The 67,516-nt window shown below is 40.6% G+C and overlaps 1 protein-coding gene across 1 annotated transcript; it reads right to left on the reverse strand.

Moving 5' to 3' along the window:
- Nucleotides 1-7,466: 7,466 nt before the first annotated feature.
- On the reverse strand, nt 7,467-37,073 carry LOC113033870 (protein crumbs homolog 1-like). Its single transcript, XM_026188027.1, has 13 exons — nt 36,838-37,073; nt 26,296-26,991; nt 25,245-25,440; nt 23,090-23,229; nt 22,072-22,257; nt 21,862-21,975; nt 18,134-19,069; nt 16,378-16,919; nt 15,805-15,970; nt 12,796-13,657; nt 9,496-9,612; nt 9,217-9,343; nt 7,467-9,004 (listed from the first exon to the last, which is right to left on the reverse strand). The coding sequence occupies exons 1-13, from the start codon at nt 36,935-36,937 to the stop codon at nt 8,783-8,785; spliced, it is 4,404 nt and encodes a 1,467-aa protein (XP_026043812.1). The 5' UTR covers nt 36,938-37,073; the 3' UTR covers nt 7,467-8,782.
- Nucleotides 37,074-67,516: the final 30,443 nt, after the last annotated feature.

The following is a 67,516-nucleotide window of genomic DNA, read 5'->3' on the forward strand; positions in this document are numbered from 1 at the left end:
GATCAGGGACTGGTTGGGAAAAATAATAAAGACAAGAAGAAAACTAAGGAATAAACAAGACACACACACACACAGTGTTGGGATCCCAGTCAACAGCTGTCCACCCTCTCTTCTGGCTCCTTCCGGCAGGCATGTTTTTGACTCATTAGTCTGACTCCCTTCTGATTCCAGGCAAACACAAAAGAGGACAGAAGAGTAAATCATCACTGTGTGTGCAATGACTCAGCAGGGATAATTAACATTGCACAAAAAATATTAATAATTATTTGACAGCAATACAGCCTCACTGCATTGTTGTCTTTTCTTTACATAAATAAAGATATTTCCACCATAAACTGATGCAGAAAAGGTGCCAAATGTTGATATTTATAATCTCCTAAAACATCTCTACAGCCAGGGCGACTCTGGAGGTCATCTACTCATCATAGAGGTTGGTGGGTTTTTGTTTTGTTTCTTGTTTATTTCTGTAATATATTTTAATCTGCATATTTCCTGCGGTAAGTGGCAGTCTTTATTTTCTTTGCAGTGTTGTTTGAATACACAGCATTTGGTGTCACGCTGCCTGGCCATATAGGCTTATGTCACATTAATAAAACTCACAATCCTGAATGTAATATTTGTAGCAACTTGATATGTAGTGTTTGGATTATGTACTTATTAAAGTGATAATAGCCTCCAAAAAATTAATTAACAAGCAAACAATAGGAGCAAAAGGCACAGCAGAATACCAGATCGAATCCAGCGTTTGTCAAAGAGAGCTGAGATAGAGAGCTTGCAAAGAAAGCCCACCTGGCTAAATGAATAGGCAATGTTGTCAGGGTTTAGAGGAGTCAGTCGGCTGTGAGGCTGCCATATAATACAGCAGCTGTCAGCGCTGACAAGTCTCAGAAACACACACCTCTAATCTCAACACCCCACCCTTCCCCCCGATTTCTTCTCCCCCTCAACCATAAAAAATGACACACTCCGCAAATATTAAACATCTTCCAAGGCCTATTCCAACATCTTCTTTTCTTTAACACAGTCCCCCTCCTGCTCCATCCTTCCTGCTCCCTCTCCCTCTCCCCCTCCACATCTCTCTCTCTCCCATCTTGTCTTGTCCTTGTCTCCTCAGAAGCCCTGGCAGCCGGATCATCTCCGTCTCTTAGTGTCAATTAAAAGTGAAATATCTGCATTTGTCAACATATCATTTGTGCTGGGCCCGTGATGCACTGCTGATTTGTCGGCCGATTCCTGACACTGGGGAGGGAATGCCGAGGCGGCAGTCTCCCTCATTAGACCTGGAGCTGGCACCATGATGGCTGACACTGCCGGGAGGCTTCGCTCCCCACCGACATGATACTAACCCAAGAACAGGCCTCGTCTGTCAGTCTTGTCACTTGCCAGCCAGCCATCCAGTCAGGGAGAGCGAGGGGCAGATGGGTAGAGGAGGAGGTGAGCGAGGGTGGGAAGAAGCTCCATGCACACTTCTGTGGGGGCCAGGCAAGGAGAGAGCTTATAATGAAGTTTATTTGTTTAGCACAATGTCAATAAATGTCATATTGTTTGAAAGATGTGTTCACAAGGGTTGACAAATTGTAAACAGTTCTAATAACCTCGTAACGTCCACCAGGTCACCAGTGACCTGTTTAGCATTAGGGTTGGGTTTTCTTTTAGCTCCTCACTAAGATTAAGGTAATGTAAGGTATGATATTTGCATTTTATAGCTGAAGGTTTGTTTGTTTTTTATCAGAATTAAGTTTAACACATGAAACATATTTTAGATACGCACAGAAAACAGTAATCAGTTGATTTTTGAGCACGTAAACAGGGTAAAAGGGAATCCAGATTATTATTTCCTCTTAAATGTTCTTTTTAAGTACTGCCAGTGCTGTTTAAATTAAATGAAGTCATTTAATCTTTGTCCTTAGATAGAAGGAGGTGTTGGATTGATTGTCACACATCCAACAACATATCCATAAAGTCAGACCTGCTCGGGAGCAGGTTTATAACCTTTAATCCACATACAAAGAACAGGTCCTGGAAGTCTAAAGCTCCACAGCAAATGCTCTTGCATTTCAAATTTAAAATGAATTTTTTCCTCCTGGATGCAAGAATCTCTTCAGTAAATTTTAGCATCATATGCCCATTTTTGCTTAGCAACATGCTGCAGCTCACAATCTTTATACAACCTGATCCAGCTCATTACCAACATTTAATGCAATAACCTCAAGAAGTTCACCTGCCTCCACCTCCCTAGATCCAAACTACCATCTGTTTGATGGAAACAGGCCCAATACACCTGGTTCTGACTCTGTATCCTACTGGACCAAAGAAAATTGGTCCACAGGTCCTGTGTTCATACCTGCGATGGACAGAGCTGTTTTCAGTAAAGCTAGGTGGACCTGCACAATTATAAGCAGCTGTCTTTAATCAGTCCTACTTCTGCTGTTTTTGGACTGTGTGAACTGTTGTGTGGCTCATCCTGTGAAAGTCACAAAGGACACTAAAGGGGAAAAAACACAATAAAAATAAAACCGAATCAATTGGGTGGCAATGACCTACTTAAACAGGGTCTAAGCAAGTCGTTAGACCAAATATATTATAACTATACTTTTTCTTCTGTCAGGAAATACCATGACAGGACTGGACCAAACCCCCAGACCTCAAACAACAAGCCAAAAATAGATGTATTTTTATTCTTATTTCTTGTTTAATCAAGAAGCACAGTCAAAAACATCTCGGACAGCAAATGTGCATGCGACACTAGGTCTAATGATGCCTCCTGCTCATCCCAGGTTAAACCATCTATTTAGCCAAATTGCACATTTTGTAAAAGTTGCAAGAAAAGGCAGAAAGTGAAGACAGAATTAAGAAAACACATCCGGGTTAGTCAGTTAGTACATTTAAATAGAAAAGAGAAGCTTGGAAGCAGGTTAGCAGAACAATTAGGAATTGGGCAAAAAGAATAAAAGAGCAGTCAGGAGGTAAGACGATACACATGCGTGAGGCAAACTGACAAGGAACAAAGGCAAGACAGCAGGTGAAATATACAGCAGCTAATTGGAGAATAGAACGGGTGAGGTTTGTCTGTGCATATATGAATCAGGTAATTGGGAGCAAGTCAGAGGACATCTGCTGGGTGGAGCAAGTGTGACAAGCTGCAGAGCAAGAAAAAACGATATCAAGAGAAACTGCTAAAGCAAACAAATATTTTATGACTTTTTTACCACCTTTCTCTAGTGTTCTGACAGTTTGTTGGTTTTTAAATATTATTTTTGTCCTAATTTCATATATCTGCCTCTGATATTTGCACCAACTCAACATAATGGATACCTAATAAGTTTGTGGTGCTTAATTCATTTTTTAAAAAGTCTCCATGTTGTGGTGACAGAAAAAATTGATACATCAACTTTCTAATGGCTTATATTTCAGTGAAAGAATAGCTTTGCAAGCTGCCTGCTGAAGTGACTGAGACATACGTGATACCTTAGTTTTTACTTTGGATTGTCACAGCCGAGCTAGACTTTAATTCTGGAATTCCTGGCTCCTCGGCCCCCACACTGCAGGAGCAGGGAGGAGGAGGATGCTTGCCCTGCTTAACTTGCCATCATTATGAGGAAAAGTACTGACCAAGCTAACAGCTACCCTGGGTAGGAGTCACTCAGAGACACAAAGGAATGCACTATTATAGCTTCAAAGAGTAGGGGGGAGAGGAATGGGGGAGGAAAATGTGAGAAGGCTGAGCAGCGCATAGTGGGAAAAGATGATGTTTTTTTTTTTAAAAAGGAGTAGGACTGTGGACGTGGTTCAGTAGTCATATTTAATATATATTTTTAAATATACCATATTTAATAGTAATGTATTTTTACCACGATATAATTCATTTCAATTCAATTTATTTATACAGCATCAAATTGCAAAAACAGCCGCCTGAAGGTGCTGTATACTGTAAGGTAGAGCCTACAATAATACCTCCAGAGAACAATCATATGACCCCCTATGAGCAGCACTTTGACGACAGTGGGAACAAAACCTCTCTTTAAACAGGAAGAAACCTCCAGCAGAACCAGGCTCAGGGAGGGGCGGGGCCATGGGTCCATATTCCTGCAGACCGCCGTGTTACTGGGAGATTCAGTGTTGCAGCATTTTTTTTATGTCCCCTTCCCTGGATCTGTGCCTCCATGCAAACCTATCTCCAAGGTCCACACACAGTTCTTTGGGTTTCATGGCTTGGTTCGTGCTCTGACATGAACTGTCAACTATGGGACCTTATAATAAGTGTGTGCCTTTCATATAAGTTCAATCAACTGAAGTTACCACGGGTGGAGTCCAATCAGTTTGTAGAAACATCTGACAGATCATCTGAGCTCAATTCTGAGTGTCATGGCAAAAGCTGTGAATAAATATGTACATGTTCTGTTTTTGCCCTGCGACAGACTGGCGACCTGTCCAGGGTGTACCCCGCCTCTCGCCCTATGACAGCTGGGATAGGCTCCAGCACCCCCCGCAACCCTGAAAAGGATGTTCTGTTTTTGTTTTTTACCTTCAAAGTGTATTCACTTGGTCATTATTTCAAGGTGAGAAATGTATGTAATTCAATATTGAATAATGCTGTAACACGACAAAATGATGACTCAGTGAAGTGCTGTAAGCACTCTCCAGATGCTCTGTACTGAGAATGTGTTTAGCATTTAGATGAAATGCACCTGAAGCCTGACATGGTGGATCTTCAAATGTAAAATACACATCACTGACGTCACAGAGAAAAAAAGATCATCCATGTTATACATTTTGTGTTTTATTTTTACTTTAACACTGATTAAGACACATTTCAAAATAACCTGATCCCATATCCAGCCTCGTTTCTCTTATATACATAAACAAACACTGTAACCAGAAACATTGATGGGAAATATACATTTAGCTTCACACACACGAGCTTTGTAAGACCGTTACAGTCTCAGTGTGCTGACCCATTCATTTCACTCATAAACCAAATAACATTTCTAAACAACAAAACCAAACTGTCAGTGCTCTCTGAACAGACTGTAATCTTTTGGAGTCGGGTGCCTCGTGCACAGATCTAACATGGCACAGTTTCAGTAAAAACACCACCAGTGTAAAAATCATTATTATCATTCTGTACGTAGTTGAGATATTTACCTACCCTGTGCATATTCTGTTAAAAGACATTGTGTAATACTGTATGTATACTTTAATCAACATGTGATTAAAGTATTATATGTCATCTCTAAGATGCAAAACACCTAAACAGCTACAAATAACACAGGATCCTATGAAGGCACGTACCTCTACATTCACTTTAAAGGGGCCAATTAAGGATTTCAGGCTGTTATGAAACACTATGGGAGCCCTGCAGAAATATAAACAAGCCTGACTAATAATTACAACACAGTATGATTATTTCCACAGAAAACTTCATGAATAACCACATTTATCTCACCAGCATAGTCCAGCCAACACTTACATATTAAAGGGCATCCAGGTTGCAAGACTTGCAAATAAAGCCTCTGAATTTACAGTAAATAGTGCAGGAATATTTTTATTCTGTTAAATTTGCCTTGATGATTGGGATGTTTGCTTGGGGTGTCTATTTCTGCATTTACGATTAAACTCTGTGCATACAGAGGACACAAGGTAAACTGTAACTTAAACTCTAATGTTTTAAATCTTCAAAAAATATACAGATAATGAGCAGAATTATGTGGATATAACACTGCTTAAGATAATAAGAAAAACTCTGAGCATTAATGTGTAGGTGTAAAAGCTTCCCTCCCCGTAGTCCTCATTGCCCAGCTGATGTTTATCAACAGCATTTCATATTCAGGTCGAAGTTTTGGCTTCCACTTCCTTCCAAATGTGCTGTATGGGCGTGAGTTCTTCCACAAATCAATTAAGAACATTTATGTTTGGAATTAACATACAATGACATGTAAAACAGAGATTTATAAGCACATAACTGAACTGAAATGTTCCTTTAGCAAAAGAAAAGACCAAACCAAGAACAAGTGTAAGAGTTGTCGGAGCACCAAAACATCTGAACTATAACACAGTCTGCCAGCACGTTTCTCTTCTACACATCCTATGCAAAATAAAACTAAGCTATGATATATAACCATCACTTGGGTTGGTTCATCGTGTTTATTGTAACCTCACAATCGGAATAACCTTCCTTAAGAACTGTCTCGAGTAGAACAGCAGCTTTGCTCCTCAGTGGAAATCCGGCACCTCACTAACCCAATAAAACAGAAACGGATATGAATATACTTTTGGCCACCGATCTGTATTAGGGCAGATGTAATTGGCTGGATGAAACAAAATCAATGTAAACTTCAAACATGAAACATTCACAATATTCAGCTGTCACTTGTTTGTCACTTGTTTGTGTTTTTCCATGATTTTTAAAGTTTTACATGAGTGTATGACCTCTGCACCATCCATTAACTGTAAAGGTCAGCAGCACTGGTGAATACAGAGTAAAAGGCAAGCGAGCAGGTGAACAGGACTACAAATGCACAGACTTTCCAACTTTCAAATTTTCCTGTAAATGTTAACTTGAATGAGGAATTCTTTACATTACTCTCAAAGTCAAATTCAGTCTGATCAGTATTTATGAAACAATATAAAACAACAGGCTTAAATTAAGCGAAATGATTGGTCGTTGGCCACAGTGGATAAACACTGGAAGGTATAAACATGTAATAATGGTATGTGTGTGTTTCCTTTGTGTATTCACGTCCACAAATACAGGTGTGACCTCCTCGGACTACAGCAGTAACATTTCTACAACAAAACGCTCTGACACGAAAAATACATCAAAATAAACAAACATAAAAACAAATTCAGTGGTTTCAACTTTTGCTGCAAAGTAAACACAGCAAACAACAATGACATTATAATTACTCAATAATAAAGAATGGTGTGGTTGACTGTGTGGAGTCATACAGTGCACATTGACAATATAATACAGCAGTTAGTTTTTTTTCTCCTACTTAGGCCACAGCGACGTCTCGCCACAGCGACGTCTCGCCACAGCGACGTCTCGCCACAGCGACGTCTCGCCAAACGCTCCGTTTAGAGTTCTGATCTCATTTTCCATCACACAAACTTTCCAGAGATTCTCATTCCCAACGCGTAACAGACCGACGATCTGTCACGGACCGAGGTGTCTCAGTGTAGCGTGAAATGAGACGCTCTGGATTCTTGAATCCAACAGAATGACGCCCGCGGCGCTAACACACGCTTAGAGCAGAGGATCTAACCCAGGGGTGGGCAATCTCAGTCCACGAGGGCCGGTGTCCCTGCAGGTTTTAGATGTGTCCTCGAACCAACACAGCTGGTTTAAATGGCTAAATTAGCTCCTCAACATGTCCTGAAGTTCTCCAGAGGCCTGGTAACGAACTAATCATGTGATTCAGGTGTGTTGACCCAGGGTGAGATCTAAAACCTGCAGGACACCGGCCCTCGTGGACTGAGATTGCCCACTCCTGCTCTAAGCCTAACCCTATCAGACAGTGTTTTCTAAAGTGATTCATGGTCAGAATGTAAAACACATTGACATGTAGAGATTCATTCCAAACGGCTCTCATGCCTCTGAACATGCCGAGAATTTGTCACGTAGCGTCGGTATGTTACGTGTTGGAACTTTCTGTACTGTTTTATTCACACAAACCCGAGCCAGATGTGCTCCGTGAGTAATACTGCATTGTACTTTAACCTCTTAACATCCACCAGGTCACCAGCAACACAACTAAGGTGAGGGTTAGAGTTATGTTTGGGTTTTGTTTTCTGAAAAACTACGACGAAGTCTGATTAAATCCTTTGGCATTGCAGTTTTTGTTTGTTTGTTTGTTAATAGCGTTTTCATTATTTTTAAATTGGAAAAGTTGCATAAAAAGGTGAGCATATATATCAACTTAGCCAATACCCAACGCCTAACTGTAGTCGAGTCGCTCGTAACCTGACTGATTTTAAAACGTTAACAATGCTCTTTTCCAGTGGGACATCGTTTACATTAGGCAAGTGGAATGCCTGGCAGCATTCTTGAATTAGAAATTTAACATCAAGGTAATTTAATTCAAAATGCATTCTTTCAGACAAAAAAGCTTCACTGTGGAAGGAAAGAAAGGAAAACCCAATATGGCAAAAGAGATGACGGATATAAAAATGACGTCTGGCTCCAGAAAAATCTAAAACTTCAGTGTGTAACTACAACTACCACAAATAGTGGGGAACAAAGTAGTGCGCAACATGCACGGATCAGCCACAGCGTGAAAACCTAACGTTGGCTCTCTCAGTTAAAACATGGGGTCTGTCACTGGGACGAGCAGCAGACATTTTGGTCCGTTTAGCTTCTGATCACATCCCATAAAAGCTCAGACTCGATCTGGACCTGAGCACTTTGGAGTTCAGCTCCACGTGTTGGGCTCCGTGGTGCTCTCGCTCTACTCCCGAGCCCTTGTTGTGGTGCAGTTTTTTTCGTCTTTCCTTTTTATTTATGCAAAACAGATTTAGTGTGAAAAGCAACGCCCAACGAGAGCTAAACATCGAATGACCAAACTCTTTCTACCAGCACAGTCTGAGTTTGCCTCTGTCAGCATCCACGTTGAAGTCTTCACCTATAAGTTGTGAATGTCACAAGTTTTTCTAGAGAGAAAATGTGATACTGATTATTTTGTTACCTCTTTCCTTGTGTAAAGGATAACACTGAGGACTATTTGATCTCTCGCCCTTAATATGCATCCTTTGGATGTAAGTCTGTGAGGAAAGGCTTCAAGCCTTAGATAAGCCTCTCTTCTGGAGGCACTTTGAGGACGCTGCCCATTTCCAGTCTGGCCCCAGCTACCTCCTGTGAGCTGGGGCTGTATGTGCCCTCTGATTGACGCTTCTTTCGTGCTGTCATGATGAGAAAAAACACCACCAGGATGGCCAGTAAGACACATAGAGTGGTCAAAGGAATGGCCACTGCCAACCATGGAACTCGCTCTGTTTGTTCCTCTTTCTGCAAGAGAACAGCACAGACCAGCTTAGTTTGAAGTGTGGATAAAGACTGAAGCACAATTTCAAGCACTGCTCTGGAGGTTTAATCATTTTCTCTTGTAGCTAAAGGAAACCTGACTCAAATAAAGGCATTTCAAACTGCAAACCCATTGAGCAGAACTAAGCACATTAACTTACAACTAGTTTTGGTGAATGGAGTTGTGTGTCACTTACATTGCTATCGCAAAGCGTGCCAGTGTATCCTGACACACACACACACTGGAAGTGGTTGAGTCTGTCGAGACAGGTGGCACCATTGAGACAAGGGCTGGACTCACACTCATCTATTTCTGTCTCACACCTGAAACACATCAGCAAGGTTTTAGCACAATACTGACTGACAGAGCAGCAGCTCACATGTGCCCTTCTGACCTTTCTACTTAGATGTGGTTCAGATGTACTTTTAAAAGTACAGGGTGTGGAAGAGGAGAGTGTGCAGTGTCGTACTCCTACCTGTCTCCAGCATATCCTGGCTTGCAGGTACAGTTGCCCCCAGAGTCGCCTCCAATACAAACTCCTCCATTAAGACACTCAGTGTTCGCATTGCATGCCACAGGAGGAAAACGCCATCTATTAGACACACAAACACATTTTCTCAAGGAGGCTTTCGACAGCAGAGCTTCAGCTAATGATTATTTTTAGTAGCTGAAGCTCATCAGCTCTTCCGGTTATTGGATATTTTGTTCCGTAAAACACAGGACTGGAAAAACAGACTGGAAAAACAGACTGGAAGAACAAGTCTTTCAAAAGCTGGAACCATCAAATGTTTGGCATTTCTGTTTGTTTCAGATGACACTGGCAGATTATTCATGTTGATCACCTAGTTTACTAATTGTAAATTTTTTATAGAGTGTTTAATTCTAGTAAAAAATAATAGTTTTCAGGGCACATGTATATTGAAAAAAGGATAAAACACAACGTTAAATGGTAAGTGTTACCTGAAGCGAGCTTCAGTTATAACATGAGGCCAAATTTATGCAGCAAAGAGAAAAAAAATCACACAGCTGTGGGTGAAAATGAAGAATAGCTGTGAAGAGAAGCAACTTCTTTACAGTTGACAGAGAAAGTCCAGGCGCAAAAAGGAATGTAAACGATGGCCAGCAGGGCAGAGCACTTACACTGATGGTAGCTAATTCTAGCTTGTGTGCTAATGCAATTGGTAGATAACAGATGTAGCAATGTACTGAATGGCTAATAAAAGCTGATTCATCAAAACATCTTGGGTTTATCTTGCTTGCCTTTACTTGATAGGTGCTTTAGACAGTAAGGTTCTAAAAAAAAAGAAACAATGCCCGCTTTGTGCTACTTAAAGTACAGCGAGCTAGCTGCTTTACTATCTTAATATTTTCAGACATGAAATATTGGTTCATACATTGGACCAGCGGTTCCCAAAGTGGGGGGCGCAGAGCCATTGTAGGGGGGGGGGGGGCAAAGTATGACTAAAAAGAAAAGACTGCTTGGACAATGCTAGCATAATGGACACGTTATTGACGGGGCTTCCACACAAACATGAGATTTTCTTATAAAACAAAGGGGGGCCTAGCAAAAAAAGTTTGGGAACCACTGCATTATACAATAAATGCTATAACAAACAAAAGCAACTGACAAACCGATCTGAAATAAATCTCTGCATAACGTTCAGGCAGCCTGTAATCATCCTTTGAAAGAATAATTTTAAATTCTTTAAGAATATAAATAAAAAAGTAACAACTGCAGGAGAAATTTCAATATAGAACCAGGCAAAGTTTTACCTGGTGCAGTTTTGCACATTTAACCCTGAGATGCACACGCGGGGTCGTTTTTGACCCCACGTGTTTTGATTCTTCAAAATCTTTAAAATGAAAAGTTGTAATATATTCATATTCCAGGTATTCTTCATAAAACATGTTTGGGACATGAGGCCATTTGCATTTGTATTTACTTTTTCATTATTTTTTAAAAATTGCAGTTCTTGTATCACTACCCCACTCTTCCACAAGTGGCGTCAAAAATGAGCCCAAGCAGTTCCTATGAAATCTTCTATGAGCTTTTCATTTTTAGCAACTCCGACCGTCCCACTTACACTTCTGATGTCAGCAGTCTCACCACCGAGATCATTTTTACACAGCAACATATACAGTATGTAAGTATTATCTCCATTTATGAACTTGTTTTTCATTGTACCGTCCATGTGTTTTTGGGAGTCCTCTGCATAACCCATTGTAAAAGGAAACTATGTCAATTTGAAGATATTTGCCATTTCTTGCGCTTTGATGACAAGAGGACCAGAGCCAACCGACTGAAACAGACCACATGGCAGCTTCCTGCTACATATGGGACCTGTTCCTGATCAACTGCAGGTAGGAATTCATCCCCAGTGATTGTGTCACAGTGGATGAACAACTTGTGCCTTTCAGAGGTATGACCCAGCTTCTACAGTAAACCGAGTAAGCCCACCAAGTATGGCATAAAAACCTTCTGGGTTTGTGATGCACGCATCCCATATGCAATTGATGGGATTGTGTACCAAGGCAGACAACCAGGGGATGACACCCAGAAGAATCTGGGGGAAAACACTGACAGTCAGTTGTGCAGTGGATTCAGACACACAGGCCACAACATCACCACTGACAACTTCTTCACCATCTTGCAGAGCATCTCCTTGAGAAGGTTCTGACTATTGTGGAAACTTTGCGACAGAACAAGCCAGACATTCTTCCAGTCATGAAGGCTTCCAGGTCCAGAGATGTCCACAACCTACATCACTGATGCAACGGGAAGGTGTGGAGTGAAAAAAGAACGGCTGCAATCCAGCCACAGGAAAGAAGCACACAGGGCCAGCAGAAGAAGAAGAGGTGCCAGTTGTGTCCAAGAAACAAAGATCGCAAAGCCACTGATTGCTGTTTGAAATGCAATACCCCTGTGTGCAATGATCACAGCCAGAAGCAAGTAGTTTGTGACAGCTGCACGCAGTGAGAGGAGATAAGATGTTTTTGTTGTGTTATGGTCTCCGGACCTCTTTTCGTCCTCCAGACATAGGGACAAACATGTTTTGACACCTGATTGATTGACTGATTGTTCAGTGCTAAAATGTAAATGAAAAGTAAACAATGTACATGTCAAAAATGAAATTTCTCTTTTGTTTGAACAAAATATATAATCTTAATCAAAATTAGAGAAATGTCTTTCTCGTAGCTCAAGAGTTGGGAGGTCGCCTTGTAATCGGAAGGTTGCCGGTTCGAGCCCTGGCTTGGACAGTCTCTGTCGTTGTGTCCTTGGGCAAGACACTTCACCCGTTGCCTACTAGTGGTGGTCAGAGGGCCCAGTGGCGCCAGTGTCCGGCAGCCTCGCCTCTGTCAGTGCGCCCCAGGGTGGCTGTGGCTACAATGTAGCTGCCATCACCAGTGTGTGAATGTGTAAAGCGCTTCGGGGTCCTTAGGGACTAGTAAAGCGCTATATAAATACAGGCCATTTACCATTGCAAAAGCGCTTTGATTTTGTGGAGGGGGGGTAGTGATACAAAAACTGCAATTTCTTAAAATTAATGAAAAAATAATTAAAAATGCAGTTTTATGAGGAATACCTGGAATAAGAAAATGTTACAACTCTTCATTTTAAAGATTTTGAAGAAAAACAACCCAGTTTATTGCAAAAACGCTTTGTTTTTATTTGGGGTCATTTTTGACCCCACTCGTGGAAGAATGTGGGTATTGGTAGGTTGTGCATCCAAGGGTTAAAAGAATGCGCTGTAGAGAAGCTGAAGGCTATACTCACTGGCAACGCTTTCCAATGTAGCCAGGAGGACACGAACAGGTGTGAGTTTCCTGTGTTTCCACACAGTCTCCTCCATTCTCACACTTGAACTCCAGACAGTTATCCACCTCTGCCCCACAGTCTTTCCCTTTGTATCCAGGCTCACATTCACACTGGAAGTCTGCCAGGAGGTCTTTACATGTCCCGTAGACACAAGGCGTTGAAGAACACTCATTTATCTCTGTTTCACACAGCTCCCCCTCCCATCCAGGTGTGCAGCTGCAGTTAAACTCATTAAACTGGTCCTGACACACACCCTGGTTGAGACAGGGCTGCGAATCACAAATAGGTGCACCTCGGCACCCAATGCTTGGCTCGTGGCCACCCACTCTGGTGAATCGGCTCATCTGAGGTGGATCTGCTACCTTTATGAGCGGTAGGTAGACCCCACCCAGCCTCACCTCTCCTAAACATCCTGTGTATTTTTCTGCCAGCCAGATTTTGGTGTCATTGAGAAAGTTGAGGTTGCCAGTTGTTCCAAAGCTGACACCAGCTCTCTGTCCATCTACGGTGAGGCGCCAGCGCGACTCTGACTGTGTTGGGTCAACCATGGTGAGCTGAATGTGATGCCATGCCCCATCAGCGATTGTCCTGTCGCTCGTGAAGGCCTGCAGCTCTGCACCATCCCCACTGTCCAGTTTGACCAGCAGGCTGGAGTTGAGCAGGCCCAGGCAGAAGACCTCGGTTGTGTTGACAGAACGCAGCAAGATCCCGTTCTCATCCCGTGTTCGTACGTTCATGGTGATGTTGGTTATGGAGCTCAGCAGGGAGCTTTGGGCAACGTACTGGAGAGAATTGTCCTGGAAAATGGCTTCAGTTAAACCTGTGAGGGGAAAACGTCATGAGAGTTACTGGCACTAACAAACAGGAATATTAGGAAACAATTTTTGAAAAAATAAATGCTGCTGGTTCAGAGACATCACGTTAATTTTCACCTCCACCAAGGAGGTTATTGTTTGATTTGTCTGTTGGTCTTTCCTGAAGGATATGGATGAAAGTTTGATCAGAGTTGAGACTTCGCCCACCTTAGACGTCTTTTAGAGTCGAATCTTGACTCAGGAAGTATTGAATAACACTGTAAGACTGAAATAAGAAAACTTGGAAGACAGTGGCATCATGCTAAGAAAATAACTAATCCAGGCCCAGATATCCTTCTGGATCAAGGGACCTGCTTTATTCAGCAAGTCTTCTGTGGCAAACACTTTGTAAAAATGGGAGGAAAGAATTACTTTTAGAATTAGATGAGCACTAAAAATGATTCCTGCTAATTGATTAAGTCTCAATCAGTCACACACACTCTTAAAGTGCTTTTATCTAACTTTCACAGACTCGGGGTTCAAGTATTTTGTCCAAAGAGACTTGGACACATGGACTGGAGGATCCGGGGATCAATCCACTGACCTTCTGACTGATGTACCATCTGCTCTACCTAGTCTATCATATTTGATACATCAGATTTTTAGTCTTCTACATCAGCAGTGTGATTTCTTGCTTTCCCTCCAAAAAACCTAAATAAATTGCAAAATTCATTTTTAAGCACAAAAAGAACCAGAAATATCAAAGATTATATAAATTCATATCCAGATTATTTAGATTTTTTAAAAAGCTAAATGATTGGCTGTAGCACCAACAAAGTAAAGAGTAACACTTGATAACTAAACAATATAGTTCTGTAGAACCATTGTCATGTTGCTCTCTGTGCCACTTCAATGCTGCTACACAGTAAAAGCCATCTTTCAGGTCCAGATGACCTACAGTGTGACAGATTGGGTGTGACACAACCATTCCAACCTGCACCTCTGGCTAACCAGCATTCCTGTCGCCATGACCTAGCGAAGAAGCGTCTGAAAAGTGTTTCAGTAAGGCCTTCTAGCTATCCGCTGGGTTCTCCTTATGTTATGGCTCAAAAAACATCTGGCTGTCACTTGAGACGCTATTTTGAGAGAATTGAGCCAACCCCATTCAGTGTTTTGGACCCATCGAAAGGGTCTTGGCAGATTCGGCAGGCTATGCCTACCCGTTATTATGGTGCATGGTAAGTGATATGTTTAAAAGTTGGGTAGGACGTTCTGTGCCAAACCACTGGTTTGTATTTATGGGAGGGGGTGTTACGGCCCTAGCTGGGCCTCCTGAAACTGCCCTTGTGTGGGCGTGGTGTTTTTCTCCGCCTCCTCCTCTCTTGCCACGCCTACCCCCTCTGTTTCTCTCACTCTCCTCTCTCCCCAGGACACAGCTGCTCTTAGTTAGCCTCGTTTGCCACCTGAATCCAGTCAGCAATCACCTCTGAGGCTATTTAAGCTGGGGATGAGCTGTGAGCAGCGTGGTTTTTTTCTCTGGTGTTCTCACATTGGGTGTTGAAGTTGTTGGGAGAGATCCTATAGTGTGGAAGCAGTGTGCAGTGTAACTGCTTCACGTGAGTAGTGTGGGCTTGTGGGCCTCGGCAGCAGTAAAGCTAGCTGCTGCTAGTGACAGGGTGAGCTTGTGGGCCCCTGGAAGTGCCTCCTCGTGGTGTGTTTTTGTTTGGTTGTTGTGTTCTTTGTTGTTGCAACCTTTTTTCCTTTTTCCAAGTGTTATTGGTAAAACGGCGTTGCCGGCTCTTTATGTTAAGATTATCTAAAATAAAGACTATTTTATTTACTAAAAGCCTCTGTCTGTTTTCCTTTCATTCTGTTCTGGACTCATTTCTTACTGGTCCCCTCACTCGCATGCCTAGACCCCTTCGGGGGGAACGTAACAAAGCCATAAAAAACTACTTCAATATGATGCAAAATAATGTTTATGCACCTGCTACAGAGCTGTTAAGGTCACCGAGTCTCTCTGTCAATCTCATGAGAGGTCCTCCTAAAAATCTAATGTTAAAAACTTTAATACAAGATTCCTGATTTAAAAGAAAAAGAGCAGAAACAAATAAACCTGAATCTCTCTGGTTTGAAAAAACACAGTGCCAATCACTGCTCAGGGATTACTCACACTCATAACCATCCTGCAGCTCCATGCAGCGCACTCCCTCGGGGCAGGGCTTTTCGACGCACCACAAGCGAGTCTCGCATAGCTGACCCCGGTAGTTGGTGGAGCAGTTGCATCTGAAGTCATTCCAGGTTACCTGACACTGTCCACCATTGAAACACGGTTCATCCTGTGCACAGACAAACACAGATGGATGGATTAGACCATCGCTTGTAAAATCTCTCACCTGATGCGACCGCATAGGTTAAGGCTACTAAGAGGATTGAGCGCTAACTTACAGATCAGCAGGATTCTCAACCAGATGAATGATAATAGGGTTATCACAACCAAGCTATTAGACAGTCCTGCAATTGCCATGAGATACAAGAGCCATATATTTTCCCATAAATCAACTTTGCAGCGTATATTAATCTCTCTCATTTCATTTTCATTTTGTCTGTAGTCAAATAGAAATGTTTCCAAACAGGAAACCTCACTGTGAGGGGACTGTACTTACCAATCCATCACCATAATAAATGATTATAAATAAAACTGTAAATCATGAGAAATTAAACAGGGATGCACCGCATCCTTTACCTTGCACGTATCATCACTTTGGCATCCTGGCAGCAGGTTATCCTCGGTGCTTGCCTGGTAAACCTCCATCCCCTCTGGATAACCTTCAGCAACCAGATGCTTGTGATCCAGTCGAATGTCCTGCAGACAGCCCTTGAAGTTTCCACCCCAGGCATTCGTGCTCTTGCCTGCAGGGAGCCCTCCAACATATGCCACATCCCCGGCTTCTACACTCACATTTCCTAAGGCACGATTATTGCCCGCTTTGGGAAAAACCACATGGCCACAATGTACCTTTACAATCACCAAATTATTTTTCCCATCAGTAACTGATCTCGCTTCTGAGAGAAGCGTGGTGTGAGGACTGTAGAGAGCAACAGTGCCTTCTTTCAGGTAGATAGTCAGGTAGGCGTCTCCTTCTCGATGGAACTGCAGGAGCATGCCACTGTGTTTGAGAGAGCGCATAAAAAACGAAACGCTAAAGTTGTCACCGTGAGTTTCTGATATGTTGAACATAGAATAGCTGGTGCTGTTTTCATGTCCAAAGGTCCAGGAAGGGTACTCTGAAGTAGGGGGAAGAAGGACAGAGCTTTAGTATTTTATCTCATGAACTATTAGATTTTATTATATTTATTATGCAAATGTGTTAGTTTTTATTTTCATATTAAGATTTTAAGTACTAAACAAATGACGAGCACTGTGACATGTATGAATCAGGCTGACTGCAGAGGTTGGTTAGTGAGCTCTTCAGTAGCATCAGTAGCATTTACTATTACATTCTTTCTTTATGATATTATAATTTCATTATGCTTATTTGTGTGATATATCAGATCCTAGAGCAAATAGTAATTTCTTTCATTCAAAAACTAAATGTAATTGGCTAAATTAGTTTAAATTAATGCCAAGTTGTGCAGAAACCACAACTGCACTCTAAGGTCAAATAAAAAGGTGTTACTCAGTTTTTAACTGATGCATTTTGGGTCATTTTCTGCTTTTTTATTACTTTACTTTTATTACTTTTTCTATTATTTTATTACTTTACATTCTGTAATCAGTATTTTTGAAACAATTTCATTCAATTTTCTTTTATTTCTATAGTGTAATTTCACAACAACAACAATCCCCTCAAACAGAACCTACTTTGAACAATGAGAAACCATTTTCAAGACTTGGCCTGGGCTTGAACATTATTAACAGATTTTGACCGATGTTATTATTTAAAAGGAAGCCATAGTCTGATAAAACATTTTTGCTTAGTTTCACTGAGCTGTTGAAAGGTGCTTTGCCTTTATCAATCATTAGTTTGAATTTTCCCTCTTACAATTCTAGTTTTGGTGGAAATTACTCTTAGCTGGTAAGAGGTGATTTTGCTTAATATAACCCTGGAGTCACTTTTCAGTGCTTCTGGTTTGACTGGAATATCTGCTTCTTATAACATATGGCTGTTGACGCAGATGCAGCTAGCATTAAAGCTGTTACTTGTAACCTCTTAACATCCACTAGATCAAACCATGTTTACAGATGGTGTTGTGTTAAGGTTGCATTTTAAGAAGATGTAACATTTGAATCAAGTCTCTTTTTGTGACCTCGCAGTTCATAGTTATACCCAACAGGTAAAATTTCCAAATAAAGGGAGAGCTGTGAATCTAACCATAACTAGGACACCTGGGATTTTGTGTGTTGGGTTGCTAAACCTAAGAAGTTTTTCCCTGTTCTGTTAATTTGTCCAGAAAACCCTTTTTTTCAGTCGAAGCAGAGGTGAGATGTTTACTCCTACCTTTTCCACAGTTTTCTCCATAGTACGGTCGATGGCACTGACAGCTGGCACCGACCCACATATCCACACACTGTCCACGCTGCATGCATGGGTCCTCACCACACCAGTCTGGTTTGGTACATCCCAGTTCCAAGCCCGAATTCTCCTCCCTGATGAGATCTTGAGGCAGCAGCAGCTTATAGTCAACTTGAAAGTCTTCCATGCAGCCGATGAATGCCTTTCCACTGGACAAGTTGCCCACATATTTCTGTGGTGCCCCTCCTATATACAGCTGTTGGAAGGAGCTGGATTGGAGGAAGATCAGATGGTTTCGACCCTCATTCTTTACTTGGCATCCTTCCTCACAGCCGGGTCCTTTTACAGCCAGAACCAATCTCTCATCCATGGTCACGGTTACCGTGTGCCATTCTCCATCATTGACTGGGCCTGGGTAATTGGCCCACAGTAGCTTCCCTGATTTTACCTTTGCTTGGAGGGAGCCTTTGACAAGCTCGAGAGAGACAAAGTTCTCCACGGTGCCCCGGTAGTAGAGCACCATGTCAGGAAGAGTACTCCTGAATCGAAGCTGCATGTGTAGAACATTTGGCTTTGTCTTGTTCTTGAAAACAGGCAACTGCATATGGACGTAACCCTCTGAGTTGAAGGAGAAGGTGGTGGAGGTATTGCAGTGATCTCCTGTCCAGCCAGCAGGACACACACAGGTGTAGCCGTGTTCACCGTTCTTGATCAAAACAGGGACGCAGCCTGCTCCATGCTGGCACTGGTGCTGCCGGCAGCCGACGAGCCTGACGTCGCAGTCTGGCCCCCCCCAGGGCTCATGGACGGGCTCCAGCACAGGGCAGTGACACCTGTAGGAATTGGCAGCATCTTCGCAGGTGGCGCCGTTCTTGCAAGGATTACTGTCACACTCGTTGATGTCTACCTCACAGTGTACACCTGCACGAGGAAACACTGACATTTAGTGTCACTGCAACTTACTCCAGCAACACTCGTCCAACTTTGCCATGCTAAAATACATTCACATGGATCATATTTTCACTACAACATCTCTTAGATATCAAGTCAGTGAAGCACACATGTAGATGAAGACAAGGGATGAGCTTTCTGCGATTAACAGATGAGGAAATGACCTGAGGAAATAGCTGTTAATTTCACAATTAGACAACAATAGGATCTTCAGTCTCCCTAACACAATTAACTCAGTGACTGTCTTGTTGACTGCACCAACTGAACCTTTAAATATTGCATTTGTTAGCTGTGTATGACACACCCTCAGTGTGATCGGTGGTCAGCGCCTTGTCAAACTCTGTTCAACGTTAACTCTCAACAGCAGCAGTCAACTTGCATTAACCTAGTCCTCTGAAACACTCTAAACCCGAGGTGTCCTAAAGCTGCTCCTTCAGGCTGCCAATGCGCCACTCTCATAAAAACCTTGCAACTCTATGCAAATCTCTTCTATGCAATCAAAGAGTGCTGCATCATACCTGTTACCCACCAGGGCCCACAGCAGCAGCACAGCAGCAGCACCAGCCTCTTTTCTTCCATGACCCACTGAGGCACTGGACGACACACAGCTCACACTGGATGAGTGAAGTGACATAACCAAGTCTTCTCTCTCTCTAACATACGCACACACATAAACCAGAGGTGCCTCCTCTTCTCTACTCTGTACCAGGCAGACAGGCAGAAGTGATTACACCAGCCCTGCCCACCTTTCCTTCTGCCTTTTTTCTCCCTCCTCCATCAGTCTGTGAATTCCTCCCTCCCTTCTTCCTCCTCCTCCTTCCTCACTCACACCCTATACTCCTACTCCTATCTGCAGCTCAGTCCTATCAAAGCGATTAGCTCCCAGCCTCCAGCTGGCTCCTGTCAGTGTATGACAACAGGAATGCTGAGCTGCAGTCCCCTCCTTGCTCCATGAGCTGGTTTGTAGTTACTCACCAGTGCCAAGTACTTCCTGGAAAGAGCCAGCAGGAGGTGCTGCATGTTCAGTGTTTAAGGTGTGTGGGCCAGGTTTGAAAAGCACCGGACTATATAATAATATATACAATATATATCTATATTTCATTTTGTTTAGACCCTCTGCTCTTGTATGAATTAAATCCACAGCGAAATCATTAGTAGCAATGAACTGTACGTGCTTCTGACTGAAAGCTGGATTGATGACACTCACAGCATAATGAAGAGCTGATCGAATAATCACCCGCTGCAGACACTATAGTTTTGAACACTGCACCAGTAAAAACAGGAGCGGTGGTCAAATTACTGTGATATGTAAAAATTATTTTATTTGTAAATTTTTGTCATGTAACAGATATTTGATTTTTACATTTCTAAGCTTTATTAAATATATAAAAATGTCTCTATGTCAACATTTTCTCCTATAATTTGAAAAAAATGATTCATCAGTTAGTCTTGCACCTCTTAACTTGCAACAAAGAACATATGCATGTAGCACGTTTCTACCTAAGCACTCAAAGAGCTTTATACATGTCCTATTCATCCATGTAAGTGCTTTCTAGCCAACATTCACACTCCAATGAACACATCAGGAGCAACTTGGAGTTCAGTATCTTGCCCAAGGAGATCCAATTAGTAGACGCCCTGCTCTACCTTCTGAACCACAGCCAGCCAGGATACTGTCTGAGATACCGGGGGCTTTGACAAAATAGCAGTACTTGACATGCTGGGAACAAGTATAGGATGGACCATTATTTCAGCCACAGTCATTTTCAACCACTACAAAAATAAGAAGTCCTTCAACAGATGATCTAGCATCCCAGTTCAAAAGAAGGAAGAGTCTAAATTCAGGGAAGAACCAAAAGAACATTAAGTGTTGCAAGAAGCATGAAAAACCCGGCACACCAAGGAAAAGTATACGCATAACATGTTTGATATAATCTTCAGATTCTACAAAATAAGAGTTTCCTTGTGCATCATTGTGCTGCTCTAAGTACACCTGCTCCTGGATATAGTGCAGGATGGAAGACACATGACATATGTATCATTTGGATAAGGTCCTTGTTTATTGTCCTTTATTCATTGGACTTTAATTAGGCTACTAAGCAGCTTTGCTGTAATCCCCCCCCTCCTGACAAGTTTCTTAGGAGACCCACATTTAATGCCTGACATATGGCACCTTCTATTGGCTCTGTTGTTTTCAGCTATGCTTCTCTATATCATGTGCGCTCTCATCCACTCCTTTCCTCTACTGTCATCATTTTGTTAGCAAATACGCTCTGATTTTCTTGATGAGAGCCTTCGGCTGAACTCATCACTTCCAGAACAGATTTCTGGGCTTCCAGATTAGTGATGTGGGTCAGTTTGTTTTCAGTAGTTTGGAAGCACTTTTGTTTGGCATAGCAGATTCTTAGGTAATCCATCTACACTGACTCCTAATGAAAATGTTCAATTTGAACTGTTTAGTTCAAATTGTCACACAAACGAGGACCTTGAGGTAAAAAAAACAGAAATATTTAAAAGGAAATAAAGAGTTTTTTAAAGAGATACTGTTGTTTCTGCTCCAGCTGACGGTGATTTTTTAGTGCACGCAAGGCTCAGCACACACTTCACCACTGTGACACCAGATCAGGCTACATCACTGATTCTATATCATCTGTCCTGGTAGATTATATAACAGCCTCTACTTTGTGACACTGAAGGAAGAGAATAGAAAACACAACTTGTTAGGGGGTAAAATTAAATAGCTGATAAGAGGTGTCTCCTACCTGTAAAGCCATCTGGACAGACACACTGATAAGAGTTGACGAGGTCCTGGCAGCTTCCTCCATGCTGACATGGAGCAGACTCACACTCGTCCACATTAACAGAGCAGTCGTCTCCTGCAAGAGGATTATATCAGTGATATTTATATCCACGTCACCTTCACATCAACGAGGCACATGCAGAGAAACTCAAGTGGTTTTTGTCTGGTTTACCAATGAATCCTGGCAGACAATGACAGATGAAGCCGGCGGCCACATCATAACTGAAGTCAGCAGTGCTGAGTTCAGGAAGCTTTCTGTAGTTCACGACATCTGAGCGTTGAAAACACTTTCCACCATTGTGACAGGGATGCTGCTCACACTCATCTATATCCACCTGGCAGTCGTCTCCCTCGTAACCTGCTTGCACATAAACACAAACACATTATATACTTATTCTTATAATAATATTCAGTCTGTCAACATACTTACATGGTGGTAAGAACATCATGCTATATTGCCTCAGTCCTACAATAACTACAAAATAAGAAATATTCAAATATTAAATATATTAAAAAATACTTTCTGAGGAGGATCAAATGTAACCAAAATAAACATTTTACTGAAATATTCAAGCCCCCCAAGACTTTTCTAAAGCTGTTTCTTTAGTTACTCCCCAGAACTACTGTTTCTTTCTTTAGCAGGACATCGTTTCCACTTTAACCTCCTTCCATTAGATATGAGATTGATTGTTTCTGAGCAATCAAAGCAGAAAACGGCGCCAGCATGTCAGTGTTTTAAGTGTGCTGAGCAATGCAAAGTTAGAAATAATCTCTGAATTTGTTGTTCAGAAGCTGATGTGATGCGTCCAACACAACAGCATGTTTACAGTTCGTTGGATAGTTTGATTTTAATAATTCATGTGATTTTTAAAAGGCTTTAAATTAGTGTAAATAATCAGACTCAGGGACACCTGCTAAACACAGCTTAGCTTTTCTCATCTTCAGCCTGCGTCTGCATCTTTGTACGTCCTCCTACGTTAAAGAATGTCCCTGCTTTTGAATGGTGGCTCTGCTCTTTATGCCCTCAGACTCAAGAGTCCTTAACTGCTTTGTTCAGTGTGATTCATGCATGGGAAACCCCGCAGCTTTTCTTTTTTTCACTTTTTAGCATTTTTGGTGAGTAGTTATATAACACAAGCCCTAAACCATGGTGAGAGGTGGTTTAGACTTTAAGTTGAACCACAGCGTACCTGGCCAACACAGGCACTTGTACTGATTGGTCCCCTCCAAACACGTGGCTCCGTTCTGGCAGGGGTCAGAAGCACATTCAGGAATATCCTCTTCACAGTAGTCGCCTACAAAGCCTGTCCCCTCACAGTCACAGACATAACTAGAAGAGACAAGATAGGCAGTCTTAGACTGATTGAGCATGTCTATCATACTACACATTAGATTACTGTTGCACTGTTGTAGCTGGTTGACATAGAGTGCATTTTAACCTCCTAGCACCTGCTGTCTGTGTGTGGCATCACATTTTGGGGTGTTTAGACCAAAATACATTTTGCTCTACAAGGGCCTGATATCCACTTACAAGGACTTTACACTGCCACTGTTCGATCCAAGTTTAAAGCCAATGTCCTCAAATGTGGATCTGATTTTTCTCAGAAACAAAAACCAGGTTAAGAAAAATGTTGTAATTCTTTGTTTTTACATTCATCAGGTTCCAATCAACCCAAAAAACAAAGAGAAATTAAAGATGCTGCCATGGAAGAGTTTGGGTCTTAGGAGGTTAAGATGAAAACTTCCCACTGGGCTCCAAGTATCTTGTTATCGCCGCTTGACCTCAACATTGTACACAAAACACAAATATCAGTGAAATTGTAAAAGATTAAATTTTTAAAAGTGCATCCTCACATGTGACAAGCTGAAACAATGAAATGTTATGTTTTGATTTATTTTTATTTTATTTTTTTACAAAAAATATACAAATGGAAACAATGTTTTGCTGTGTAATTCATAATAATTCTACTTGAATAATACTACAAATGCAGACAGATCAAAGAGTTTTAGTATCAAAGCCACTGACTTGATTTCTTATAAATCGACTTTTTTCAGCTGTAAGAAAATTCCTTTTTTTATTACACTGACAAAATAATGGTTGCAGCTGTAAACAAATAATAAACATGTACTTGTGATGCTAAATGCAACTTAAGTACAGGCCAGTAAAGCATCAAAAAATCAATTAATTTAAATAATGATTTTTCTACGATTTTGTTTCTAAATGATGTTCACTCATTTGATTCTGACTCAGTGTAAGATTTACATACTGATGCTTATAATGTGAAACTACTACATCCTTTATCTTCTTCACTCGATGCTGTTAAAATACATTTTACTGTCCCAGGCATTCACAGCACCTACAGCTGTGTGAGGACTATGACCGTGACAGACAGTAAGAGGATTAATTCCTGTCCTTGATCAACTTTAATGTCTGCCGTGCAGTCCTGGGCAGACACAACACAGACTGACACAGTGCACCTGTATGTTAGTGTACACTAGTCTCTTCCTAACACCGATTATCTTCTGTTTTTCAGTCCACCTGACTGTTAAATATTCTGCTCATTACCTTTATCCTGCTAAATTATAAGGTTTGATTACAGTGATTATGAGGATTATGAGTCGTGTTGTTGCACTGATGAATTCCTTCTATTTGATGTACTACTACTTATATGTACTACATGATTGTACTACACATGTTTTTATCTTCAGACACAGGTGATGCATTTCAACAGTACAAAATGCTGTCAGTTTGAAAAACAACAAATAATTATTTCACTACAGTAAATATCACTACATATCAAAACAGTTTGATTTGCTAAAGTTTTACTTTGGTTTTTGATGCTTTGAATCTGTTGTATTTCCTTCTTCAAACAGCTCATTTGCACAGTAAACTATGAGGGTTACATTTTTTACATGTAGAAAAATTAGGCATGTCAGGGACACCCCCACCCCCGACTCTAATCATTCAATTCTAGTATGAAGATATGGTTCAAGTTTAAGTTTAGGGAAACAGCCCCGTATGGAAAATATATTTATAGGTCTTATAAAGTTTGTATCTGTCTTGTGTGAAACTTGTATGAAAAGCATATAAGAGTGAAAACAGATATAAGATCCCTTGAAAAATTATATAAATAAAACTTGTATATGGATACTTCCTAAAACAATATATGGAAGTAATGAGAAAGTGGCCACTTTCATGAGTGAAGCATATCAGCCTTACATGAGTCACTATATGAAGAAGGCCACATCTGATGCAAGCCTTTTAAAAGTTTATTCTATTTCTTTTCCATATGGGGCACATTAATGACATCCAGGGTATATTCAGTATATTGAAAGAAATACTACCTGTTCACACCATCTATGCATTTTCCTGTATTTAGACAGGGCCAGCTGGCACATTCATCAATGTCGACTTCGCAGTCTTGCCCCTGGAATCCAGCCACGCACTCACACGAGTACATGGCAACATGATCTCGGCAGGTGGCGCCATTTTGACAGGGACGAACCTCACACTCATCGATCTCCACCTCGCAGTTAATCCCTGCAGAGGACACAGGCGGGATGGCAGAAGGCCAGCGCATGAGATTTGGCGATGCATTGTCATATATGTCCACAATGATCACATTTCACATTTGAAATAATCAGATGTAGGATTAGCAGTTTGAGGATAGACAGCTATCTCGGGGTTACTCACTGGAATTATTTTGCAGAGTTTCAAGAGATCATCTTTAGCTGCCACTGTCATGTGGTACAAACTACATTAAACTAAACAATGCCAGCTACCTGATTCACACTGTGTCACACTGTGATATACACAATGAGATGTTTTGTTCTCTTTACATCATATTCCAAAATATACCCTCCCGATTAAGCTCTTTTTAGCTCTGCAGTCTCAAAACTGCAGCTTCCTGTACCACTGCCTCGTATTTCTACCAGCCCAGCATCCTTTTGTAGGTTATTGAGGAATGTTTACGCATGACTTACCAATTTTAAATATAGCTTATTTTTGTTGAGCGATAAGCTTGGAGCAAATCAATAATCTGAAACCTGAGAATTTCCTGTTGTCCACAGCAACTTGTTCTCCCATCTGACACAATGATTAAACAGTACCTGGTCTATGTTACACCTACATGTTTGCTGGGAGTGACAAAGGTTATTTAAAGATGTATGATTATAATAAGACAAGAATTACAGACTATACACTGCTACTGTTAAATGAGCCAATATAAGTGTAATTAAATCTTATTGGACTTATTTGGGAAAGTATTCTAAACCTAGAACAGCCAGTTAAAGCTGTAAATTTAAAATATGTTCATATGAAGCTCGGTACCTTACAGTTCCTGGACTATGCTGCTCTGCCTGTTGTAAACACGACCTGCTTCAAATACCTGCTCACCTTTATAGCCTGGAGCACAGTCACACCTGTAGTGATCTACCTCATCCCAACACGTGCCATTATTCTGACAGGGTCGGGAGGCACACTCGTCGATGTCCAAATGACAGCGGGAGCCTTGAAATCCTGGCACACAGAAACACTGGTATGCATTCACTCCATCTTTACAGATGGCTCCATTCTGGCAGGGCTCCGACTGGCACTCGTCTACGTTCTCCTCACAGTTTGTCCCCTGGTATCCTGCAGCACACTGGCACAGGTGCCCAGTGTCAGGGATGTCCGTACAGGTGCCACCGTTCTGGCATGTTTCCTCTGAACATTTGGTCACATTATCCTGGCAGTGCTCACCACCAAAACCAATTGGACAGTGGCAAGAATAGCCATTGACTCCATCGACACAGTAGGACTTATTACCCTGGCAGGGGTTACTCTGACATTCATCAACACCCTGGGTGCAATTGAGCCCTGCGAAACCACCCGGGCAGAGGCAGCTGTACTTGCCAGTTCCAGGTTTGCTTGTGCAATTGCTGCAAGTTGCATCGATGCAGGCATCATACAGGTCCTCACAGTTTTTACCTGTGTACCACACTGGTTCTTTGGGGCAAAGGCACGCGTAGTCGCCAAAGTGGTCAAAACAAGAGCCGCCGTTGTTGCAAGGAGACGATAAGCACACATCTTCTGCTGCTGTGCACAGCAGGCCTGGAAATGAAAGACAAACTTCCTGTTAAGAACACATAAAATCATGTTTCTTTACTGTCACTTTGTGATAGAGGTTTCTTCACTAACTCAGCCCTTAGAAGGGCTGTTTAGTCCAATTTGCTTACAACTCAAACATATAAAGTCTCTGTTAGTGTTGCACGTCGTGGCGTTAGTGTTTGTCCCAGCTCATCACTTTAACCCAAACTGCAACATTTACCATCCTCAGTAGTTTTAGTAACTAAACCAAAGTGAGACAAACGAAGCCAAGCGATGAGTGAAGCAGCTCGTTTCACAGTGTTGTGATTTATTGAGGCCCCTGTTATATTAACACAGTCTTTAAAGCACGTATTATAAACACTAGTCAACATAATGGATGTCCACACTACACAGTATTTAGTAAACATTTTGAAACTTTACAAAAACTATAAAGATATTGTTCATATATATTTCTAACAATTAGTAAAAATTAATAGTAGTTTATTTATGTATTTTTTTGTGTGTAATTTCATTTATTTGAATTTATCTGATAAAACTATAGATAATTATGATAAATACCACATGGATCATTTACTGGAGCATGGAAATGTTTGTCAGGTTAACTGATCTTTCTACATTTGCCGCAGGTGTAGCTGCAGGAAGGATTCACCTTTGAGGTGCAAATGAGACTCACCCCGTCTCCAAATGTACGAAGCATCCTGCAGAGATGTTCATTTAACCTCAGCCTGTATACGCAATGACAAGAACAAATGTGGGCACTGCAACAAAATACCCGAGAAGTCATTTTATATGTTGAACCTTGCATTATAATAGGCTCTTCCAAAGTTTCGGTCTAGCTGTAAAATTACTCTTTATCACCCCTAAAGCAGAAGAAACACCTGTATGTCAAGAAAGCCCATTGTGACACCTCCCTCTCCTTCCTCCACTAACAAAGTGTTGGATTTTCACTACTGACATCTACACTCACAAATTTATGGAATTACTGTAAGATGTTTTGAATAAAATCACCCCAATAAAATGGCAGCCACTGTGTCCCACTGCTAACAACCTCCCAGTAACAATCTGTTTATATCTTCCCTGCAACACCTACAGTCCTCATTTCCCACTGTATCCACTTTAACACCCCCAGTTCCTCTCACATGCATTTGCTATCACCTTCTTTATCTGCTCTTACTTCCTCCTCACATGAGTGTCTCACATCTCCATGCACCACCTTTCTGCTTTCCAAACCTGAGAAGTGCTGCATTGTTTGTTTCCTCTGTTTTAATTTCATAGTTGATAATAAGCCTCAGCATGCTCACTTATGACCAATAATCACACTTATGATGACAGGAAACAGGAGGAAAGAGAATGAGACTGAAGATTAATGGCTGTAGTGAAGGAGTAGACCGAATACAACGCTGAGGCCGATAATCCAACGTGGAGACTCTTAAAAAATATACAAAGAATAATAGTCTTCATATTATATTATAGACATATTATAGTCTTCATATTATATTATAGACATATTATAGTCTTCATGTTATATTAAAGACATATTATAGTCTTCATGTTATATTATAGACATATTATAGTCTTCATGTTATATTATAGACATATTATAGTCTTCATGTTATATTATAGACATATTATAGTCTTCATATTATATTATAGACATATTATAGTCTTCATGTTATATTATAGACATATTATAGTCTTCATATTATATTATAGACATATTATAGTCTTCATGTTATATTATAGACATATTATAGTCTTCATGTTATATTATAGACATATTATAGTCTTCATGTTATATTATAGACATATTATAGTCTTCATATTATATTATAGACATATTATAGTCTTCATGTTATATTATAGACATATTATAGTCTTCATGTTATATTATAGACATATTATAGTCTTCATGTTATATTATAGACATATTATAGTCTTCATATTATATTATAGACATATTATAGTCTTCATGTTATATTATAGACATATTATAGTCTTCATATTATATTATAGACATATTATAGTCTTCATATTATATTATAGACATATTATAGTCTTCATATTATATTATAGACATATTATAGTCTTCATGTTATATTATAGACATATTATAGTCTTCATGTTATATTATAGACATATTATAGTCTTCATATTATATTATAGACATATTATAGTCTTCATGTTATATTATAGACATATTATAGTCTTCATATTATATTATAGACATATTATAGTCTTCATATTATATTATAGACATATTATAGTCTTCATGTTATATTATAGACATATTATAGTCTTCATATTATATTATAGACATTTTATAGTCTTCATGTTATATTATAGACATATTATAGTCTTCATGTTATATTATAGACATATTATAGTCTTCATGTTATATTATAGACATATTATAGTCTTCATATTATATTATAGACATATTATAGTCTTCATGTTATATTATAGACATATTATAGTCTTCATATTATATTATAGACATATTATAGTCTTCATATTATATTATAGACATATTATAGTCTTCATATTATATTATAGACATATTATAGTCTTCATATTATATTATAGACATATTATAGTCTTCATATTTGAGTGTCTAAAGTGAGCCCTGATATAATTACATCTTTTGAGTTTGAAATTAAAACAAAATGTCAATCTAAGAAAAGAATAAAACTTAAATATCTGAAAGTTACTAAATATTTATATATTTCTTATACTGTTTACAGCAAAGTGGTGAGCACTATAGTCTCTCTGCCATCTGGCTGAAGCCTGTCTGTGTGGCGTTTGTTCTCCCCGTGCCTGCATGAGTCCTCTCTGGGTACTCTGGCTTCACCCCACAGTCCAAAGACATATTAGTCAGGAAACACTTGAGCTGAGGACAGTTTACTGTTCAGTGTTCATTATAAGCAGCAATGTGCACTACTAGCCAACTAGATCAGTTAAATGTTTGTGCGCTCTTTAGCAACACAAATGCCTGGTTAAAGGACATTATTCAGAGTTCATAGATAAAACTAGTTAATTGTTGGTCCTAAGCACAGTATGTAGGCTGTATGAATAATACAAAGCACAACACATTTCAGCAGCACCTAAGACATAATTTATTTATTGACAAATGCAATTAAGGAAATCAGATAAAGGAAATCCACCACATCCAATAATTTGTCTAGCAGAGAATCATCTACTATAGATTATTATTATTAGTAGTAGTATTGTCATTCTTATTATTACAGGTGTTACAGAACACAGAGGTCCTGAGGAGCCACCACAGCAGCTATTAAACTACAGATGCTTTAATATTTTATCTCTAATTCGGATTAGTTAGACAACCTCCTGTTTAATGAAGTAGATCTAATCAAGTGATTACAACTGATAATGGCCTGCAACTGTGATACAAAATGCATTATGAAAATTACACTACTAAATTTGAATATGAAAGTGTGATATGTATTTGATAAAACATGGACTATATTGGTTTTGTTGTGTCATGATGAGCTGTGTGGCAGGCTAGGTTAGGACGCACAACTCTGAGACTCTCTTGACTTAAAGCAGCAGCTTTGCTAAAAGTAAAATACATGAACTAAACAAAAGGTGAGCTAGAACTACAACCATACATTGGTATACATGACCCGACCAGAACCGACAGCTAATTCGGAGATCGGGACAACAAACAGAGGGAGACTGAAATACACAGGCAGGATAAGGATGACGGACCAACCACAGGAGGAGAACTATGATTATGAAGCGCAAGAAACTAAACGATGTAACAAGAACACCAACCGTACAATAAAAACATAAACCTCCTTTTAAACCCAATTAAACAGTCCAAAACCTGAAGATTAAACGCTAACATAAGCACAAAAACTAACTGAACAAAACCAAGAAATATTAACAAAAACTCAAAAACACATGAACACTGGGTCACCAGATCCAGGACCATGACAGAAATGCAGCGAGTCAGATATTACGTTGTGTAGTCTCTCTTACATCAACATTTTTCTAGTTTTCTTTTTTTAGCCTCCCTCCTTCTCACCCCCTCCAACCTGCCTCCCCAGACTAGTATGGAAAGCTGAACTCCATCAGAACTCTGGGCTTTAACCCGCACTGGCTCTAATTCTCATCAGCACTGTAGAAGTGGGCAAACAGGGACAACTGCTGTCCTCACTCCTTCATCCAAACTCAGTCAACCCCTCACACATTCCAGGGAGATGATAACAGCTCCTCCTACACACACAGCCCATCAGCCCCCGTGCCATTACAGAACACATCATAGATCACGGCCGCACAGGGTCGATCCCTGACACTGACTGGTACCAGCCTCTCGATCCAACAATAACACTAAGCAGAGACGTGGACTGTTAGCAGGTAGAGTGATGTCAAACTGCCGACGCTCTCCAGAGACCTCAGCGTGTCTCTTTAGGGAGTCTTCACTTTAACATAGACCATGACCATTCCCTCTGATGAGAAGAAGGATATTGACTCAGTGTAATGCTCTTTTTTAAATCCCTCTTTTGGATAATAGTCAGATTTTCATTTGATTTGTATTCGCAGATTTCCTAACACTGAACCTAATCCATACTTTAACTCTGAGCTCTAAAACATTGGGCAATGAGCTCAAAAAATACTTTTTTACTAGTAAAATACAAAATAATAATAGTGTGTCCCAGTCAGAATGTCTCTACTTTGTTGTTAAGACTTTGTAGAACCATTATTATATTTTTATATCAGAGAATCAGGGAATAGGGGTACATAGACCTTAACAGCCGAATACTCATGCATGGTTGTTACACACTTTGTTCCACAGGTAAACTCACTTTGTTTTGTTTCTAATTCTAGCAATTCATAGAAGACCTCCTCCTGTTCACCTGGATGTTCTGTAAGGCAGAGGTCTCCCATATGGAAAAGATATGTATAAATCTTATAAAGTTTGTATCTGTCTTGTGTGAAACTTGTATGAAAAGCATATAAGAGTGAAAACAGATATAAGATCCCTTGAAAAATTATATAATGAAACTTGGATGTTTTGGATACTTACTAAAACAATGTATGAAAGTAATGAGAAAGTGGCCACTTTCATGAGTGAATCATGTAAGTTTTTACTATTTCTTTTCCATATGGGCTCCAACCTTTTTTGTGCCACGGACCGGTTTATGCCCGACAATATTTTCAAGGACCGGCCTTTAAGGTGTCGCGGATAAATACAACAAAATAAAACTAGTACTGGTACCGAAAAAAAGAAGATTTATTCATAACACACGTGAAAAGACCCAGGAAAACGGAGTAAACGATAAAAACGATGACAAAATAACACTGAAAACCGATAAAAACCCTGAAAACCAGACATTTCACACCTGAGCCTCAACTCTCGCGGCCCGGTACCAAACGACTCACGGACCGGTACCGGCCCGAGGCCCGGGGGTTGGGGACCGCTGTTGTAAGGCACAAGTAGAATTTGAGCAAAGCAGGTACATGTTCAACACAAGAGGTCCAACGAGGGACTCTTGAGGAATTCCACATGTTGGCTTTTCTCAAATTCATCGTTATCAAGTGACATGAAGTAGTGTCTATCATGTAAACATAACCTGAACCACCTTTTCCGCTCTATCCAGCAGTATCACCTGTGATCATTTAATACCAAAACAGAAGATTTTGTCTCATCACTATGCTGTGGTATGGACAAATCCAGCCTGAAGGACATGAAAAAGGATGTTTTGCATTATAAAGCATGTAGTTGTTGCCTGAAATAGAGAGTTATTAATTATCTGAAGCAAATCTGGGGCTATTCTAAATGTGCATAATTCAAGATAACCTTAAAGACAGAAACTTCAGTTCGAGTGTGATGTACTGTAAGCAGTCAGTAAAGTTCATGTACAGGCATACTTTAGCCATTAGATGTAATATGTTGTAGCAAAATGCATCATTTGAAATAAAGTCTGCTCTGCCTGTGTGTTGTTTCAGACATATACAGCAGAGTAATGCTTACGTCATCATCTGTTCAAATATTATAAAGAAAACAAAAAGCATCCTGATGTCTCAAATGCTAATTAGAATAGATTTTTCCAACTTTGTCCCACATAACAAAAAGTTGTCAAAAGAAGCTGAAAATGTGCAGAAAAAATCCTTTAACAACAGTCCTGGAAAGAGGATCTGATTTAAGAACCTTATTTCTATGAGGCACTAGTGCCATCCAGTGCACCAACATGCCCACTATCACAGTGGGGAAAAAATTAACAGTCAAGACGTTTGACCACAACCGAAAGACACCAATACATTTTGTTTAAAACAAAAACAAAGGTAGGTGTTTTTTATTTTATCATTTTATCTACTTTTTGGATGTCTTTTAGACAAATGCTCCATTTGTCAACAGGAAGTGGTGAATTATTTCAATTAGCTTGAACCATCTGCAAAAGAATGGTTTATTTAAAATAAACTGCCAGATGTTTTCTTCTCCTCAATTCAGTTTAATTACATTGAATCGAATAGAAATCCAGCTTCAAAAATCAACTTCGTTTTTCACCCAAAGTTGAATGAATATAACCAATAATGATATTATTACTAATAATAATGATATAATCCCACCACTATTAATGATAAGATGAAGAAAAAGATGAAGAGGGGGAGAAAAAAATAATAATACCAATAGTACTAGTAAAGAAATAAGGGTAAACAAATATATAAAAAAGGGAACAGATAAATAAAGTTATGCATTATTATAAAATAGAGAGAATAATAAGGGGAAACTGGGAAATCCTGGAGCTAAGAAACTGTATCCGTAACCTTGGACTCAAGGGTTGGTTCTGGATGATCCTCATTAAGAGTAGCCATGGTGATTTTGAGTGCATCACCCAAATAAATGTTATTATTGTTTTCTGTTCATTACTGTATATGATTCACATACATATCTTCCCACTTAACAAGACCAGCTGGCTAACACAGTGGATACTTCCCCGGGTGGAAACAGCCCCCACACCCTAACGAGGAAGTTTATTGGAGGAGTGGACATAATGGTCTAGTGGGTAGCTGGAGAATAAATATTAGTGACTTGGCTTTCCTCCCCACAACACCTGCTCCTGGGGATGTCCAGAGTGATGATGGTCAACCAGTAATCAAGGAGAGAGCTGGTAATGTTATACATTTGCCAGTTCTAACCCAATGAAATGTTGGCATTAAAAATAGATTTCTGGAGTTATTTCACTAACTTACTAAAAACAGCAAAACTAGAGCTAAGTGAATCAAATAGGTGACTACACATTTGTGCACAGATGGGTGCATTACAAAGGATGTAGATAGAGGTGTGTTGCTAGAAAATCAAATTCACTCTTGGCAGATGTAAAAGGCAGTCGATATGTGTTTACCCTGAGTCACGGCAACAGCACCACAGAGTCAACAGAGAGTACTGCTGCAGGGCTGAGGAAACAGCAGCGCTGTGAATCATAGATAAAGGGAAGCCCCTGGCTAACGCACGAGTTGAGCTCAGAGGAATTTTATTGAATCACCACAAGAGACTGGGCTCCGCTTTGGGCTCCTAATGCCCCACAGCAGGTGGCTGCTTTACTTTATACAAAAAAAGCACAAATCTTCTCTGACTCAACTAGCCACAGACATGCATTCTTTTGTCTCCTCCGTGAGTTACTGTAGAGGCCATGTCACTTTAAACTCACTATTTGTGTCTAGTCTGGAGGGAAATTTGTTTCTTCGTATAAGCTACACCAACTCCAATTATTTTCCGGGGAGTCAATTTGTCAGCTAGCTGCTCACAGACGTTTAAAAGTATAATACAAGGCTTCTATATACATCTTAGCCCCCATGTTTTTCATATTGTTAGTCACCAGTTTTCTATCCGCATTTCACAAATTCTTTTGGAATTAGACACAGCTCGTGTCCTATAGACGGGAATGGCTCTGACAAATGCACTTGTCTCCATTGTGTTCATCATCTGCAGAAGACAGCACTCAAGAGACCAATGGGTGAGTTTCAGGACATGTTGGTTTTGTATTTTTCCCATTTCCTAAAAATACCAAATTTGTTTTAAAGGTAACAGTAAATATATTTGTGAACAAACTCTATGTTGTTCAGCTTTTTGAGAGGTTTTCAAATGTGCTCATTGTTAAAAACTTTTTCTAAATACTTTTACTTTCATGTGAACTCTTCCAGTTTTCCAGTCTCTGTCATCCTCGTGTTCGTCTCTTCACCATCGCCCTGTCTCCTCTGTCTCTTCTCGCCTGCCTTCTTCTTTAAAACTTGCTGCGTGCCAGACCTCTTGCCATGCTCCTTAATACCCATCACCCCCTCCATTCATAGCCGAGACAAAAAAGCTGTGCAGCAGTGCAGCCGGACGCTCAGCTCGTTACCATAGTGATCTTTAACAATGCCACCCACAGCCAATCCATGCCGCCGTTCTACCACCGTTTAAATGAGCTTCAGACATTTCACACAAATGAAGGTTGCGGGAAAAATAGGTCAGTAGGGTTTCATAAGGTTTTGAACCCCCCCAACAGTACACACCCAGACACACCCTGCACACATTTAGGAGCCATAAGGAGCACACCTACTTAAACCCTGTTATATCTCTTGGTTCTCTGATAGAGTATGGATTCAGGAGGTTGAAGCATACGCTCATTCGAGTTAATCTTGTGATCTCATGAGCACAGTATGATGTAAGTAAAGAAATGATTGTGCTAAACCTCCAGTTAAAAGATATATTTCTCACTTGTAGTTTTTAGCACACACAAAAAACACAAAAGAAAAAACTAAAGACACTTTGTAACTTGGTGCCATTTCCATGTTCATTAAGTACATTTGATCTTTTTCATAGTAACACTTCCCTCTAATAAAAAGGTGGATTCAAATCATAATAGCAGAATATGTCACAGAGCACAACAGAGCGTCCAGATCCCCTCACTGCAGGCGTCCTTTAATTTGGCACCAATATGTATACATTTGTTATACAATATGTAGTATATCTGTAACATCCTTTACCTTTAAATGAAAAACTTACCAAACTACTCTCACAGTGTGTCCTGTTAGTTTCCGTTTTTATACATACACACTGCAGCATAAGTCTAGTGTTATTGTTCTGTTTTGTCCACATATTAAATGCGGGCTTTTTTGTAAAATGCGGGATATTACCTTTCAAATTAAGTCTCATACACCAATTTTTGCACAGCAATGTTTGCTGTTAAAAGGACTTTCCATTTAAATGTTGTAAATGTTTTATAATAAAATGGCCCCAACCCTAATCTTGGTGGGGTTGGGGTAGAGTTTGGGTGATGTATGTGAGCACATAAACAAACACTTTAGACACGCAAAAAACTGCACCCGTGGATGAACTTAATATGTTTAAAGGTTCTTACTCGGGCAACATGTGTATGATACACTTGTTAAAGAGTGCAAAGTTATTTTAATAACAGGAAACAATATGTAGAGCTCCACAATTATAGATCACAACATTTGGATAGAACAGGATTCAATACCCTAAATGTAAATCATATTTGTGATTCATCAGACAACTTTAAATATGTACTTTCTGTTGATGATAGCACTATTTTCCGGTCTGGTGATAAATTAAATCCATCTTTATGTCCTGTTAGGTCAGCAGTGGTCTGCATGTTTATTTACTTAAGCACTGACGCGAATATGTACATGTGTATGTCTGCACAGAGCCATCGTGCTGTTGTAAAATACCTTATTAACTATTTGCGTTGTCGGAAAAGGGCAGCTTTATAAGATTTTCTTCTTCGTGCTACACTTTGGTTCGCTTTGATGTAACTGTGGAGGTTATTGCGATTTTATACATTCAAGACGAAAAAAATCAAAAACTCAAAGTTGGGAGCTCACCCAGTTTGAACATCATCATGGTGATGAGCAGCGTCCTCTGATATCTGGACCAAACCTTTCCAAACTCCATGGTAGAGCAGGCTGCTAATGTCAGTCTCATGCGATGCTGTCAGTCCACAGGTACTCCATTCAGCAAGATATGCGCTCCAGCTGCTCCAAAGTTAGCTGCTCGGAGCAGGCGCCTCCATGCTGGACCGCTAAGTGTGTATGTGCGTGTGTGTGTTTGAGAGTTTGTGTGTGAGTGTCGCAGGGTCGAAGTTGGAGTAAGCAGAGCGTAATCACCCCAGCAGAGAGTGAAGAGTGGAAAACGTGGAGTGGAGTCATGGATCAGACTGAACGGGTCACTTAACTCCCTGCTCGCTGTCTGCACGAGACAGCTATCAATGATAAAACCTGCACACAAGACAGTCTAAACACAGTGGTGTGGATTCAGCGGCTTGTTTTATGCTGCAAATAATTATTATTATGCTTTTTAAAATAGCATAAAAATTATTTTTCCATCAGTTGATTGGCTGATATGTCGTTTCTCTTCCATTAAAATTTCAACTTGAAGAACTTGGTGAGAATAATTGCAGAAAGGGTATTTTGGGTTTGAATAGGACAAACCAAAAATGAACAAAGACTTTTATGAGGTAAATGCAAAGTCTAAATGCAAAGTCTGGAGCACGAGAAGTCCAGAAATTAATATAGTTCAGAAAAGTATAAGAATCAAGAAGAATATTCAATTCAATTCAATTTTATTTGTACAGCGCCAAATCACAACAACAGTTGCCTCAAGGCGTTTTATATTGTCAGGTAGACCACCACAATCATATGACCCCCTATGAGCAGCACTTTGGTGACAGTGGGAAGGAAAAACTCCCTTTTAACAGGAAGAAACCTCCAGCAGAACCAGGCTCGGGGAGGGGCGGGGCCATCTGCTGTGATTGGTTGGGGTGAGAGAAGGAAGACAGGATAAAGACATGCTGTGGAAGAGAGACAGAGGTTAATAACAAGTATGATTCAATACAGAGAGGTCTGTTAACACAAAATGAGTGAAGAAGAAATACTCAGTGCATCATGGGAATCCCCCAGCAGCTGGCACCTACTGCAGCATAAATAAGGGAGGATCCAGGGTCATCTGACGCAGCTCTAACTATATGCTTTAGCAAAAAGGAAAGTTTGAAAGTAGAGATAATGTCATCATAATATCAAAAGATGTCTGGAGAAAAGACAAAAGAAAAACTGGGTTATAACTACACTGAGGACAGGTGATCAGCAAGTGAAAACAATTAGCAGAGCTCGCAGATTAAAATCTAATAAATTAACACTAATTTTGGCCTCATTATTCTGAGGATTCCAAATGCAGATTCCCAAACCAACAAATCACTGGCCATGTCACTTTTCTATAGTCAGAGGTTTGTGTAAACAATGAAAATCACAGCTGTAGCAATATTTTAATCAAACAATGATGCACCACATCGTGCCCTAGACTGACATGAGCACTGACATAGGCACTGTGGGGATGTATACCAGCTTTCTATTCTTCTTCTATTGGCTGCTCACTTTTCTGCTTATAGCACCAAATCACAACAACAGTTATCTCAATTATCTGTCACAGATCATCTGCCTCAGTCTCACCCCATTCCTCACACCACCCTCTTCATATCCTCCTTCATGAACTTCCCTCATGATGTCTGTGTTTTCCTCCTTCCTGGCAGCCCCACATTGAATGTCCTTTGTCCAATATTTCCACCATCCCTCCTTCTGAAACAGCTCAGCCTTACCTCTCTCCCTGAGCTGTCTCTCTGTGGGATTTTCTGATAATTAAGAATAAATGAAGAATACCTGGGTGCACTCAGATGATTCTCTTTGAGCAGATCGTCACAGGTCAACTGTGATCAGTGAAAATATAGCAGAAATATTAGCTGAATCCACACATCGGGTGTGAGTCAGACTCTTGACGCAGTGTTACAAGTTCTTTCTTATTTCTCAGGTGTCAAACAGTAGTGTTTCATCACATGTAAGGTGTACTTTTCTATAAAACTAAGACTGACCTCAGACATTTAATGTTCTTGGTACATTTGAGCTTAAATTTTCATTGTGCACATGGTTGTTAACATAAACTAAAAAGATGGATCAAGCCATCCAATGGATATCACCCACTATTAGTTACAGCCCATAGTGCCTCGAGCTGAACATTTTTACTGTTATCATATTTATGTTTTAAACCACGGAAGAGGGAATTCCTCTCTCTGAGAAACTTAGTAATAGTGCAAGCTCACTGGCTGCGATTTATCGTCCACGACAAAGCCCTCCCCTGCTTTGTCATCATTTATGATCCAATGACTTTGTGACTAATGATACAATAACTAACAAAATAAAAAAAATGTTATTTTGTATTCAGTGTGACTTTAAGTTAGTTATTGAAACCTGCATCTCATCAGTAACTGCTGACTGAGGTCATAAATAATGGGAGCTGTGTGCACTTCTGTACTAACAGTTAGCAAAAGTAAAAGCAGCAGTGAAACAAAGTAGCTAAGAAGAACAGGCTGATTACGGACACAGACCTTGAAAACTCAGTCAAAATGTTTGTAATGCTTCTCACTTCCTTCTCGGATGAACACGGTGCCAACATGTACAACTTGTCTGGCACATCAACAAATAGGGAACAAGGTGAAAATGATCACTTTATGTATTATTTTTTGGACAGAATATCCAGAACACTATTTGTCAGATTTGTTCTTTTGCATTATTTTATAATTTTTTATTGTTTGTTATTTTATACAAGAAATGACAGATTCCATCTGAATAATGTTTGTGGCACGTTGAACACACCAGTGGAAATTCTGTTAATGGATAAAGTCAAACTCAGATTATCAGTTGTGGACATTTAAGTCTTGTGATTTATGTGTTCTTCTGCTTGAAGAACAAAGAACTACAGTGTGTTGTTATTATTAACAGGTAAACAGAAGATGCACCAAGCACAGTGCTGTGAAAAACTAAATTGCCTCATTCTGACTTGTTATTTTGTCTATACTTGTCATTAACATGTCCGTGATATTTCGTATCTTTGAAATAAAAAAAGTAAATATAAAATTCTGTTTTTTTTAATGATGATTTCATTTATTAAGGAAAAAAATATCCAAACTTAACTGGTTCTATAGAATTCGTAGTTTCAACAAATACTGCAAGTTGTTCAGGTCCTAAAGGGACAATCGTACTATCAACATCATGTCTGACTGTTGGTATGTTTTTATGGAATCAGGTGTTAGTTTTACTATAACAGGATGCAAATCCTCCAGAAAGTTCAACTTTTGTTTCATATCTTTGTGTTCTTTTTGGTCAGCAGTGTTGTTTTCCTTTGAACTCTTCCCCAGAAGCTATTTTTGCCTAATCTCTTTCTTAATATCAACTCATGAACATTAAGCTTCAGTGAGGCAGGTGAGGCCTTCGGTTCTGGGTTCTTTTGTGACCTCCTGGTCAGGTCGATGCTCGATTACAGTACTTTTGGTACGCTGCTGGGAAAATTCCCCACTGTTACAAGTTTTCTTCATTTGTGGATAATGACTATCACTGTGGTTCACCACAGCCCCAAAGCCTTATATTGTCTTTGTAACGCTTTCCAGGCTGATAGACGTCAGTGACTTTGTTTCTCATCTGTTCTTTTGGGGATTGAATCTGATTGAGATGCTTTGGCGTGACCTTAAACAGACCATTCATGCTTAAAAACCCTCCAACGCAGCATAATGAAAACAATTCTACAAAGAAGAGTGGTCCAGATTCCTCCACAGTGATATGAAAGACTTGATAGATTGCCAGCTTTCACAAATGCTTGAGCGCACTTCCTGCTGTTAAGGGTGACACAACTAATATTAGGCTCTATTTTTTTTACATAGGGCCAGTTTTCCCCTATTAAATCAAATATTCTTAAAATAGATTTGTTGCAGTCCCATCAGTGTAAAACAGACTTGGGCACAGACCAGTGTCAATAATGGAATTAGTGATTTTCTGCATAAACAACTGAATTCTTTTCAGTATTTGTCTCAACGTGTACACAAAACATTCCTGATGTGTATGACACTGCAAAAACAGAAAAAGCTGCTGTGTTGACTTGCCAATGTTGAAAGAGAGCTACATTCATGACACTGAGAACGTTGCCTTTATCTCAACATGCCCTGAAACCCATTAATTTTGCTCTGTAGGATGCTTTATATTAGAATTTGATGATTTAGTCTTTCATGCTGACCAAAAATATCAAAAATGGACAAGCATACATGGTAGAGTTTGTAACTCCTGCATTGAAAGTGTAAATAAATATGTCTTTAAATATGTCTTTCCTGCACAGATTAACATGTTTCTTGCATATTTGCATAGAAAAATACGTGTGAATGACCATTTCATCGACTGACACTTTACTAGGAGCAGAGCCTGAGTCCAGTCCAGATTATTATTAGGGTATTTCTGGGATCAAGAGGATTGTTGCTCCCATTCCTCTCAACATCCACCCCCACCATGACACTGGAGGTGGAGGGAGCTTATCCAGCACCTATCTGGTTGGTGGAGGGCTATGTGACAGCTAGACGAATGCCTTACCCCTTCCAAATCCACCACCCCCGCACACATGACCCACTCCCACGTATACTACCAACCCCCAACTGGAACCCCGTGCGGCCCCTGAGCCTAATGTCAGGCTTAACTCCAGCCTTTTCAACAACAAGTAAAAATTTTAATTAAACACTTGGCAAAGGAGGGAGGGTGGGCGTGTGGAGGAGAGAGAAAGGAGGAGTTAAGAAGACAGGCTCGCTCTAGCATCTCCAACAAGCAACACCCACAGTTTTACATTCCTCTGTGACTGGATGCTGCTTTCTTTTAAGGTGCCACACAATAGACACAGACAGCACACTCACATAGAGTCTCAGTTAGGCCACACAGAGAGCAAGCACAGAAGGCTGACAGCATAAAGTTTTCTTTTGCTTGATTTTTCTTCGTCTTGCAGTCATAAAAAGAATCAGAATGCTTTTTAGGAAATTATGTGGGTTACAGTTGCTCCAAGACAGAAACAGTAACACACTAAATGCTTTAAACTAATTTTTAAATAGTTTAACTTAGATAATTAGTTGTTGTTGTTTTTTTATTTGTTGTTTTATTTTATTTTCAATTGTTACACACGGGACAGACATGACTAGGGGAAAGGAAAGGGAGAGGAACGGTGATAAAGGGCACAAAAAAAATACATATCAATCACCTGGATCACCTGTTGAGGAAAAAAAAGAAGAGAAAACAAGCAAAAACAGAGCAACATAATAAACAACATCATCGTGATGATCTATGTGAATATAACAGTAAATATTAAATATTAAACATTATTGTGCAGCACGTAATATCGACAGCACACAGTGTGCTTTGAGGTAGGAGCCAAAAAGGGTGTAGTTTGTGTGTGTGAGCACCCGTGTGTACACCTGTGAGCATGAGCGCGCTTGTATTTAAAAGGTTCCTTCAGGTAATGATCTGCTAGAGGGTGTGGGGGGGCCACAGCCCCGTCCTCCAGGGCATGAAGCAGGTATGGAGGAGATCAAGACTCCAGACATCCAGAGGCCCCCAGAACACAAGAGACCAAGGAAGACCAACAGAGGGGCAGCCGCGCCACTGTCCCAGAAAGAGCTGAGGAGAGTCCCAGATGAGGGCTCACTCAGCAGCCGCGGAGCAGAAGCCAGGGGGAGTTGCAGTGACGCGCCCGGGAGGTCCGCCGGCGGAGTGACCGAGCCCCAGGCCCAGAGGCCGAGGGCACCCCACCCCCCGAAGTGGCCCGACTGAGTAAGTATGTAAGGAAGTAAAATTTATTTATATAGCACATTTCACAGATAAAAATCACAAAGTGCTTCACAATAAAACCAGAAATACAAATAAAATAATATAAAATAGTGAAAAAATCAATTAAAAGCTCGTTTGTATAAAAATGTGTTCAGCTGCTTTTTAAAGGAGTCAGTGGAGTCCAGACAGCGTAAACACAATGGCAGGAGTTCCACAGCCTTGGTGCCTGAAAAGCCCGATCACCACGTGTTTTGAACCTCGTACGTAGGACCACCAGTAACCTCTGACCTGACGACCTAAGTGCTCGGGATGAAGCATGAGGTTTCAGCAGGTCAGACTGTGGCGCTTCACCGTGGAGAGCTCTAAACATTACAACTAAAATTTTAAAATGAACCCTAAAATTTACTGGCAACCAATGAAGAGAAGCCAAAACTGGAGTAATGTGTGACCTTGTTAGTGCCTGCCACAGGTGCCAGGCCCTGACAAGCAGTCACTGGGAGTGAGCTGGTGCATACATGAGCACCCAGCCCTGGACACCAAGAACCACCAACGCACCGATGTCTGAGAGCGTCAGAGTGGGAGGGGGGAGATAGGCCTCCATACCTTGGAGGGCCTGAGATGTCCTTAGAGAGGTGGCGTCTGATACCCGACCTGACATATAGACACAGACAAACAGGCACACACAGACACAAACATCCATTCCCACCCAACCCGCCCGGGGGTTGGGGATCGCTGCTCTATACCCCAGGTCTAGGTACCCTTGCCCCTAGAGGGGGAAACTGCACCCAGACCCAGGAGGTGTTACCCTTTTCCCTGGGGTGGAGGAAAGCAGACCGCTCCTGACTCCAGAGTAGCAGGGAGGCCCCACATTCCAGACCCCAATCGGACGGCCAACTCCTCCTCCCAGCCCCCCCCCCCCCCCCCCCCCCCACCCTAATTAGTTTAAAAAAATAAATAAATAAAATATGTGAAATTTATTCTTCAGAAAAGAAAGAGAAACTCTTTAGATGGTCTGTACCGCCACATATCTGTCAGATAATTCCAACAAATAATTACTAATAATGAGATTCTATAGAAAAGATTATATTCAGTTTGCCTCGACCTCAGCCTGTGCTCTTCAGTGCTACAGATGGTGCAGTTTGTTTTAAGCAAAGCAAAACTGTAGCTTTGACCGCCTGCTCTCACAGCAGTTCATGAAAGAGTCTTGTAAAGTTTTTTGCACATTTTTTTTCATGGACATTGAACTGTTACTTTTTTCATGTCAGTGAATAGAAATTTTAATAGGATCTGAAACGTAGTGTCAGTAGCAGGTATTTTTGCTAGAGAACGCAGGGCGATGAAACTGTGGCAAACTAAGACGTTTCAATGGAAACACCAAATAGGTGAAAGTTCTGTAAATAAAGCTAGGATTTTGGTGGCCCTGAATGAGATTTCATGTAGCCCAAAAACACGTTCACTAATGTGTTCAGGGCTGTTTTTATGGCTTTGCAGCAAAGTCCCAATGTTAATCCATCCAAGACTTTCTGTCTTTAATCAACTTTTATGTCTTGTAGTTTATTCCTTCAGTTTGCAATAAATCATAATGGGTTGTGTGGACCCATAATTCCAAGACCAGCCCTGGGTTGATGGCTTCTTGTACTGGGATTTCTTCCACTACACTTCCATATGCGTCACGGTCTGTGGAGACAGGCCGTGTGGTGGTGTGTGTGATGGACCCAGGTGCGTACACAAGTGAGTAGACGGGAGTGAACTTAACAGAAAGCGAGCCTTTATTATGGCTGAAGACAAAGTGTACAAACAAAGCAGGGATAGCGCGACTAAACTAGACTATAACTAAACTGGGAAAACTAGTACTGTGACAAACTAAGAAGACTCAGAGACTATGGTGATAACTGCAAAGACTGACCATGAAAACATTGAGGCGAGAACACAGACGACGCGACACAGACTGCATGAAACACAGAGACTAAATACACATGAGGGATGATCAGGGGAAGTGGCCACACATGGGAGCACAGCTGACACACATGAACCTAAAAACAGGACAGGAGAAGTGAAACTGAATACACTGACATTGAATACAGACTTTCAAAGTAAAACAGGAAACATGGAGATTAGACATAACCACGCAGACATGACTCATGACAGGTAGACGCATGAACCAGGGAGACTGAGTACAGGGGAAGATGACAGAAATGACAACATGAACTTGGCAACATAAGACACACAGACATAAACACATGAAGGGCAAGGGAGACCTAACACAAGGGTGATACAATTACAAATGAGCTAGAATAACTTAATGAACCTAAACAAACAATAAACATCAAAATAGACTAACTCAAAACACTGGGTCGCACGACCCAGGACCATGACATATGTCTTCCTTGTCTTGGGATTGACCCTTCAGACCTACATTATCATAGAGTTTATGAAAGGGAAAACTGGCCAGTCTATATGAGAAAAGGTGATTTTCTGAGGAAAACTAACACCACAAGAGATACCGCATGGCTACAGTCTGGACAGTAGAGCTGGAGATCGCACATCAGCAGTCCATTAACTCCCTAAAAGTCATGAGCTCAAACTATTGGTAGGCTTGGATAGCTTTTCTCCTTGACCAAATGATGTCACTTACAAAGCATGTAATATATAACATATAAAAACAAAGAAGCAATCAGGAAGGGAAAATACTTTTTGCAGCATCATATTTCTGCTCTGTAAGTGATATTGCATTACAATAATATTTTTAAATGTTTGAGATTGTGTTTGTAAGACAGTTTGTTTGTTGGACAGATAAATCGGGTTTCATCCATGCCAGACACAAACCATGACAGGGGGGCTGTCATGTCTACAAGCAAATACTTTACAGATTACAACAAGACAATGTGTCCACACAGCTTACCTCCAGCACCATATGGAGCAATGATCTGCTGGAAGCTGCAGTAAATGCTCTGTGGGTAAACAACCATGCTTGCAACCACAACACAATCAAAGACAATAATACATTTGGGAAATTACAGCTGCAGCACTCACACCTCCTTTACACCTGCATTGTATGGTAATGCAGAGGAACTGTCAGTGAATGCAACAGGTAGACGGAGTTCACAGACTAACACCACAAACATCTAAGGCTGTCAAGATAAACTGAATGTCATCTAACAAAGGAGGTTGTTAGTCTGTAAACCTGCACAGGAATGAACTGCCAAGTTGTAAACCAGGAAAAACTCCACACCTTAAAACTTTCCTTTTTGCTAAAGCATATAGTTAGGGCTGGACCAGGTGCCCCTGAATCCTCTCTTAGTTATGCTGCAATAGACGTAGGCTGCCGGGGATTCCCATTCAAGCTACCTTTATCTCCACCACCAGCATGTAGGCTCTGGGGGGACCTGCTGTAATCCCATCACAGTGCCATCAGAGTCTAACCTCTGTATAGTCTGTTCATCAAGAAGTCATATTCTTCTTTCTTCTGACCTCTTCTTATTGAAATACATACAGTAAGGGGTATGGGGTATGATCCAATAGTTTTTATGTTTATATTAAATTTGTTTTTGTTATTATTTTATTTTGACATCTCTACATTGTTGTTGATTTGTTTTAAGGGGAAACATTAAGTGGGAATCTGTGAAATCCCTCTCTCCAAGGAACTGTTGATCCCTTCGTTTCCTGCATTCTGTTTAATTTGTTTGTACACAAATGAATTTGTGAATAATTTTGAATCAGATTAAAAAAAGAAAAGAAAAAGAAAACTAGTGAGATATCAGAACATTTTCATTTATTAAGTTGCCTACAGATGTTTGAATGAGTAATCGGTGGACTGGTTTCACGTTGGCACTGTCAAATCAGGCAGTGAGCAAAGGCTCCCTGTGCAAATTCACCTGTTAAGAGAGACTGTGATAACTACAACACTACAGCCTGCCTTTTACTACCATGACTACTACTACTACTCGGAGGAATTAGTGGGACTCTCAGTAAGAAGATTCTGGTCTGTTCAAGCATCTTAAACAGCAGTGGCACTAGATACATGACCAAATCTCCAAGCTTTCTCATTCAGGGAGAGAATGTTGTTCCCTCGCTCACCAAAACAAATCTCTGTTGTGATTTCACTAATTGCTCTGACCTCTAATACCTGATTAACAGAATAAAGTGATTTGCACACCAACTGGAGCTTTTCTCTACCTGTCTTTGCAAGGTCTTTGTTCTCTTCTGGCTCTGATTAACATGTCATTAGGTTGAAAGCCTCAACATTCTGCAATGTAATATGTTTACAGTAAGATATGCAGGTGTGTGCAGCTGTCCTGGGTTCACTGAATGTCTGCGCTAAACAAAACCAGCTATCCTCTCCTGTAATGATCTCTTTCCTGTATGGCTGACGGAGCATGTTAGTCTGTTGCCCTGTACTCAGGCCTCCTGTCTTTTAGAATCTTGATGAGTAGCTAATAAGACCCCAGCAACCCCGTGGGACCCCCAGCCTATGAAACCTTTCAGCACCATGGCCTGAGGTATGCCCAGTCAAATGCTCAAGTAATGAAAGGGATCTGAATAAAGCTGGGAGAGATCAAAGCAAACGTCCTCCTGTAATATTTGGAAGGTAAATAGAAAAGTCAAACATTACATTCCTTTAGCTTTTAAGATTGTGTCTGTCTGTCAGCTTAACTCTGACATTACTACCAGGAATACAGGGGGGGAGTAACTAACCCAGTAACCCAACCTAACCAGCTGTTTAACATTACAAAAGCATTGCAATATACCATGAATGCCATTATGTTCTATGAGTGATGTTGGCATTGATAGTAAGGAGGCTTTGTTACTACTATGCAGAATTTATTTTGGAGTATTATCCATGTGAATCAAGTGCCCAGTGCTGAAGTTCTTCTCATGGCCACATGGGTTTGACAGCAAATGCAAATCAGTCCCAGTAGATCCCGAGAAAAGTAACTGGAAACAATGTTGACCAGCTGGTGCCTACGGTGGCTACATCTTTTATATAATCTGACCACTTAGTGAGCAAATCATATGGAAAGTTGAAATCTACCTACCAAGGAATCCTTGCTATTGTAATCTAAACATTAAATTATCTTCAAACAATATGTGTTTTGCAATTAAATTTAATTTATATAGTGCAACTTCAAAACAGCCCTAACGACAGCCTTCTTTAACCCTCTGGGAGACCTAGCGCCATTTCTCATCCACAGTGTTTTTTAATATTAGGCCATTTTCACTGTGTTGAATAGAATATAGCCAAACCTTCCAACCCTTTTTTTTTCTTTAGAATTGCCGTCTCCGTTTATTCGATTAGCTTAAGGTGGCTAAGCTAAAAACCGACATCCACATGAGGCGCTAGAGCCATAAATCGCCCCATTGAAACCCATCATAAACGCTATTTTTCACTGCAGGATTTATACCATAAGCATCTCGGCGATGGCTTAAGTTTCATTTCCGTTTTGGAGAAGGGGCCTTAGAGTTGTAATCTTTTTATTTGTCCACCGGGTGGCGCCCTTGCTCCACATTTGACCCCGGGCTGGAAAACAGCGGGCTGCTTAGACAGACCTGCGGGAAATGAAGCCTCATTTCCGGCGTGCAGCAGCGGCTTCGCCCGCTGATCGGACCATTTTTGGTCCCCTAGGACCATTTGAGGGTGCATTTTTTTTTAGTCAACAGGAAATGACGTATTTGTTGTCACGTGGTATCGGACGTGTGTGCTGGAAAAAGGAGTCCCTGGTGATCCTGCCCCGGTCATCGTCGCGACGTACCCCGGGAAGATGTACTTATTTCGGCCTAGAGGAGCAGCATTTGCCGCCTGGAGACCATTTTCTGGTCCTGAAAAAAAAAAGGCGATCGAAATGACTGTTGGTGCCAATCTTTAGTCCATCTAAAGGCCTAATTATAATAACAATTGAATATTACCTCAAATGGTTTTTTTGGAAAATATTCAAGTTTTATGTTTTTTGGGGCAAAAAAAGCAGTGCGCTCATGTGACGAAACTGGGATATAAAGGGTTAAAATCCGCGAAATGTAATTAAAACTTGACATGAATATTTCAAGGAGAAGTAGGTCTAAAAGATTGGCTAATTTAAAGTGGAATAAAATATTAATATATAAATTTTTTATAGCACTTTTTTGGGCGTGGTCGATTGGGACCGATAGTGTGTGCATTTTATGAAATGTGCTCCTGCAAAAAAAAAAAAAAGGCGATCAAAATGAATGTTGGTGCCAATCTTTGGTCCATCTAAAGGCCTAATTATAATAACAATTGAATATTACCTCAAATGTTATTTTTGGAAAATATTCAAGTTTTTTGTTTTTTGGGGCAAAAAAAGCAGTGCGCTCATGTGACGAAACCGGGATATAAAGGGTTAAAATCCGCGAAATGTAATTAAAACTTGACATGAATATTTCAAGGAGAAGTAGGTCTAAAAGATTGGCTCTAGGACCTCATAAGGGGTATTTATTTTACACGAGCTCCTGCAGAAAAACTAACGGCCGATCAAAGTGAAGGTCAGTGGTAATTTTTATACCATCCAAAGGCCTAATTAAAAGTACAATAAAATATAACTTTCAAATGTATTTTATGGAAAATATTTAATTTTTTCATTTTTTTCGCCAAAAACGGCCGTGCGCTCATGTGACAAAACCGGGATATAGAGGGTTAAAATCCGCGAAATGTAATTAAAACTTGACATGAATATTTCAAGGAGAAGTAGGTCTAAAAGATTGGCTAATTTAAAGTGGAATAAAATATTAATGTATCATCTTTTTATAGCACTTTTTATGGCGTGGTCGATTTTTGGCTCTAGGACCTCATAAGGGGTATTTATTGTAGGTCTCTCCAAGACCCTACAATATTAGACAGAGCACCCCAGTGAGTCAAGGATGATGGAGATGAAGACATCCAGCAGAATCAGGCAAAGGGAGGGCAGCCACATACTGCAACTGGTTGGAGGTAGAGAGGAAAAGGAACAAAATAGCAGAGATCAAACTTGCAATACTGCAATGCTGTGGGGGCATATGCTACAGTTGTAGTCTTTTTCTGACTGTTGTGTTTGTAAGAGAATAGTAGAATTGTCACAATGCATGTCACATACTGATCCTGGTTCCAGACAGCTTTGATATCTGTATTACAGATTTAACCAGCAGAATGGGAATTCATTATATTCTGACTTACTGGCTGGCATTATTCCCACTATAGGGTCCTGTGTGATGGCTTGCCCAGGCTTTTCCAACTCTTGGCAGGCAGCAGCCTCATTTTGTTTCCCCCATATTCCCAGAGGCTAGTCATTTTCTTACATAGACTCCCAGGTTTGATTTTATGAAATATAAACAATCTGCGAGTACAACATTTAAAAAGAAAAAATATATATATACCGCCACATCTGCAGGTAGAATTAAATAAAGAGCCTAACAGCAGGAGATTCCAACTCTAAATTGGGAACTGTGATCTTCAAAAGGGTGGCATGGTTTCCAAAATCCTTGGTCTACTACAACAAACCTGTGCTGAAGATGTTGTCCAGAGGATATCCCTGAACCAAAGAACCCCCAGCTCTTTCCTGTCATTGATGCATCTCCTGCTGACACTTCAGACTGGCATCAAAATTAAGAGTTCTTCCATCCCATCCTCTACCTCTCCAACACATTTCAAAAATTCACCCTAGGCTTTGTGTAATCCTTCTAACAGCCAGGTAGGCATGTGCAAAAATAACTGTGGAGAAGAAAGGATGACGTATTATTTATTATATCAATACTGATTTCACTACACAAAAACAAAGACAGTAAGTAATAACGAAAGTGAAGTTAGAAATTTTACCGTAAATGTAGCATGAATGTGGCAGAAAAACATAACATTAATTAATCATTTAAGATCTTCTTTGTGTTCAGAGACTGTTACAGAGGTTTCATTACCCCTCTCACAGAACGAAGACATTAAACAGCACAAAGACATCACCCTGTCCCGCGGTGGACTCGGGAAAAATCTTACATGAACTCCCAGATACAGCAGACGCTGACATAAGGGCCTTTCTATGACGGATCCACTAGATGGCGCTCTGAATGCAGGGGAACACCTGGCTGTGACTGCTAAAGCTAACCACTGGGTGTTGCTGATGCACTGCTTCTACTTCGGTTTCATTTCATTTCTGTCATGCACTGTGGTTTTCTCTACAGCATCGAACATCTGCTTCACACAAACTGATGTTTTGCTGGACACAGAGAACAAAGAGTCACACATGAAGAATTTGAAGCTGCACACATTTCACAGTAAAGATTTTTTTTTAATAAATTACTGACTTTTGAAAAATACATGGTCCTCCAGGTCTTTAGTAAGAGCCTTATAGTCATCCAGTCTCACCTGTAGTTGATTCAATGACATGATTCAGTAAAACTGGGGCAGCAGAGCTGCAATTCAGTCTAATTTGATGGCAAAAACATCGGCAACAGCAGTGAGTGTTTATTCTAGTCACCACCAATAGAGTGAGTAAAGACGCTGAATTCCTCTGTTCTGTTAAAAGATAAGATTTGTAGTCCAGGGTCTCTGTGAGCAATGTATAAGATTTTACTGGTCAGTTCCCAGTTGTGTTTCGTTGTTCAGCCGTGTGGCCGAACTGAAGCTCTGCAAAAGAGCTGTTGAAGCTGATCTAGAGATGAGATGATAGTACTTACAAAAAAAAACAGGAGGCTGAGCTGGAGGTGTCAAGATTTTTATTGGGAGTGACCAAAATTCCAAAAGCAACCCTAAGATACACACACTTTGACACTTTTGCAGGCGACGATTCATCTAAGGAAAGAGTGTTAAAAATTCCATCTATCAAAAATCATCCAAATCAAAGAGATACTGTAAGACAGTCACAGTAATATCCCATGTTTAATAAATACACACTTGAGAAGTTCTGGCCCATTTATTGACAGTAATTTGAGTCAGTACCATGGCAGTAAAAACATTATAATTGAATCAGCCGCTTATCATGGATTCATGAAAGCTAAAGAAAGGAAGTATTTACATGCAGGTGGAGCATGAAAAAGTCACCTTGTTTATGATTCTGTAACACTCTGAAGTATTGTGACATGCAGAGGATAGAGATATTAAGCTGGAGCAATGAGGTTCCTGTCATGCACGCACACAGACACAGACAGCCTCATAAAAGTATCGGTAGTACATATTATACTTATACATATTTTTACCTTAAAAAGGCTAATATATGGTTCTGAATGTAAGCGTAGTGATTTTATTGACTGGTGGGAGGTAAATGTGTGCTTTGGCAGTTAGTTGAAAAGAAATTAGGAGTAATTTTTCAATAGCTCAAAAGTTCTTAAAGGTTAAATAGCTTTAAAGGGTAAAAACAAATTACTGGCATTTTATTTATAGGTTAAACTCAAATTTTATGAAAACAGAAAGCAAAACTGTTTCATCTTATCACCATGTTTGTTGGACATAGAAAAAATTATTGTAGGAAAAGATGTCATTGAAATTATAGACGCAGTGGTACAAAGCTGGGGCGATTCTAGGACCAGAGCTTTGGGGGTGCTGAGCACCCAGAGAGCTGCTCAGCCAGGCAAGATAAACTTTACTCATCACGATGAGACGTCTTCCCTGTCTCTGTCAGTCCCTGCATCCTTAAATATCTCCAGTTGTCCCGAGTTTCCTCTGACTGTCTACTTGGTAACCTGTTCCTCCCTGTCCTCGTCATCTGTTGTCTTCGTCTCTGTTATCAGTCATCATAACTTTACCCTCTCTGTGCAAATCTGGACGTTTCTTTATTAAATCATAAGATTCTTAAATTCATCAAGTCTCTCTGTGCCTGGGTCCTCGTCACAAAACATGACATCACTGTTTTGTATATTTTAACACAATTTAATCCCACATTTGTGAAAGAAAAACACCTTTTTTTTTAAAAGTCTGTAACAAAACCATCAAATCTGATAAAGGTTATTTAAATGCTGCAAAAGAAGAATGGATTGGAATAAAAAATATATATATCCTAACCTTAATTACTGGGGAGAATAATGAGTGATGCTCATAGTGAGTAAAAAGTAAACTGAGTGCATTTTTTGGACAGAAATTCACTTTTAATGTGTATGTGTAATATAATAGATACATTAAAAATACACTCTGAAAATAGGAGAGTCCAAAAAAATTATAAACATGGAGGCAACTTTGCCTATGGTACAATGTATACAATGTATGAAAAGATCTTTACTCAGATGCTACTATGGCTCTGGAGGGTTTTTTCCTTTATTTTAACCTGTGTCGCCTCACCTTGAAGTTGACAAATCTGTCCATCACTTTTTGGTGGTCAACTCTCTCAAACATCTCTTTCTCAACTGACATCACCAGTGTTGGGCAAGTTACTGTGAAAAAGTAATTAATTATAGTTACTTGTTACTTCTTCAAAACAGTAACTGAGTTAGTAACTGAGTCACAAGATTCTAAAAGTAATAATTACTTGAAAAGTAACTATTGCATTACTTTAAAAAAAATGTTTAACCCTCTGGGGACCATGGTATAATTATATATATAATTATAATTATTATATATATATATATAATTTTAACCACTATGTTTCCTCCTTCACCTTTAAAAACTGTTTACTTGCCTTGTTTGGTATCATTCTTTTCAGCACAATATACTGTATTAACAGAATTGATCTAAAATCAGACAAAAACATAAAACCCGAGTAGAAAAAGTTATATTTTTTACTGTAACAACCACAAACATGTTTATTGAATCATATTTCATAACTTTAAATGCAAGTATAAATTGTCAGTTTTAAAATCATATGCACAAGTTTTGCAAACAACAAAGTTATTTGCAGCCTTTTACCTTTTACCCTTTTTTATAACCATTTCAAACTATTTATATAACCATCAGCTGTTCTGCATCCAATAAGATGCCACACAAATTATTTGTGCCACTCCCCAAAAAAATGTCTGTCCACTATAAAGGAGAACATCACAGCCTGATACCTGCAGGCCTGACAGCAGCAGGTGTATCCCTGCTCCTGCTCTCTACCTGGAGACTGCAGTCACCTAATTGTTCTGACACACAACACAAAACTATCCACAACACTACACACTAACTACACAAGACAACACATTAACTACACACTCGAAACACGCTAAACGTCACAAATCTCTCACATCTCAAAACTCGCTCTCTCTTTTTCTGCTGTCTCTCTCTCTCTCTCTCTCTCTCTCACCGTTGCTCCTAAAACTTCCCCCTCTTCCTAAACATCCACATGTCATGTTGCCATGTCATTTTTTGATTGGTCGACATGGTGCATTTTTCCACCAACACGAACGAGCTGTTTTGTTTTGGTTGTTTATTGTTTGCTCATAAGCAGAGAGTGCTCGCTGCGCTGTCCTTAGACAGTAAACGTGACGAAACTATTCAGGAAAAACACGCGTATATATTGTTTATCATGACTCTGATTTTACGTGGCCTATCAACACAATTTAAAAACTGGTATATATCACCTTGTTGCTTTGTCATCTTGAAGTGGTCATGTGATTGGCTTACCACGACTACTTTATTCTTCCTCAGTCAAACAGCAGCACTCATGCGATTGTTTTGCCCCCTTAGCTCCAGGTGTTTTACCAGATAGTGATTGTCGGGCAGAAAGTGACTGCCATCCGTGGGAGCACGCGCAGCTACTTAAAGCTGTAGCGCCCAGATTACTTACGCAGACAGCTACTTCCGTGCAACTGATATAAGATGCGGTAAGCTGAAGACAGCTTGAGCCGTCTGTCTGTTGGAAAATAGTACCGCGACCGCACCGCATTTTCTTGTTAGTAACTGTAGCACTCTCATGTGATGCGACGAACCAATGATCACTGTGGATGTTAGTCTGCTGTAACACTTTAATGCGTACTCCAGCACATGACAAAACATAATGGCAGTACCAGAAGAACAAAACTCCCCCCACCATACTATTCCGGTTGGACTAGCCCCCACAGTTATGGCAGGTCTGCATAAACAAATATTGCTTGGTGATCATTTAACCAATGATCTACAGCAGGGGTGTCAAACTCAAATACAAAGTGGGCCAAAATTCAAAACTGGAACAAAGTTGCGGGCTAACGTTAATATTTATTGAAATATATTTATTCCTCCAGATATAAGAATGAATCTTTTCTCATAGACTCAAACACGTTTTACTGAAAAATATGGAACAAGCAAAGCTTAATACTAAACTATATATATATTAGCTGAATAATACCAGTAGGCCAGCTCTGATAGTAATTTGGTATGGCTTCGCGGGCCAAATGCAAGTAGGCTGCGGGCCAAATTTGGCCCGCGGGCCAGAGTTTGACACCTATGATCTACAGGGAGGGCCATTTATATGGATACACCATAATAAAATGGGAATGATTGGTGATATTAAAGTGCTGATTGTGGCACATTAGTATATGTGAGGGGGCAAACTCCTCCAGATGGGTGGTGACCATTTAGAAGTCGGCCATCTTGGATACAACTTCTGTTTTTTCAATAGGAAGAGGGCCATGTGACACATCAAACTTATTGGTAATGTCACAAGAAAAACAATGGTGTGCTTGGTTTCAACGTAACTTTATTCTTTCATGAGTTATTTACAAGTTTCTCTTTGTTCACAGCCATTGACATGTCGAAGAGGTTAACACGTGAGGAGCGGATCGAAATTGTGTTGATATCTGGTGAACGCAGTAACCGGGTCATTGCAGCAGATTTCAATGCAAGACATCCTACGAGACCACCCGTCTCCCATGCTACAGTCAGCAAACTGCTTGCTAAGTTTCGTGAAACTGGTTCAGTGTTGGATTTGCCAAAATGTGGACGCAAGAAAACTGTCACTAATGAAGAAACATCAGTGGCTGTCCTAGCTTCATTCAGCAAGAGCCCACAGCGTAGCACTCGCCGCATGTCACTGGAGAGTGGCATTAGTCGAACATCCCTTCGGCGGATATTAGCTACTCACAAATGGCACCCTTACAAACTCCAGCTGCTGCAGCATCTCAACGAGGATGACCCAGATCGGCGCACAGAATTTGCAGAATGGGCAAAACAAAAACTGGAACAGGACCCTCAGTTCACACAGAAGATTTTGTTCAGTGATGAGGCAAACTTTTATGTGAATGGTGAAGTTAACAAACAAAACCACCGCTATTGGTCTGACACTAACCCACATTGGATGGATCCCTCCAAGACTGTTGGAACAACAAAAGTGATGGTTTGGTGTGGTATATGGGGTACAACGATAGTGGGTCCATTCTTCATCAATGGAAACCTCAAGGCCACTGGATATTTGAAATTGCTACATGCTGATGTGTTTCCCTCTTTGTGCACTGAAGCTGGCACGTTCCCTGAGTTTTTCCAGCAAGATGGTGCACCACCACATTATGGGTGCCAGGTCTGAGCATTCCTAGATCAACAGTTTCCTGGAAAGTGGATTGGTCGTCATGGGCCAGTTGAATGGCCCCCAAGGTCTCCCGATCTGACCCCCTTAGACTTTTATCTTTGGGGTCATCGGAAGGCCATTGTCTATGGTGTGAAGATACGAGATGTGCAGCACCTGAAACTACGGATACTGGATGCCTGTGCTGGCATTTCTCCTGCGGTGTTGTTATCAGTGTGTGAAGAGTGGGAGAAGAGGGTTGCATTGACAATCCAACACAATGGGCAGCACATTGAACACATTTTATAAGTGGTCAGAAACTTGTAAATAACTCATGAAATAATAAAGTTACGTAGAAACCAAGCACACCGTTGTTTTTCTTGTGACATTACCAATAAGTTTGATGTGTCACATGGCCCTCTTCCTATTGAAAAAACAAAAGTTGTATCCAAGATGGCCGACTTCTAAATGGCCACCATGGTCACCACCCATCTTGAGGAGTTTTCCCCTCACATATACTAATGTGCCACAAACAGGACTTTAATATCACCAACCATTCCCATGTTATTACGGTGTATCCATATAAATGGCCCACCCTGTACATCCTCCCCATTTAGCTAGTAGCACCTAACAAATCTAATTCACTCACAAGTTTCTAAACAGTGCTTCTTCACACAACTTTAACTTAACAATGTTTATGCTCGGAGTAACCCCACACCTTAACATAACAGCAATTATCAGAAATGCAAATAGCCAGCAAGCATCATATTTCAACATACTGACAAAACTGATTACACCTGAGGCATCCTAGTGTTTTCCGTTTACATGTATCTTGGATTGGGTCTGCACATGCGACCTGCATGCGTAGAGTATGGTGTCGGGTTCACAATGTTCTGGCCGGGCACCTGCACAGCAGGTTGGGGCTGAGGAGAGGATGTGTTTTGTGAATCTTCGTTTGAGCGTGTGTGTGATTGCGGTGTGAGTGTGGAACTGTCCATTGTAGAATGGTTAGTGTCCTGGCACTCAGGGTCATAGTCATGGAGTGGTGGCGGCGGCTGTTCTGCCACTGGGAGGATCGTGGCTCCTTGCTCTTCCTTTCCACAATTCCCAGCTTGTCGTAACCTTTCTCTGGCTGCACCCGGACCACTTGTCCTTCTTGCAACGACTGTAGCATGCGGCTGGACTTATCATAGTGACGCTTCAGTCTGAGTCTTTTGTCGCAAAGTTGGTCACAGATTTGTCCTGTGTCTTTTGCAATGGGTGCCAACAGCTTGCTGCACACAGGAATGCCTGCGTGCGTCTGACGAGACATGAGGCGTTCAGCAGGGGAGCCTAGTTGTGTGACGGGGAATGTTTCTAAGGTTTAGGAGATCAAGAAACACATCGGTTCCATCTCTGTGTGATTTTCCCATGAACTGTTTTGCACTGTGCACCGCTCTCTCGGTAAGACCGTTTGACTGTGGAAACTCTGGGCAGCTGGTTAAATGGGTGACGTCCCACTGCTTTGTGAAATCAATAAACTGTTGACTAGTGTATTGTCTGCCATTGTCAGTGAGGAGCGTGTGCGGTGTGCCATGAACTGAAAAGTGTCTCTTTAGCTTGGAGATGACCGCTGCTGTGGTCGAGTCACGGAGAAGGTCAATCTCAATCCAGGTCTGGAACAGGGTGCAGTTTTAGCGGTTCTTTCTGCTGATGTGTCTTAGTGCTGTTACACACAGTGCCAGAGAGCAGCTCTTCCGTGATGTCTTTTGACATCGCTGGCCAAAAGATGACACTCCTAGCTCTGCGCTTGGTTACCTGGATGGCCTTTGTGTACGATGTTGTTGTACTCTTTGTGCAGGGACTGGGGAATGACTGTTTTGTGGCTTTTCATGATGATCCCATCCTGCACGCTGAGCTCATCTCTATATGGAAAAAATGGAGCTAGAGCGGGCTGTACTTGGCTCTCTCTGATGGGCCATCCTCGCTGGATGACTGTGCTGACGGCTTGTAGCACATCATCTCGTGCTGTGTGCTGTCTTAGCTCCTCCAGGTGAGCAGTGGAGATGTAGCTCACTGTCATCACCTCATAATCAGTGTGTTCAACCGGGCAGTGTGACAGCGGGGCGAGCGGGGCTCTTGAAAGGGTGTCTGCTAGATACATGTATTTCCCCTTTTTGTAGACCAGGCTGATGTCGTAACTCTGTAGTCGCAGTAACATCCTCTGGAGCCGGGCAGGGGCGGCATGGATGGGCTTTTTCATTATGGTCACCAGGGACTGGTGGTCGGTTTCAATGATTGTTGCTTTGCCATAGACATAATCTTTATCAGAAAGGGCAATAGTAGTGATGTGCGGATTGATACTAAAATATCAATTCCTCCGATACCAATCATTTATGCTCTACAGGGAGTGCAGAATTATTAGGCAAATGAGTATTTTGTCCACATCATCCTCTTCATCAACAATATTCTACATTTGGACACCACGGCGCCAGCTGCCCAGGCCCAAGGCTGGAGCCCACCAAAACAACTCCCTGATAACGACTGTGTGATGACTATTCTTCCCATCCCATGAAGGACACCTGGATCGGCTGGAGGACTGTTTACTTAGCCTGATAGGCCGAAGGACACTGTCTCAGCTGAACTATGGCCACGCACACACACACACTTACACTGATAAGCACGCACTCGTCCCCCTCCCTTCCAAACGCCTTCGATGCTTGTTCCTGCGGGGGAATGCAGCGGGTCTGTGTGCCGCGCTGAAATGATAGCATGGTGCAGGACGACTGATGTGTTCCTTCGAATCACCCCCCATCCCCCTATCCATCCCCTGTGGCTTGTCATGTGCTCTGATGTTGTGATGTGGACATTAATGTGCTCTCTGTGCAGAGGAGTTTTTTTTTGTTTCCTGTTCTCATGCTGTCCTCCCATAGGTTGCCCAGCGTGTGAAGAGGTCTCTTTTTTTCCTCTTGTACTTTTCCCATTGTTGTGTAATTTTTTCGGTGTTACTCTCCTAACACTGCCGATCTCCGACTGTATTCCCTTGTGTTGTCGTCTTGTTGTGTGTGTAAGTCGGGGGGGGGGGGGGGTCCTATTCCTCTGTGGGGCAACCTGCATATGGCCAATAAAGCATTCATTCATTCATTCATTCATTCATTCATTCATTCATGCATGTTGTCTTACTCCAAGCTGTATAGGCTCGAAAGCCTACTACCAATTAAGCATATTAGGTGATGTGCATCTCTGTAATGAGAAGGGGTGTGGTCTAATGACATCAACACCCTATATCAGGTGTGCATAATTATTAGGCAACGTCCTTTCCTTTGACAAAATGGGTCAAAAGAAGGACTTGACAGGCTCAGAAAAGTCAAAAATAGTGAGATATCTTGCAGAGGGATGCAGCAGTCTCAAAATTGCAAAGCTTCTGAAGCGTGATCATCGAACAATCAAGCGTTTCATTCAAAATAGTCAACAGGGTCGCAAGAAGCGTGTGGAAAAACCAAGGCGCAAAATAACTGCCCATGAACTGAGAAAAGTCAAGCGTGCAGCTGCCAAGATGCCACTTGCCACCAGTTTGGCCATATTTCAGAGCTGCAACATCACTGGACTGCCCAAAAGCACAAGGTGTGCAATACTCAGAGACATGGCCAAGGTAAGAAAGGCTGAAAGACGACCACCACTGAACAAGACACACAAGCTGAAACGTCAAGACTGGGCCAAGAAATATCTCAAGACTGGTTTTTCTAAGGTTTTATGGACTGATGAAATGAGAGTGAGTCTTGATGGGCCAGATGGATGGGCCTGTGGCTGGATTGGTAAAGGGCAGAGAGCTCCAGTCCCACTCAGACGCCAGCAAGGTGGAGGTGGAGTACTGGTTTGGGCTGGTATCATCAAAGATGAGCTTGTGGGGCCTTTTCGGGTTGAGGATGGAGTCAAGCTCAACTCCCAGTCCTACTGCCAGTTTCTGGAAGACACCTTCTTCAAGCAGTGGTACAGGAAGAAGTCTGCATCCTTCAAGAAAAACACGATTTTCATGCAGGACAATGCTCCATCACACGCGTCCAAGTACTCCACAGCGTGGCTGGCAAGAAAGGGTATAAAAGAAGACAAACTAATGACATGGCCACCTTGTTCACCTGATCTGAACCCCATTGAGAACCTGTGGTCCATCATCCAATGTGAGATTTACAAGGAGGGAAAACAGTACACCTCTCTGAACAGTGTCTGGGAGGCTGTGGTTGCTGCTGCACGCAATGTTGATGGTGAACAGATCAAAACACTGACAGAATCCATGGATGGCAGGCTTTTGAGTGTCCTTGCAAAGAAAGGTGGCTATATTGGTCGCTGATTTGTTTTTGTTTTGTTTTTGAATGTCAGAAATGTCTATTTGTGAATGTGGAGATGTTATATTGGTGTCACTGGTAAAAATAAATCATTGAAATGGGTATATATTTGTTTTTTGTTAAGTTGCCTAATAATTATGCACAGTAATAGTCACCTGCACACACAGATATCCCCCTAAAATAGCTCAAACTAAAAACAAACTAAAAACTACTTCCACAAACATTCAGCTTTGATATTAATGAGTTTTTTGGGTTCATTGAGAACATGGTTGTTGTTCAATAATAACATTATTCCTCAAAAACACAACTTGCCTAATAATTCTGCACTCCCTGTAGAATCGATTCTCATTTTAAAATATCGATATTTTAGTAATTTTGGGTACATTTGTAGTTTATCATTAACAGGAACACAGTGGAAAGAAACTATATATTTTGGATTGTCTACATTACTATTTCCTCTTCTGCCTTTCCTAGTCATATAATAATGGATTGGATTTATATAGCGCTTTTCAAGGCACCCAAAGCGCTTTACAATGCTACTATTCATTCACTCTCACATTCACACACTGGTGGAGGCAGCTACAGTTGTAGCCACAGCTGCCCTGGGGCAGACTGACAGAAGCGAGGCTGCCATATTGTGCCAGAGGGTAAAGTGTCTTTACCCTCTGGCACAACGACCAGGACAGAGAGCCCGGGGATCGAACCGGCGACTTTCCAGTTACAGATGCGCTTCGCCACGATTGGTTATGCGAAACACGGCTGTATAAATGTGTCGCAGCCCCTTGGCGTGTACACTCACAGCATAAATGGAGTCATGTGTGGACGTATTTTACCTCCACAAACAGCCAAGATGCAGTTTGCGATACATGTGGCAAGAAAGTGAGGTGTTGTGGCAACATTACTAACCTTGTCAAACACCTCAGAGTAAATCATATCGCAGAATATGACGAGCGTATGTTGAGGCGAACTGAAGAGGAGGACAGGGACAGGTGCTGCTAGGGCGAGACAGACGTCTCTCACGGAGTCTTTTAGTGCTGCAGGCAGGCAAGATGCTCAAATAGCCACAACTTCAGTGTTTTTATTTCTATATGATAATTCTGCATTATTAAGTGATAAGAACAAGTAGTCTGATGTCCTGTAATCATTATGAAGCTATAATTTGAGATACAATAAAAGATACAATAAATAAAATACGTTTTTGCACAAAGTATCGGATCAGTATCCTCGATACCATCCTGAATTTTACTTGGTATCAGATCGGAAAAGAAATCAGTGGTATCGCACATCACTAGGCGCTAAAGCCAGAGTAGGGGAGAGGCGAGCTGGAACAAACCATTTGGGGAGGGGGGTATTTAAACATTTGTCGTTAAACTATTGCATCTCAACCAAGTACTGTATGGTTTATATATTATTAGTAGTGTGTCACAAAAACAGCAAATATTGTCAAAAAATTAGGAAATCTTTGGGGGTTCTTTGATTAATTTTGGGGGGTGCTTCTAAAAACACCCCTGGTACAAAGCATTGTTATGATGCTCAGTATTAAAATTGAACTCCAGAAAGTGTTGCAATATTATCAAAATGACACTGGGAGGGACAGGGCAGAAGCTTCCTGTAGTTAATTATGCATCCACATTGTCAACAATTTTTTAACCTTAAGGCCGTGGCAGTGGAATGGAGTGGTTATCATTTGTGCTTACATTTTTGTATGCAAGTCACTGCATGTCATTGCTGTAGGGCAAATGTGGTAAGTGGGCTCTCTTTAGAAAATGAAATGCAACATAGGTTCGGCCCAGTAACAGGGCATCAGTCAGACAAGCTGAAGTAGTGACTAAGTAGCTAAAGCGAAGCACAAGTGGTACACAGCAGGCTACTGTGTCTACATTTATCTTGAGACACCCCATTGTAAAAATTTAGACAAAACTTAGACAATAATTAGTTGAGTAGATTGTTAGTTTTAGCACAAACCTTCCTAGGGAAGCAAGGGTTAGCATAAGCAAAAACCAGGAGCTGTCAATGAGCCTATTGTCTGCTCCATTTTTCTGGCACACTTAATACTCTAGTAAAGAAGAATGCAAAACTCCCACACCAGTTCTTTAACCAGCTCAATTTCAATTCAGTTTTAGCTTTATTTGCCATATGCAAGTTAGCACAGGGTCAGCATTGCAATGAAATGTGTTTGACGAGCAGAACACAAGTCTCTCACCAGTATAAAAACAGTATAACAGACTATGTATAGCTTTTAAAAAATTAACTAATGAATCGCACAATTTTCTGTCATTAATCGCGATTAATCGCAATTACTTGATCAATAGCCTGGCTGCAATTACACTTTTTCAACTTTAAATTTAAGCTTGTAACAGACATTTATGCAATATAATGAAGTAAATGGAGAATGTGTGCATAAATTCAAAGAGAATTTAAATAGTTTTCTATCTTTCTATCTTTTAGCACAGGTTCTCTCCTGTGAAATACAACTTTAAAAAAAAAAAAAACCTATATACTAATGGGTAATAGGTATATATGGAAGAGGATTAGGGCCACTAGGAAAAAACAAAAGTGGGCACGTCTTTTTTTTTCTTCTTTTCCTGAATTCTGGGATTAAAGTCCGAATTCTGACTTTTTTCTCAGAATTCTGAGAAAATAATTTTGATGAAAAAGTCAGAATCCTTGACACCTTATGACTACAGAGAAAGACATCCTCATGTCCCTTGACAATGACTTGGTCATAGACAGAGTTGCAGAAAAAAGCGACCTGTGGAAGAAAATACTTATCCCCCAACATTGAGTAAGGTGAGTATTCAAGTTAACCTGCATACTAAAACCTCTTTACTTTGTGATTTATAATAACTCATACAGTACCATGTGTTGTGTGTTTCAGATAACTGTTTTGTATTGGTTCAGCCAGAAGGACAGAAGGGCACTTGGTGTAGCCCTCTGGCGGAGGGGAAGCAGGCCCAGCAGGTGTGGAAACCTCTGGTAGAGACAAGGCAAAAAGTGTTTGCGCCCTTCCTGATTTCCTATTTTTTTTGTATGTTTTTGTATGTTTCATATCATCAAACAAGTTTAAATATTGCACAAGTAAACACAACATGCAGTTTCTAAATGAAGGTGTTTATTAGTAAAAGGGGGGGGGGGGGGGGTCATCTACCTTGTAGTGGGGTTGTTTACACACAAAAGTACATGTATGAGGGAACCAGTTGGACCAGTTTATGGTCTGAGCGACCCAGTGGGGGGAGGGATGATGATGTGTATGCATCCTTAGTATTTGCATACAGTAGGTCCACTGTTTGTTTTGATTGGTAGAGAGCCTGCTCTGCAAATCTGTGTCACATCCACCCCAATGCCCTGAAAAAAAAACTGTACATTTCTTTATATTAATTTCAGTTTTTGCTTTCTTTTTTTAACAATTTATCTCTTAAATCAATGAAATTTTAGAGTTTAGTCCCCTTTGTGTCACTTTTTTGTGTTTTTCCAATCTCCAGGGAGCCATCTCTTTTATTTTCTGTTCTATTCTATCTTGGAATGATCTCAATGCAGCTCAAGCTGCCACTTGACACGCAAACGTTATCATTGTCGTTTTGGACTTCCTCAACAAATAACAGTCAGCTTCTTTCCAACAAAAAGGACACATTCAAATTGCAAGAAGTTTCAGTTCTTGTTGTTTGTCTTTGTGTGTCTGTTTTTCTCTCTTGTTTTCTATTGGTTAGGCAAGTGCAGGTATGTCTCCTGTCTGCTTTCATTTCTGGGGGTAGCACTTCTGTGGAAGGCACACAAAGGACTCAATGACTTTTCTAAAGAATCGGATGATTCTGAATGTTTAGTGAACATAGTTTTGTGTGACTGTAACCTGACACAAAACATTCCACGAGTCTAAAGTGCCAAACACACCAACTGACGACAGATATCGCTTACACTGAATTAAAGCATCATTTACAGATTTTCAAGCAGATAAGAAATTCTTTAAGTCACTTTTATTCAAAGTGGATTGAACAACAGAAAAACAGAAAAATGTAAAGTTTAATTCTACATTGAATAACATGTTATGGTGTAACATGTAACAGTGAGATTCTTGTGAAGTTTGCACACAAGAATCTCACTCACATGTGCTGCACCAGTGTAGCGTGAGAAAAAAAGTGATGTGAATTGTGTGATGTGTGAGTGATCACACTTAAAGAGTATATAAATAAATATAGGTGGAAACAGTAGGCAAAGTTTTGCATTTTAATATCTGCTGGACTCTGAAATGAAAGCATCGTACAAATAAACAGTTGGAGTTTAAAAAAAAAAAAAGAAAGAAAGAAAAAGAAATAATGGAGTCAATTTATAGACCAAAAGAAAAAGTAGCACCTGTGGCAGACACAACAGCTGAGCACACCTGTGGCATTCTTTCTACAACAGAAATCAAATATTCTCCCATATCTGTAGCAGAAGTTCCCATAAATGTGGACCTTGTAGCTGCTTTGCTTTCACTCTTCTGTCCAGTTCATCCCAAACCAGCTCGATGGGGTTTAGGTCTGTAGACTGTGCTGCACACTCCATGTTTCCAAGCTCACCATCTTGTTCTTCTTTCCTGAGGTAGTTCTGACGGAGCTTGGACTTACGTTTGGGTCATTATCTTGCTGTAGGACAGCGGTCCCCAACCCCCGGGCCTCGGACCGGTACCGGTCCGTGAGTCGTTTGGTACCGGGCCGCGAGAGTTGAGGCTCAGGTGTGAAATGTATAGTTTTCAGGGTTTTTATCGGTTTTCAGCGTTATTTTGTTATCGTTTTTATCGTTTACTCGGTTTTCCTGGGTCTTTTCACATGTGTTATGAATAAATCTTCTTTTTTTCGGTACAGGTACTAGTTTTATTTTGTTGTATTTATCGGCGACACCTTAAAGGCCGGTCCATGAAAATACTGTCGGGCATAAACCGTCCGTGGCGCAAAAAAGGTTGGGGACCGCTGCTGTAGGATGAACCCCTGACCAACTGCATGCTGGAGGGTCCTGCATGGAGTGCTGTGGTAGCTGTTTTGGTTCAGGGAGCCTCTCACTCTGTACAAGTCACCGACCCTGGATCCAGCAAACAGCCCCAGACCATCATACTTCCTGCTCCATGTTTGGCAGTTGACGCTGACTTCCTGTCAGAGTTTGCACCAGTTTCTGAGCCTTTTGATGGTGAAGAAAACTGTACTCACAGATACCTTGACTTTCTTTGCAGGTTCTCTTTGCCAGGGATTTGATGAAGAGACGAAGCTGTAATGCCAAAAGACAGGCTGTGTGGTATGTAAACTACTTGATCAAAGATTTTTTTTAAATAAAGCTTCTGGGACAGTTACTGAATTATTACTAAGTTGTTGTTCTTGTTTGACTAATAAAGGCTAATATAATTTTTTTTATTTTGATAGTTACATTTTATGCATATGTGTGGCCCTTGATCTTATTTTCATTTACCACTGTGGCCCTCATTAACTGACTTTGACACCTCTGGTCCATACTATTCAACTTCTTGTGACCGCATATCACACATTTGAACAGACCAATGCTTTAAAGGATAGCTGTAGCTTGGAGTGGAAAACTAGATGAGTTCAAATTCTCCAAATCCTAAAGAAAGTTTCTCTAAGAACTTGCACTCTGTAAGAGACGCTTTCAGTGGTCCATTTTCAGAACATTCTAGTTTTACTACAAAATATTTTCATAATTTCAAATTAGCCTACTCTTAGCCCAATCAGTCTCCAGGCAGTCCCACACATCCCATCATGAAAAACAATAAGAATAAGACATGTTCTATTGGGAATAAATAATAATTATTTTAATAAATAGACATAATCTGACACTACAATAATCCTACCAGGATTATGTCTCCAAGATGAGAATGTATTCTTTCATGGTATCATACAGACGATGAAGGTGAGCTGATCAATGTGCAAACATTCATAGTTCCTAGATTCTCTTACTTTTCTTCTTATTTCTTATCACCAGTATACAGAGAATACCACAAGTGTTGCCTTCATATATGAGAACTGACTTTTATTTAGTCAGTTTAATTTTAGAATTGACTTGACTGATAAAAATCAAATAAAGAAAAATAAAAAAACAGACCAATGAAGCTGTGTAAACACGCACACCATATTAATCTAAAACATGGTAATGTGTCGCCGTAGTATTGGGTGTTGCAGTGCTGCTGAGAGGAATACAAGTTTGAGAATTATTACTGTGAATACCTCCAGTTCTGTCACTGTGAACTTCATCAGGTGTTAATGTGTAAAAGGATTTTGTGTGTGAAACCAGGTTTCTTTATAGCAATATCTGTAATCCTCTTTCATTTTATTTGATTATTTTTGTTTTATTATCCACCCGCAAATGCAGAACTTAAATTGTTTGGTGCATTCAAATCCCCACACTCACAATTTATTTGTTGTCTTTACTCACAGTTTTCATACCTGGCCCAGCTACAAAGACTGTCTTACAGATGCATGATTGCAGTACTGAAACAGATATGATCATGCAGGCTGTTGGCTTTGTGATGTTATGTGTTTGCCAACCCAGTCATCTGCAGTTCCACTGAATTTTCAGTTTGTTTCTTACTAAACCTGATTGTTTAGAAACAGAATGTGGCTTCAACCAAAAGGATATTGCTTCACATACATCTACCAGTGTCCATTTGTGCAGATAGTTATATTTTAAACTAGGCACATTTAAACATGACTACAGAGGTGCATTTTGTGTATTTTGAGATTGTATATATAACTATCAGATGCTGCCAGCCTAATGTTCACCATCTAAGTTTTATCTGACACGTGTGCAAAATCAGCACGAAACAGAAGAAGGGCTGATGCAAATATTCTGATTATTAGATTACAAAAAGGAATTGTGCATTACAACTTCTTTATCACATGTCAACGACAGTATGCACTTTTTAATGTGACCTTTGCATCACTTTAATTTAGGCCGATCCAGTTTTTCTGAAGTCTCCTTAGCAGCTTAGCAGCTAACACATTATATTTAATACAGAACACATCAAAAAGGAAAGTTAATGTTGACTGCAAACAATTTCATGTGAGGTGGGACTGAGCAGCGTGTACAAAGAACACAAAGAGTGGCGTGTATATCTATCTGCCAGTAGACAAGTTCTGTTGTCAAAGAGCAATAGTAGTAAAGCATGTGGTGTTTGAATGTATACAGACTTACAGACTGTAGCCACAACACAGTTTGTTTCTTCCTGGC

Source organism: Astatotilapia calliptera, chromosome 12, assembly GCF_900246225.1.
Source record: "Astatotilapia calliptera chromosome 12, fAstCal1.2, whole genome shotgun sequence".
Taxonomy (NCBI): Eukaryota; Metazoa; Chordata; class Actinopteri; order Cichliformes; family Cichlidae; genus Astatotilapia; species Astatotilapia calliptera.

Excerpts from the sequence above, each read along its gene's own strand:
- LOC113033870 (XM_026188027.1), bottom strand. The coding sequence starts at position 36,937 with ATGAGACTGACATTAGCAGCCTGCTCTACCATGGAGTTTGGAAAGGTT. Across the intron at positions 15,971-16,377 it reads AAAGTGATGATACGTGCAAG|GATGAACCGTGTTTCAATGG; the intron begins GTAAAGGATGCG and ends GTCTGTGCACAG. Across the intron at positions 9,344-9,495 it reads CCAGGATATGCTGGAGACAG|GTGTGAGACAGAAATAGATG; the intron begins GTAGGAGTACGA and ends GATGTGTTTCAG.